Genomic DNA, 57,405 nt, shown 5'->3' on the forward strand with positions numbered 1-57,405 from the left:
AACACAACTAAATGAATCAACAACTAATAGAATAGGATAGTATCAATGAAATGAAGCTAGGGATTCGGTTTCACCATTGCTCAACTAAGTCCATGTTTGTCAAGTTAGTTTATACTCATTCATCTACCTATTTCTTGAGTTTGTTTCACTTGGATATGATCAACCATATGATGTGTGGATTTGATCAAATGTCTCTAATCATGAACCTAATTGTGATGTGCAACTTTGGTTCATAATCAAGATTATGTAATGTACAAGAAACTTTCATAAAACCAAAGGGAGTAACTTGGCAGGATGTGTGCTAAACACTCCCTTCATTCATTCACATATCTACCAAGATTATGCATGATGTGTGCTTTAATCTTGGCTACACAACTTAGTGATTAATTCAAATGATGATCAAACATTAAAATCAATACATTAAGTCACCATTAAAACAGAAAATGAAACAAGAAATAGATGGACAAACTGAGCATTCTAACTTGATTACATGGCAAACTTTGCAAGGCTACATCGAATCCCTATAGATAGATTAGTTACAATTCATGTTTACAGAATGTTTAACGTAAAAATACACAACATGAATGAACATAGAATGAAGTAGAAGGAACCCTTGAAGCAAAACTGATGTTGAATTCCTTGAAGAGTGCCTTCGGTGTTGGAGCTCCCAAATGTGTTTGTAAATGAGGGTGGAGGAACTAATGTCGAATGGTTTCTGTGAATGGTGCATAAATGGAGAGAAATGGACAGTTTCTGTGGAAGTGTGAGAGTGTCGAATGCAATGGAATGGAGAGGGAGAATGAGAGTGAATGATGGACAGAAAATTAGAGCAAGAATGGTGTGTGATCCAATGAATCCGAGAGAGGGAATGAGTGAGTCTCCTTTGGTCAATTTCTGAATGAGTCTAATGATGGGGAGACAATCAGATTGGATCTTGGCTTTGTTTAACTCAGATGGCAGAGCTTAAGTGATGGAAATGATTGTGTTTCTGAGATGGAAGACTCACGGCATGGGCAATGTCCAAGGAAATGTTAATGTATTCAAAGAAGCACATGCTCTTGCTGCCACAAGTGAGTGGAACCTGCAAAGGTGAAGTGGACAATCTGAAACTGGTTAGAATAATCTGGAATTGGATATGGGAGTGCACGGGATGGACATGAAGGAAATGGAAATGCAAAGGTGATTTGTTTCGGTGGTGGGAGTGCATAAGGGAGCTGGAAATGGCATGGAATGTATGTGTTTCTGAGGTGGTGGACACACGGCATGGGCAATGTCCAAGCATGTGGCTATTTTAATTGACTCATGCATGTGGATTTCTGCAAGGCTGAAAAGGAGAAAGGTGATGGAATGCACGGGCAGATTCTGAATTATGCATGTGAATGCATGTTTTGGTATTAGAAGTGCATAATTTGACTTGGAATCACATGGGATTTGCATGACATGATTGTGTTTGTTGGTGGAAATATGGCTGAATGTTTTAGGCAAGGAGGTACACGGCACAAGCCATGTGGAATAATAAGAAATCTGCATGTTTTTGCCTTGTTTAGAACCACCCAATGTGGTCGAATTGCACCACATTCCTTCATTTGCCTTCCAATTGATCCAATTTCTCCCTTGCTGCACACTAACACCAAATAAGGTAAAATGCAACTAGTTTAATCCAAAACAATCACAAAGACGCAAAATAATGAAGATATAACGTATACAAAATGTCACTTATCACACCCCGTCCCGAAGGAGGGCATGCTGGCCGTCACGTGAGAGTGACGTAACCATTTACACAGTACGGAAGCTTTAAAATATACAACTTCTAAGATGAAACACCCGAAGGTGAGTCCTCATTTGGTCCATTTTGTCAGAACACCGTTGAAATTCCTCGTAGTTACCACACCTTTGCAATTCTTGAACCTGGAGGGGCGCAAAACAAAGTTGAGTGGGTCAGCAAAACAATTCTTTTCCAAATCCAAACACTTCTCAAAACTTTGTAACCCCTCGCCGTAAAACAAGTATAATTTCCCAGAAAATAAACATATATACGTATGTACAAATATGCCAAACATGCTCCAAAATATGCCATTCATGCTTGAGAATATGCCACATTAGAATCTCATAATAAATGTAAATGCTCAAGCATAATTCACATCAATAACATATAATCTGGCAGCCGGGAGTCACCTAACGTGACATGTACCGCTGCATATAGAGCTCCAATCTCAACTCAACATCTGAATCTGCACACGAGTCGAAACCACCTAACGTGGTCTGTACGACAGGACTGGGTGTAATATATACGCTCTAGTGCTACGATCACGTGAAGACTGTGCGAATAATCGCGGGTCACCTACGAGTTGGAACCACCTAATGTGGTCTGCACGACAAGGCTTGCACCTAACTTGGATCCAAGGCGAGCGTGTAGTGCTGGTGAACATACACTTGAAGGACTCTGCCCCTCTCTGGGCGGGAGCACTAACACCGGGGGTGCAGATTATGAGCTCTCTAAGCATCTCAAACTACTAATGAAATACAACCATGAATACCACTTACCTGGCACTTACCTGTGCGTCCACAGCACCAAATACACATATATATAAATGTATGCCACTACCAATGCATGTGATGATAGTATTTCAAATGTAGCTTACCTGGGCCTCCTCAGCACCATGCAACAGTATGCATAATTATGGTAATGCACATATTAAAATATGAGGCATATATGACCGGATATTTAATTCGTATTTCTTTTAAAATACGTTTTCTGGGAAATACGTCAAGCATACGTATATATATATATACTGAAAAATAACTGCCCACTCACTAATCACATCGACGTCTCATAGGTTCCTGAACCTCCCCTAGCTTGGTTACATTCTTTCTCTGTATAATTTTCACCTATACAAAAAGTAACCAAATTGACGTTATTTAACGCACATACACCAAACATTCGTCCATAACTTTCTCATACGTTGCTCAATTTGGGTGTATGAATATACCACGGTGATCTACATGACGTCACGAACGCGTGACAATTTTCAGAACTCAATTTGGAGCTCTCACGCGCCCCCACGTGCCCTGTTCACGCGCTGCCCACGCGCGCTTCTTCTTCCTCGCGTCGCCGGACTGGTTTCGCCGGCGGTGGGTGTTTTGCCGGAATTTCTGGGTAAACTTCAAAGTGTCATAACTTCTTCATTTCTTAACCATTTTCGACGTACTATATATCAAAATGAAGGTATTGACTAGACGAACACATCCATACCTGCCTTGACCCCTAACTCGCCGTGGATTCGCCGGAAAAAGCCCCGAAAGCTCCGGCCAAACTTTGAACTTGTCATTCTCCTTGTTCTTACGTCCATTTTTCACGTAATCTATACCAAAATGAAGCCCTAATCATAATATACCACGTTGGACTAGTTTTAGGGCCTAAAAACAACGGAATCAAACTTTTCCAAAAATACGAAAATTCGACCAAACTTACAGTTCGTGATCCCGACGTCCAAATCCTTCAAACGAAGCACTCCGAGCTTCCTTAGGACCTCACCAAGCTTCCTACAAGCTTCAAAATCCCAGAAAACATCAAGTTTTACGTGTGCATGAACAGTGCATACGCACAGTGAAATTGAAATCCATGTTTTCCGAAGTGAAACTCACCTGAAATTGGTACCATCGTGTTCGTGTGGTCCTCAGGAGAACGATGGTGGTCTTAGATCCTTCGTTGGTATAGTTTTAGGGTGGTTTGTGGGTGGTCCGTGTGAGTTCGAAGGAGAGAGAGAGAACGGAGAGTGAATGAGAGATTTGTGAGGGAGGAGAGAGAGAGACAAGATGCAGAAATAGGGGAGAGATTTGAGGGAGGTGGGATCCTACCCAATCCCCAAATCATCAAGTTACAACATATTTTACGCCCCTTAGTCCCGTTTAAGGGCATTTTCACAACTTCACGTCCTCGGAATTAAAATTCCGGGACGGGTTGTGACACCTTTTAGGGTTTTTCAACCATCTCCATAATTTGTGAAGAAGAGCTTAGGGATGTGCTTTGCCATGGACTTCGGGTTCTATCTTTCTTTTATTTTTATTTCTATGTGTAACTAAGTTATTTTCTAAGGTTTATGATGATGCCATGACATGAATATTTGCAAAGTACTTTGTTAGTTATTATCCGATTATATGCCATGTTATATTCTTAATCTTTGTGAGTATTTTATTCTAGGTTCGAGTTTCTAATGACTGATCACCTTTAGGAATTTTGCATCTAGATAGTTAGATAAATCTGTGAGGATGACCAATCAATTAGGTTTATTAGAACTAAGATTAAGAAGAGTAGACAAAGTAGTGAGGATGACCAATATCAAGCTAGTCCTACTTGGTTGACATGATTCTTTTATGCTTAATGGGTTTTTATGTGTTTAATTGTATGCCTAACCAATAAGATATAATTGTCATGTAGAGATACAAGAGTTGATGCCTAACCACGGATTAATTCGTACCTTAGAAAGAGCAACCTTTAACATTGGCATGGTAATTGGATAGTAATTGGCTCTAGGAAAAGTAAATAGGATTGTTGTTGGTGGATTCATAACCTTAGGTTGTCTTGTGTCATGTGTTATTTTAATTACTTGTCTTTTATTTGTCTTGTTAATTTTAGTCTTAATCAATTACTCAATTATTCAATTCAATCTATCTTTTGTTTGTTTAATTAAGTCTAGCTTGATTAATCGGTTAAATTGGTGTTAAAGCAATCCATGTGGGATTGACCTCGTATTTGCATATATTACTACAATTGAACCAATTTTAATTCCTTTCATGCCCTCAGGAATGGTGGTCTGCAACGATTCAAGTTTGGGGGAGTACATTACAAGGCATGACGTCTCAAGTTCCACATTGCTCATGCCTGCTCCAATGAAAAATCCTGGGAAGTTTTCATACCCTACACATTGAGGACAATGTTTGTTTCAAGTTTGGGGGAGGATTTCGATCTCTGTTTCTGTGTTCTGTTTTTGTTTAGTGTTCATGCTGTCTATGTTTGCGTAAAACTGTATTAATTGGTAAGGAATTTGAGCATTTTGTCTGCGTGGTGTTCTTCAATTTTTTGTCCTCTTTCCAGCCATATAAAGACCATGAAAATCAAATTTTTCTTTCAAAAGTTATGATCAAATCTTTGTCTAAAGGTCGAATATCATATTTGCACCGTGCTGTTTGCAACCTCTGTTGGCATATGTTCTTTTCCTTTATTTATTTGTTCTATGTTTTGTTTTTCTATTTAAGTTTTAATGTCATAAAAAAATCCATAAAAAATAAAAAAAAGTGTCAAAAAAAAAAATTCAAAAAGATTTTCTTTTTCTTGAGTCATTTTCTTTTAGTTAGACCTTCCATAAGTCAATGATAATAAGTTGCTTTCTTCTAGGTCACAAACTTATTTGAATTTATTCTTTTTATGTGAAATTTCAATTGTTTTATATGGTTAATCATATTCTTACATGATCATTCTCAAGTTTATTTCATACCAATAACCAATGTCAGTATGATTATCTCTTACTTAGAGAATTATATGTGGATTTTAAGTGAAAACTTATTGAACCCTTGTGAGATTTTGAGCTTCTTGCATATTCTTTCTTGTGAGTTTCATGATTGCATTATCATTCTCTAGAACTTGCTTCAATATCTCTTGAGGTGAAATCCTAAGTCATGCAAAACTAGGGAGATGATTAAGGCCATGTTTGGATCGTTTGAGACCTTCTAACCAACCTTTTATGTTATATTATCCCTAGTTACCCTTTTGAAGCCAAACACTTAAGCCTTTTCTTTCATCACCCACATTCATCCCTACCTATTTAACCTATTTTAACCATACCCTATAGCTTAAGGGATACCAAGGGGATGTCAATGAAGATAAAGGTTGGGTTCTACATCAAAGATGTGGCGTGTACCGAGGTACCATGTGTAGTATTATCTTTATTTCCAAAAAAAAAAAAAAAAAGCACTATCAAAGAAATGAGGAAATAAAAGTTTGAAATTGTTCCATCTCTACATTATGAATCCTGGACACCAATAATTGAAGATCAAATTTCAAAAGAGGACCGACCAAAAGTACATTATGAAGATACTTTGGTATTTCTTAAGCTTTAGTTTTTCCATATCATTTCTTTAATAGCCCATACCCTAGCCTAAAGTTACAACCTTTGTAAAGACCTTTGATCTTTGGTGTTGCATTGATTACATTAGTGGAGAGATGATATGAAGAACAAGCTTATGGGGTTTTATATTGCTTATCATGATTTGAATGAAACACTTTGCCTTTTAATGTGTGATTTCTTTGTGAGTGATATTCATGGTAGAAGATTTGAAGTGGAAGCTTGGGTTTGCATATATCTGCCCGGGTTGAGTAAGTTGTATTGATATTGGTTATTTCACTCACTACACTTGAGAATGTCGTGTAAGGTTTGGTTAATTTTATTTTGAAAAATGTTTAATTCCTTTAAGTTTGGTGACCGTCTCTTGATTGCTTTCAGGCTAATTTATGGAAGGTCTATTGTTTTTCTTGATGTCTTTTTATTTTGTTTTGCTCGAGGACTAGCAAAAGCTTAGGTTGGGGATATTTGATAGGTGCATTATTTATCATATTTGCATGTTAATTATCCCTAAGTTTTGTTAAGGAATTGATTATAAAAAAGTCTTATTACTTTCCTTTTCTCAGTTTCAGCCAATCTGCGCACGCAGGATATTTTTGGTGATAATTCGACTTTCCGGAGGAGTTTTGATGCAGAGCCAATAGGAGAAGGAAGCTAAGAGTCTGAAGATTGTTGTGTCCGAATTTCATAACTTTCCATGGAGCCATTCATTGCAGTTTCACAAATCAATCCCACATAAGTTGTTTTCTCGTCAGAATCACGTAGCTGTGGAAGAATGAAGATTTGGAGGTTTTCCTGATTTTTCCTATTAGCATGTGATATATGCCTGGAAAGATAAGAGATAAAACTACGTTTCCCATATTTTTACATAATTTTCCAGAAGATAAATCGACCCCAAAATTGACGTGCAAGACAGATGATGTGTTTCCCAAGCCAAGAAGGATTCTTTCCTAGTTTGTGTTAGGAGTTTGTTTTATTTTAGGAGAGTTTCTCCCAGACCTTTAGGGTTTTCCTAGTATAAATAAGGTCCCTAAGCTCTCTCTAAGATATCCATCCACCCCCTCATAACCCATACCACCGCACCATATTCCATTCACCATCTCCATAATTTGTGAAGAAGAGCTTAGGGACGTGCTTTGCCATGGACTCCGGGTTCTATCTTTCTTTTATTTTTATTTCTATGTGTAACTAAGTTATTTTCTAAGGTTTATGATAAAGCCATGACATGAATATTTATGAAGTATTTTGTTAGTTATTATCCGATTATATACCATGTTATATTCTTAATCTTTGTGAGTATTTTATTCTAGGTTCGAGTTTCTAATTATTGATCACCTTTAGGAATTTTGCATCTAGATAGTTAGATAAATTTGTGAGGATGACCAATCAATTAGGTTTATTGGAAATAAGATTAAGAAGAGTAGACAAACTAGTGAGGATGACCAATATGAAGCTAGTCCTACTTGGTTGACATGATTCTTCTACGCTTAATGAGTTTTTATGTGTTTAATTGTATGCCTAACCAATAGGATATAATTATCATGTATACAAGAGTTGATGCCTAACCACGGATTAATTCATACCTTAGAAAGAACAACCTTTACCATTGGCATGGTAATTGGATAGTAATTGGCTCTAGGAAAAGTAAATAGGATTGTTGTTGGTGGATTCATAACCTTAGGTTTTCTTGTGTCGTGTGTTATTTTAATTACTTGTCTTTTATTTGTCTTGTTAATTTTAGTCTTAATCAAGTACTCAATTATTCAATTCAATCTATCTTTTGTTTGTTTAATTAAGTCTAGCGTGATTAATCGGTTAAATTAGTGTTAAAGCAATCCCTGTGAGATCGACCTCGTATTTGCATATATTACTACAATCGATTCATGCACTTGTAAGTTTAATTTGGTTTAAATTAATCTATTATTTACGTTAGTTTAAACATACATCACTCCACTTCCTTGCTCGCTCACTCCAGTTCCTTGCTTGCAGAATATGTTAAGGGATATATCATTGTTCTATTATTGCATGTATGCTAGACAAGCTTTAAAGTGACCTTTGTTAATAGGTTATTTGGACTTTGAATAATTGGATCCTTTCTATTTCTATTGAGCTCAAGCAGTAAGAAAAGCTTAATTGTTGAGTAGATGAAATAATTGGATCCTTTCTATTCCCATTGAGCTCAAGCAGTATGAAAAGCTTAATTGTTGAGTAGATGAGATGACATCTGCTTTTGTCTCTTTGCCTTTAACATTTTCTCACATGTCATCTCATCTGCTGTTGTCTCTTTGCCTTTAATATTTTCTCACATGTTTATTAGCTACTTTTGTTTTTACATTTCACCATGCAAACAACGTATGAGACGATGGTGATGCATTGTAAGAAGGTTTAAAAACCATTGTACGTTTCTCTTGGTTGTGTTAAAAGTTTATTAATTTTGTTTATTTATAGAAACTCTACAAGAAATGCAACAAAAAATGAAGATGGCACCACCTAAAGAGGAGCCACCTAGCATACGTGTTTCAATTTTTTCGCCTGGTTGGGGCATCTCCGTTGGGGTGAAAACTATTGATCTCAGCAAACTAATTCTCAAAGAGTTTAAAAAGAAGAAGCACGAGTAGTATGTATTCCTTAGCTTTGTTCTTAATTTTCTATAACTTGAAATTTTAGGAGGAAACATTGAACCTTATATATATCTTTTCATGTAAGTGGCGCATGAAAAATGCTTTAGCAGAAATGAAAACTACAACTACTCCTCACTTCATACAAACTTACAAAAAAGTTCAATGAATTAGGTATAATCCTACTTACCATGCCTATCTATCTTTGACAATTTTCTTTCTTCATAATATGTTTGCCAATTAATTATTCATAATTATACAAAACACATGAATATTCTAACTGGACAATTATGTTGGTGCAGGAAGAAGATTAATTGTAACCATACAATTTTTCTAGATAAGGTATAATATATATATATATATATATATATATATATATATGTATATTTTAGTTAAGAATGCAATACATTCTATTGCATTAGTTTGAAATCAATCACATAAGCCTTATCAAACTTAATTTTGTAACAGTTCTACAAGCATCATACCTCTCTCAAACTGAAAAAGTTGAAGCATAGGATTAAGGTACAATATCACAATTACTTATTTCATAAATGTGATCACAATTTGTTAAGTCGAACTTGACCAAATACTTACTTTACAGTCTTCTTCAAGCAATTGGAGAAAAAGTGTTGCTATGGACAAATTGTCTAATTTAAAGGTAATTATGTTATACTACTCACTACTTATAATAATATATATATATATATATATATATATATATTTTATAGTCAGACTTCTAATTTTCTCATATTATTTGTAGATGCACAATAAAAACGTGAAGCATCAAGTAAAAACAAATGGATGGCAACAATGGTATTGATGTTGCTTGAAAACTTTAGTTTGCAGATATAGGTCATCTTTTACTCAAGATGAATGTTTTATTTTATTTTTAATGCTGCTAACTACAAACGTGTTTTCGAAACATATTCTAACGTTTTTTTTTTTTTTTTTTTTAAGTTTCATGGATATGGATACGGTTATGTCGACACACCGTGGCAAGTATTAAGATTAGTTGGCTGCACATGCTTATGTGCGTTAGTTGTTTTATGATTAATGTTGTATCGGCATAAAAGTGACAAAGTAGTTTATAGGTGGAATGGGAATTGTAAGAAATTGTCAAGAAAAATAGTATATTATACTATGAGAAACCCTTTAGAGCACTTCCAGCGTTGGCTGGAGCTCGGGGGACAGGCCACTAAACAGGGCCGAGAGCCCGGCCTATTGACTCCAGCATGTGGGAGCCCGAGGGATAAGGCAGGCCCGAGCACCAGGCCTGTCACGAATTACCAGCCCACGAGCCTGAAGGCTATCTGACGCAAGGTTGACGTCAGCCAGGCGTCAGCCCCTTTTTTTATTTTTTTCTGTCAGGCGTGTGCAATGCACCCACACGTGGGGGCGCGTCACCCGACATGTTTTTAGCGAATGGGGCCTGCGGCGCAGTTTCAAATTGTTACCATTGGGAAGCCACGTGGCTACCCATGGTCTGTTGGATCTCAACGGCAAGAAAATGTGGACCGTCAAATTTGCAACGGTAAAAAAATAAAAAAAATCTTATTTAATATTAACCATTGGATGAGATCAAAGGTTGATATTATTCTCCTTTATAAATTAAAAAAAATAGTTTTAAAATTCAGAAATGTTATCGTTGTGCCACGTGGCACAATATGGAGTGTTGGAATTCAATTTTTTTTTTAAATCCAACGGTAGAGATTAATTAGTTGCAAAAAAAAAAATTAAAAAAATTGTAAAAAATGAATAAAAATCCGAAAAAAAATAGCTTTTACTTTTCTTTAAATACCTTCTCATTATCATCTACCTTACACCACAATTTCATATTTTCTCAACTACTTTCAACCACATTCCTATCTTTCTCTCAAAGTTTCAATCCAATTTTATTTCAACAAAATGACTGCTGATGCAAGTACGAATTGGACGCTTTTTGAAGATATTGCATTGTGTACTAGCTGGGTTAAAGTTACTCATAGTTCGCTTACGGGTAATGAGATGCAGTTGCGAGAAATGTGGAGTCTTATGCATACCAATTATCTTGAGAAAATGGGTGGGAAAAGAACCAAATAATCGATGTCCAGTTGTTGAAAATTACTTAGCCAATTGTTTAGTACATGAAGAGACGCCTTGGCACAAGCCAGTACTAATATTCAAAGTGGGGAAAATTACGCGGATCAGGTAACAATATATTATTTATTTGTTTGTACTATACCCACATTTACATTATAATTATTTGTTTGTATTATTTATTTGTTACCTACTTTCATTATAATTATTTGTTTGTATTATTTATTAATTACCTACTTTCATTATAATTATTTGTTTGTATTATTTATTTGTTACCTACTCTTATCATAATTATTTCTTATCCCGCATTGTGTAACAACTTCAAGCACAAGCTTGGTATGGTGCCAAAACCAAAACCAAAAATAAATCATTCAACCAGTGGGAATGTTGGAATATTGTCAAAGATTGTCCTAAATTCAAAGTTGTGCATGTCGGTCCAGAAGTTTTCATGAACAACACCCTTCTACACTCTATATCATGGCTCACATGTTCATGAAGATGAAGCAGAAGAAATACCCGAAACGCCCCCCTGAACAAGCATCGGGATCGACCCGTTATCCAATTAGGCCTCAAGGTAAGAAGGCTTCAAAGAGAAAAGGGAGTGCTTCAAAGAATGATTATGCAAAGTATATGGAACAACTTGCTCGCCAAGGTGAATTGACTTTGGTGCGGGAAATGGCGAAATTTGAGGCTGATAAGGCTAGAGAGGAGGCAAATGCTAGGAGCATATTTATGCGATTTTGTTTGCTTGTTTCTTTGCATTTGGTAAGTTAGTTTCTATTTATTAGAGCGTTTTAAGCCATTTTCTTGTGTTTGTAGGTCCAAATGGCAAAAGTGGCAAGAAAAGGCAATATGGAGCATTTTAGAGCAGTTTTGGGCTTGGAATGGATAGCACATGCGTGGAGCGAGGTGGATGGACGTTTTAAAGATCAAAAGAAGATCAGGAATCAGCTAAAGAGAAGGAACATTATCCAAAACCTTATCCAGTCCTGTTTTATCTCAACCTTATCCAATCTTATCTTATCTAACATTATCCAAACTAATCTTATCATATCCTAATCCTATACTACCTTATTTCTAGCTGCATGGGGGAATTATTTTCACATTAGAACTCCTAATATCATAATTCTAGAAGCCTAAAAAGGTGTCGCACCACCCTCTCCTTATTCTCCCTGGTTTCTACCATGTAATTAGCCTTTTCCTTGTGGGATTGGAGTGTGTAATCCTTTTCCAACACAACCTTGCCGTGCCCCCTAGCCTTATAAATACCCACATCTGCCGCATAATTGAGAGAGGGACCTTAGAGAGAAATTCAGAGAAATTAAACACTTTGTGCCGCAACTTTGTAAGGAAAGAGAGCTTGGAGCCGTTCCTGCCATCCAAAGCCTTTGGGATTGCTGGAGCATTTCTAGGTGTATTCTATCTTTAGTTTTAGTCCAATATTTGTTTTAATTTGGTTTTCAGTTATGATGAACATGTGGAACTAATTTCGTTTAAGCTAGAGGTGAATTCAAAGTCATGAACATATGTGTGATATGAATTGATTACATCCAGTTATTGTTTCATAAATCGTGAATGCAATTTACTTATCTATTTGATTGATAACTTATTATTGTATGTTGATTAAGGAGGCCTACTTAGTTTGCATGCATGAATTTGATGCTAAAATATAAGGGAATTTCACCTAATAGTTATGAACTTATATTTATAAGTAGTGGAAATCACTAGTCATGATTGTGTTAAGTAAATTCCTGGCAGGAGTATTATGCTTTTCATAGTTACGAATGTCATGTCAATGCTTATGATTTTCATAGAACTTCATGATCTTTGATATGTATCTCTATCATACAGTTCATATAGGGAACTTGATAAGAATAATTTGATTGTGTCGCTGAGTCCAATTCAATGAATTTAGGAAAATCTGATGGTTAATTTGTGCAGTTCACGGTTAACTTGGGGCATTGTCATTCGTGGTTTATAGGAATACTAACTAGAAATCGATTTGTATGCATATGTGTCATGTGTGGAGAAAGACCCTCTAGCTAGCCTTTCACCACTTAAGTCACCTTAATTTCGTGCAACCTCTACTTAGTTCTGCAACTTATTAGTTTTAAGTAAATTTTCGTCCAAACAAACCCCCCTTTAATGTTTTGAGTCAATTTAGTTAGATTTTCGTCCAAATCACCCCTTACTGCTTGTTTTGAGTTATTTGAGTTAGTTTAGTTTGTTTTGAGTCAGTTTAGCTTAGTTTTATGTTTTTGAGTCTAATTAGTGTAGATTAGCATCCCTCATAATCCCCGGTCTAGAACGATCCCTACTTACGCATACTACAATTGTCTAAAAGAGGGTTTAAGTTTGTGTGCTATTTTATATCACATTAGCAAATGTTGCAGCTATTGCAGCTATTGCGAGAGCATTTCAAGCTAATGAGAGAGAAAGATAGCTACTTAGGCAAGAAAGGGAACAGGTTAGAGAAGAAAGAATGGCTCAACGAGATCGTGACATTATGAACACACATTTAGAAGGGAAGTCACCAAATTCTAAATATTTTTGGAAGTCGGAGAAAGCGGATGTGGTGCGAATGAGGCGTGCAAGAGAAGCGAGAGCAAGAGGAGATGGTCCTAACATGACAAGAGAAGATCATCCTAGCATCACAAATTGGTTAAGTGATGATGAATACAGTACTTTTTGTAATCGGAGCCCATAATTTTCCAATCACTTTGGGTTGTAATTTCTTATGTATTGAATAAAGTACTTTATGTTGTTTCCAATTTATTGATTTTAGTACTTTATTTAATTTGGTAATTTATTTATACTAAGAGAATCTTTATTCAAAAGACATTTAAACACACCAAATAAAATTACAAAAACATACCAAATAACAGAACACTCACTAAATGAACTAAAAGAAACTCACTGAAATTAAATAAACATACCAAATGAACTAAAAGAGACACACTAAATGAACTTAAGTATCTTGAGCTTGTTTCAATTCCCACTGGTGCTTTATCAAATCAATTTGTCGGGCATTATGCATATATGGCCTTTGAAGTGTAATATATCATTGAATTATCAATTCATTGTAACGTTCATCCCTTTCTAATGGCTCATGTTGCACAAGTTCTTCGGTGGCGTCATGAGCACAATATATACATGTTCTTGAATTGTTCATTGTGTCTGGCTTATATTCATCAACAGCATCATAATCGTACTCATCTTCCATAATCATGTTGTGAAGAATGATGCACATCATCATGATGGATTGAAATGACTCTACATCAAACAATCTAGCAACACCATTGACGATCGCACAACGAGCTTGGAGGATACCAAAACAACACTCCACATCCTTCATGCACCCCTCTTGACAGCTTACAAAGTGTTTTTCCTTTGCAGTTCGCGGACGTGACACTGTTTTGACAAATGTTGACCACCTTGGGTAAATACTGTCTGCTAGGTAGTATGGCCCGTCGTACATACGTCCGTTGATGTAGTACGTGACTTTTGGTGCCTTTCCTTGCAGGACATCGTTGAACATTGGGGATTGGGCAAAGACATTGAGGTCATTTTAAGCTTTCGGAACCCTGAAAAAGGCGTGCCAAATCCATGTATCAAAAGATGCCACCGCCTCCAAAATGATACTTTTTGCTCATTTTCTATCCCATAAGCGCCTTGCCATGCACTTGGACAGCTTTTCCATATCCAGTGCATACAATCAATGCTCCCAATCATCCCAGGAAAACCTCACATCTCGCATTTCTTCAGAAGCCTTTGCAAGTCCATGTCAGTAGGTTTCTGGAAGTACTCTGCGGTGTAGATAAATTCGATTGCTCCGCAAAACCTCATCAGGGACTGAAGAATGGTTGATTTCCCCATCCTCATTATCTCATCCACTTGATCTGCAGATGCTCCATATGCAAGCATCCGCAAGGCACCTGTAATTTTTTGCTGGGGAAGGAGACCCATAGCACCAAAAGCATCATTATTTTGCACAAAGTAAGAATCATGGTTGCAAACAGCAATCATGATTTTTTTGAATAAATGTCGTTCCATTCTAAATTGACGTCTAAAGTGTGTATCAAGGAATGCACTATTACGGACAAAATAATCGTCCAAGAGTTCCGCACCTTGTCGTTGCCTGCTTCTATCAAGGTTTCAGGAATGGCTGGGCCTACATATCTGACCCACAGCTTGGATGACTCGACGAGAATGTGAGGCCCTTGCCATTTTTGCTTCGTCATCTCTCTTTATACGCTCCTCATCCTCTTCCCTCTCATTTTGGGTCACCTGGAGATTGAACATTCCTTTTGATTAGTTAAACAATTCTTCCTCATGCTGATCGATTTCCCACATCATCCTTGAAGAAGAAGAAGACATTGTAAAAAAGAAGCAGAAACTATGAATAATGATAGAGATTTTGGTGAAAAAGGAAGTAGAAACTATGAATAATGATAGAGAACTTGAGAAAATTGGTGTGAGATTTGTGAGGATGGATGGTGGATTATATGGAGGATTCAGAAAGGATTAGGTTGTAGATAATGTCACGTGGCATGCCGTCATTCGTTAAAAATCTGATAGAAATCTATCCTCAAAGATTGTAAACAGATTAAGACACATGGCGCGACGTGATTGGTTAATAATCTTATCCGAAATCCATCACCAATAATGTATTTTCGGATAATGACACGTGGCACAACGAGTACGATTAAAAATTTTATCGGAAATCCATCACCAATAATTATCTTTTCGGATTTTATGACATTTGGCGCAATGAGAGCGATTAAAAATCTTATCCGAAATTACAAATAAAATTATTTTGTATTATTTTATAACTTTTCGGATAATGACACGTGATGCAACGAGAACGATTAAAAAATCTTATTCAAAATTACAAATAAAATTATTTTGTATTATTTTATAAATAAATAAAATGCTAATATTTTATTACCTATTGCCAGGACTATTGAAGTGCAACAGTGGAGATGCAAAAGGCGATCACTGTTCATTAAGGGCAGTTACTATTCACTGGGTGGATAGCATAGTGTATTGCCTAGGGGAAGGGTTCCCACGCTGTAACTGCTCTTAAGGGAAGAGGTTCTCATTTTTTTTTTATAAACATGGAGATTAATTGTGGAGTCCACACCACAGCGAACTTTAACAATCAGAACCATCTTAAAGTTGTACCTCATAAATCATCCTTGCAAAATATTAGCCAAATCAGAAATATTTAAGACATCTAATTGGGTTCAAAGAAATGAACGAATACCTAGTTATGCAAGAAACAATGAAATTTGATATTGATAATTAAATAGGCAAATGGTTTCGGATTGAATTGAATTTTTGCAAGAATGATCTATGAATCAAGACTTACAAAATAGACAGTTTGGATCGTTAAAATTCAATGTAGAGTGAACCCCACACCTAATCTCCATTTAAAAAAAAAAAAAAAGTAGAGATCATTTGCATAAAGGGCCTGTATACCATGAAGCACAAACCTTGCTTACTCATCTTTATCAATTTTTAATAACATATATTATTAATATATTAAGTCGAGTTGTATTTTGTGGTGTTGGAAGGAAAAGATGATATATGAATTCTTACTCTTAAACTCAATGTCATAGATTAATTGTTTATTTTGTTTTCTTACAATATTATTTGGTTCCTTGCTATATTTCTTTATTTATTTTTTACAAACCTCTTTCAATTTATCACGAATTTTACACTCAACTTAATTATGTTTTATTTCTTTCATCACTTGAAAACGTCTTGCGTTAGTTGTTTTAATTTCATTTTAATTGTCCAATTACCTCACTAAACAAATTAAAAATAGCTAATGTAAGACATCTTTAGGGGCGCTACGTGTTAGGGTTTCAATATTAGCCAATGACATTTCGTCTACCTTTTCTCTAATTTACATCTACATGCGATTGTTCATCAACTTCAATTATAAACTTGCACCCAAAATCTCATATTGTTTGACAATTGCATGAATAACAATCTCATATTGTTTGACGATTGCGTCAATAAAAGTATGTAGATATTATTGTTATGATGTGCGCACACGCATAATTTATGAAATAATTACTTTAAAAAAAATGTTTCTAACGCGTGTGCAGAGAGGCTAGTTATTATTGAGGCCGCCGCCACCACCAACTGCATCAAGTTTTATTCTAAGAATCATCCTCAGCTTATGAAGAAGATGTGAAACTTTTTACAACCGCAAAAAGATCCTTGTCAACAAACCCATGATAACCTCCTTCAACAAAATGCTCCACCACTTCGACCCCATTTTCTTTCAACATCTTCGCCACTTCCATCTGACGATCAATCAGTAAATCTCCATCGGATCCAGCCACCAAAACCCTGAATCCAGCCGCCTTCAATTGATCCAACCTCTCACTCAAACCATCCCCCACCATTGGATTGCTATACTCATGGTCACGGTCAACGCCCACGGGCAACGACAGTTCCCACATCAGATCGCTGCTACTCAGCGGCAACGTGGGGTTGTTCTCCAACCTTGACTCAGATCTGCTTCTCTGGGCCCCATTGAAGAACGGTTGATGCAATATCAACCCTCGGATCTTCAACCGGTGAAAATCGTCAGCTTCCGCAGCCGCACGAAGTCCCGCATGGTAGGCTATGTTGCCACCGGCGCTGCTGCCCATGAGGTAACAATTCCACAAGTCAGCATAGTCCCTTAGCCAGTGGTCTGGGGCTGTTTCGATAAAGTGCAGCGCTTCCACCGCATCCTCGTACGCAGCGGGCAGCCGGTGCTCCGGAGCCAGCCTGTACTCCACCGATGCGATGATCACGGGGACTTGGGTAGCCAAGTTTACGTAGAAGTTGTCCATTATGGTTGAGGCTGCGCTGAGCTGTATGAACCCGCCGCCGTGGAAGTACACCACGAGCGGTAGCTTGGCGGGCGGGGTTGCAGAGGAGTGGTCGAGCAGGTGGCGGGGCAGGAATATTCGGACCCAGGTGTTGTTTGATTGGTTGATGGGGACGTCTTTGGTGAAAATTGGGGTGGGAAGATTGGGATCGCAAGTGGCTGGGCTGCTGGGAAATTTGGTCAAGCGTGTGATTGTGCCGTCCGGATTGGATGCAAGTTTAAGGAACTTGTAGGGATCGGAATTATCGACGGTGGGATTGGACATAGTGGAAGCTGCCGTTTGTTCTGGCATTTCCTAACTTTGGGAAAATATTGGAGATGTGTGAGTGAGTGTATGTGTGAATGATTGAAGCCAAATCCTCAAGATGGAGCCTATTAAAAGAAAGTTGGTGGTCGAATTAAATATCATTCAGCTTCGCTTTCAAGCCTAGATTCCAACGTTGTTGAGACAAGGGCATTACGTGTGCGTTAATTTCACAACATTTAATAGTTAATACGAACAAAAATTAGGTAAGGTAGAGCCATTCTTTTACCCGCGTTTCTTTGAATTTTTTTACTGAAATTTTGACATTACCCATTGAAACTATATTTTCCTTAACTAAAATCCATCTCCTTTTCATTTTCATGACTAAAGTCCAATGATTGGGCTCCAACTAAGCAAATTTCTTAATTAAGTTTGACTTTTCAAATTGTGTACTTTCTAGATGCCTAAACTACCCCTAATAATACTTAGATGGAGGTTTTGGATTTGTCACTTGTTATATCCATTTAATTAATTAAATATATTTTACAAAATATTTCATGCAATTCATTGTATTCAATGTATTAACTTTCAAATTGTTGTAGGGTGCTGATTGAAAAATAATAATAATAGCAATTTCATGATTTGGTGCATTAAATATACAAGTTAATTTACCTACCATCATAGCAATAAACCTAAAACAGCTTCAGCTATTGCATACTAGTATTTGCCTACACACTTTGTGTGTATGAACATATTTTTTTAGAAAATGAAAAGGAGAGAAAGAGAGGGAGGGAGGGAGAACGTGGGGGGAGTGGGGGGGTTTTTTGTGGTTTTTTTTTTAATTTTAATTTTAAATATTAGAGATATTTTAACATCACCTATAGGTGAGGTTTAAATAAAAAAGCAGTAAAATTTGAATATGTGAAATTACATTATTGCACATCATTTTTTTTTGTGTGATAGAAGATTAAGTTGTTTTTTCACCCTCTTTTAGTTGACAAAAAGAGTTTTATTAATTAATAGAGATATATACTCCAATCCTAATGCACAAAACAAAGCTAACTATATGTTCTGCACAATTTTTACCTACAAAATAATCTAATTCACCTACATGATTTATGTGCATTAGATTACAAGTTTATTTAATTACCTACAAGCACAAACCCACAACATTCAATAATTATTTAATATCACTATTTTTTTTATTTGGAATACGTAAATTAATTTATATGTATGTATTTACATGATTCAAAAAAAAAAAAAAAAAACTTTTTTGATTAAAAAATAATTGACTGCATAAAGGAATTTTTTTTTTTTCATACGAAATATGCCTATTATTTTTTTGGATATGGGTAAATTAATTTATATATGTGACTAATATTTATGATACACGAAAGGGTAAAGTTTCATATGGGTTTAATTAGGGCGAGTAATAATATTTACTGACATACTTAGGATTTTGTGGCAAAATTGTAAATATGTTATAATAGTTGGTTATATATATTTGTCTACATGACAGTCTATTTTAAATTTGGATTTTATTTGTATGTTTAATATTAGGTGAGTTTTTGTTTAGATAATACAAATTTCAAGGGCCTTTTCCTTAAAAAACCCCTTTTTTTTATTATAAAAAATTATTAAAAGCTGAACAAGGCAGCCCCGAATACAACAATCTAAATACAAAAGCCAAAAGATAATTAAAAACAGAAAACCCAAAGCACATGCCCAACACACAACACCACAGAATGGAAAACCTTAAATATGGCGAGGAAGCTGATTTAGAACAATTTTGGGATGAATTTTATGAAGTACAGAAAATTAAAGCTTTTACTTTACAATTGACAAAATTGGGATTAATTATAGGAAGAAGAATTTTGTTGAAATTTTTGGGTTGCTTGAGAAGATTTCAAGAAAATATTATATTTGCCAAGTTTGTATTCAATTTCACATTTTATTTTAATTTTTGAATAAATAATCTTGGGATCTTATTTTCCTTATATGATTATTCAATTTAGTTTCTCTAAGACCGCTGAACTTCCCTACAACTGAGTTTAGGCTTATTTAAGCTTATTTTCTCTCTAAATTTGTGGATTTTAGCTTTTCGATCCTTGGGTTTACGTTTGTATTCCATTTATTACGCTCGTGCTGCATAAGGAACACAACAGCCATATCACCATTGTGGTAGCAAATTTCCGCCGCCCTTAGTGTTGACAAAAATGTACCTACAAAACAATTAACATCTTTGATCAAAGGCCAAAACCTCACGCACCCACGAGGAGTTGGGAGGGGAGTTGGGCAATGGATCTCCGATGCCTAAGTTACTTTTCCATGGCACAAGAAGGAGAGGTATGAACAATCATAGTCAGCTGCTTGGACATTTAGGGATGCTAAGCTACACATGAGATTATTTAGGAGCTCTGCCCATTTAATGAGGGCAATGTTATATTTCTTGAGTAAAAGTCTACGTGTCGCCTCCAGGATTTTTTGGATTATTTTTTGCTCTACAAATGCCCCCACACTTGCTGGGCTGCTCATAGGAAATGGTAGTAGATGTAGAAATTCCAAGATGCTTAGGCAGGCAGAGAGTTGTTTTCCAATTTGATGTACATCTTCTAATTTGACTTCGATATAAAGTTTTATAGGAAAGGGAAACCAATTGCCACCAAAACCTATTTAAGTCTGCCTTAAGCAGGGAGTTAAAAAAATTTGGAGATCAATTTTTATCCTTACAAGAAAGAGAGAAAGTCATAGGAAATTTATTCTCCCTTAGCCTTCTTTTTTGCTTGCCTTTGCAAAGAGTTGCTCATCATCTTCTTTCTTCTTCTCCGCGATAGGTTTGAAAATTCTCTTTGCGGGGGCCAAGGTAGTGGATTGGCATGGCTGGGAAGTCACGATGCTACAAAGAGAAGCTCAGGGTTGCTACAAGTGCAACGACAAGCTTGGGCACGGCTTGTCTCCCTCAAGCCTCAAAGGTGATAAGTATCATCTACCATTGTATCACCAGAGATGATCTTTCATTAAGGTGGGTTACTTCAAGGCTTCTCACGGCAAGATCAATTCCGACGAGCTGTTCAAGGACTTCCTTAAGGTGTACAAGTACGCAATTCCATCTAGAGTCCACTTGAGACAAGCAAAGCAAGGAGTAGCCATAAACCATGCAGTGGGACTACTAAGAGAGTCATCAGGTTCCATCCTTAGTACTTCGTGTTGCGGTTCAGTTTTCCCATCCCGCGCTTCTTCCAAAAGGTAATATTCTCCATAAAGTGCGCTCATTCCCATTATTTTCCAAATGCGGTAGGCATGATGATGGGTTCTTCAAGTTGAGTAGGTTTTTTAACTTAGACCTGATTATCGATGACACCTTGGGGATCACCAGAGAGTGGGAATCCGACTCCTTGCCTAAGCTACATATTTCGACTACTTTCATTTATGGTAAGTGAACTGTTTCGTCTTTGGGCTGTTTTATGCTTTTCTTGAGTTGCTGATGACTTTGATTTATTGAATGTCATCCCCTTCTTGTGTAGATTCAGAGTTTGGCTAAGACTTCGTCGGATTGAAGAAGGTGCATATTGCCCTGGGTCAGCCTGCTGAATATTGTGAATAACGCTAGTTGCTTAGTCCTCTTCATCGGGAGAAAAGTGGGATGCCTCTGAGAAAATAGATTAAGTGAATCAAGAAAGAGGCACTTGCTCGTTCGATCGTCGTTGTGGAGCCTGCTGCCAGTGGAGCTGCAAAGAAGAGATCTTCATCACCTACACGAGAGTCGTTTGTTGAGAAGAAGCAGAAAACTTCCTTTGCTGCCCATGAAAGCTCGCCTACTACGAAGAGGCTTGTCATTAGCTTGACTTCCCCCAAGGAGAATAATGAAACTTCTAAGTCTAAGCTGTGAAGCTTGCTGCTTTGAAGGTGGCTAGAACCATTACTGATAGAATTGTGCAGCGTGAGGGTTTTGTTGTGCCCCAATATCTGGGTCTGCTTCGAGACTTCCGTCTGGAGCTAAGTCTGGTTCGACTTTCAAAAGGCTTTCTGCGACGAAGAGCAGAAATATGCATTATGCTGCTAAAGTGGTGCCATGGCCTATTTTTTTCTACTACTATAACTATTTTGCCTGTTGAGAAGAAGAAGACTGCTCTCGTTGGCAGTTATGAGAAATTCCCCGAGTTTACTTCTGGAGAATTTTTCGAGATTTGTGTGCTACTAAAAGTTGACCTGCTTAAAGACCTTGATGCTTGAGCTAAGTTTGTTGATAACATCAGGAAAAGTGGTTTGCTCGAGTTTCTTTGCAAAACATCATGCCAACTTTAGAAGGAATTCTCTGCTTGCTACATTGCAGAAGACTTTAATCTTGGATGCCGAATCTATGCATGTCAACCAAGATGCTATTGAGGTTGCTAAGGAGGTTGAGGTGGTAATGACACCTCAAGCTTATTTGGCTGCTAAAAAAATGGAAAAGTTAGAATTTGAACTTATCATTTTGAAAGGGTCCGATGTCTTAGCCCCAAATTTTGTGCAATTGGAAGTCGTTTGCTAGGAAGTTGATAGCTTAAAGGCTAAAGAAGTTAGATTCATGAGACTATTCTATTTGGTATACATATCCTAAACGTTCTTAATTATAGGATTGCCAATTAGGCATTGACAGTCCGTTAAGATCAGTACGTGTTATGTCTTCTCCTAAGGAGATTGACTGGTCTTGAGTCATTGGTGTGACTGACATCAAGACAAGCATGTCGGTGCTCAATAGAGAATGAGTCAACTGGACACGATCAACAAGGAGTTCTCATACTCATGCCATATAAGAACTCATGGTTGGGATAATGCAAAGTAGTCATTTGACCTGAAGCATCATAGTTGTCTTTTGTTTAGGTCCTTGATCTTTGACTATATCAAAGTCATTCCGTCAGAGGGTGTCCACGGCATAGTTAGGGTTAAGCCATTTAACCATGGAGGCAAGTGAATGCACAACAAAGGAACTCTAACCCTCAAACTGTTTGAGGGAGAATGCTCTGGCCAGAGTACGAATGAGATTTAGGAAGTCGTTCCAAATCACATTCAAGGTAATCATATAAGTAAGAGAATCACATTGGATAGTAGACATGAATAAACTATCAAACCAAACAATGTGGTCAAGAGTATTGTATTAGAGAAAGATCATATTGCATTGTAATCCTAAACTGAATAGGTTCTCCAACTTTTCTGATTAGCTTGGGTAGCCATGACATATTGCTAGGTGTCACTCATGGTTTGTGGAAGCCCTAAAGGTGTAAGGGGGAATTGAAAGTAAGTTTCAATTCACAATCAATTTGAAGAGTTCTAATCGCCCACTGCCTCGCTAAAAGGAACCTAATAGATCATACACCATGTATGGTAGAGATTGAAGAAATAATGGAGATGAGTAAGGATAATTAAATGGTTTAATTACTTATGGTAAGGATTAATTAATATGATGATTAATCAAATGAATAAATTCGTTTTAGACCTCGGGTTAGTTTTGGGCCGCAAGGCCCAATGGGACTTGAATGTCAAGACCAATAACTCAAGTTGTATGACAACTTGAAAACACAAAGGGCTTGAAAACCCAGTAAACCCTTAAGGCCAGCCATATAGAGAAGGGTACTGAACTTGCCATAATTGCAAGTTTGCCACTCCATTGTGAGGTGATATAAAGGCAACTTTGTAGCCATTTCATCCTTAGGGTTTCTTTTAGAGAAAAGATGAGAACAAAAGCTCTCTTGACTCTCTAAGAAGCCGGCCACCGTAAAGGAACTTAGCTAGCAATCTTCCTTCCTCTAGGCCACTCATCTTCATCAATGCTCTCCTTGGTGTGGAAACTTAGAGATTCTCTATTTTGGGAACTTGGAGAATCCATTCATCCATCCTCCTCTAAGAAATCCATGGAGCTAAGAAGTAAGGAATGAAGGTCCTCTCTCTTGGGTGATTAGCCTTTGCTTATGCAAAGAGGAATTAACAAAGGTATAAGATTTCTCAACTCACTTTGTTTTGAGTTGAGTCTTGGTTCACCATAACTACTAGGCTTTGAATTTCATAGGTAAAGTTTTTTTTTTGAGTGCATACAAGCATGATTCCACCTTTTAATTGTTAATAGCATGCATAGATGTTGCTCATATGTACTAGTTTTCACAAATATTTCCTTCAAGTGGTATCAGAGCCTAGGTCTAGTAGTTGCTAAATCCTTTTGGGTTTTGTAGTTCATAGTCTTTGATTTGAATGTTGTAATGGTTACAAGCTTTATTCTGGCTTCTTTGAATCTAAATTTTTTTAGAAAATTTGCCATCTCAAATGTTGTAGATGTAGTTCATATGAGCATGAATTTTGGAGCTAAAATTTGGTGCCATGTTTATGGGGAAATTTGGCCAAATCAAATGGGTGGATTTTTGGGTTCAAGTTTGTGTTGTTAAAAGTGTTTTAAAGTGACTTTTTGAACCCCCTAAGTACCCTAGGATGTTAACCCCCTTTTGAGTAGTGAAAATTTGAGTTTTATTGAGTGAAAACATTCATGGAGCTCTTATGGGTTTTCGTGGATGTTCTTCAATGTTCTTGCGTTGTTCATAACCAAGAACATAAAGTTTTAGGTGTTTTGATTCAAAGTTTTTGGTTGTTTACATAAAGTCTTGTTTTTGTAATGGTTGGTGTGACTTGTCTATCAACAAGACATTTTTTTTGAAAAGGTGATCGAAAAGTTGAAAGTGTATTTGAAATTTTGTACATGATTGATACTTTTCTTACACACCTATACCTATATTTTAAAACATAATTGACTTTGTATTTTCATCAAAAACCAACCTATCACTCTTTACTACTCTCACCAAAACCGGCCACCCTACAAACAGGGTACTATTGGTCAAATGTTGTAAAAGAGCATAAGCTCTTCTTTACCTTGATGTACTCCTTTTCTTGTTTTATTTGATATGCATGAAATTGAAATAGTAGGGTCCAATGCCCAATAAGAAAACACGCCTTAAATGATTAAATGCGTAACTAAAATCAATCACCATCCCTAGACCGAGATCCAACACTAGGCTCGTGTTGGATCGAATCAAAGGTTCATAGTCATCCTAAGGCCCTAAGGCAACTATATAGTCCATCAATGAATGCAAAGCTTATGTTAGTAGTACCATATACTCTTGCTTTAAAAATCATTTTACAAGCATAGTGGGAATATCATATACTACTAAATCAATCATAAGGACCAATAGTTGTAATAGGACCAAATTGTTTTAATAAGATTAAAATGCATGCTGATATGTGATAAGACCTAAAACCCTCAACCAAACCATTATTAAGTTGACAAGCGTGAGAGTGCTTTGAACACTCTTTTGTGGCCTTCCGCCGTGGTAGACTCCAATTGTTTGTGACTCATACACCGACTCCACCCTATAATAGGGGAGTACAAAGTATATGTTTACACTCAGGAGGAATTCTATATACATACATGATGAAGTGAGGTTGGCAACGAGTTAAGTCAACATGACATAATTCTAAGGTTATGCTTGAACCCCTACACAAACTGGCACGGTGGGAATGACTTCACTAAGTGCAATGACACCAACATGATATAATTCTAAGGCATCATTCTCTAGAGGCCAAACTAGATGGGTACTTACATGAGATGTAAATGAGTAAGCGTACTCTCTCATTATTATTAATGTTAGCCAACATCATATAATTGTGAGGTGGGCTTGGTAATAGTGAGCCTCTCCTACCCTAATAAGAGTTTCCTCCAAAACTCTCGAATTCCGATGAGGGATATTAAATTTGCCAAAAATAGTGAGTGGTGCTATTTGATTTAAAAACTCAGATCAAATGGCTTAAAATCAATCAATTTATATTCGTTATATATTTGTTTACCGATATATTTGCAAACGCTATCCAAAACTTGACAAAGAAAAGCCGAAGGCTTTAGTTTCCGGACTTGGTACCATAATCCCATAGATTGTATTGATTTGATTGTAATGTACCTAAGTAGTCTCTTCCTCACAATCTTCTTATTGAAAATGTATCATTGGAAGAACATGTTAATGATCGTTACTCATTCTGAAGTGGAATGTTGTCTTTTCTGGATCATCGGTTTAATAGCGGGGTCAACGTGTAACTTGTGGCAGGCTATCTCGGGGTTGATTTCAAGCATGTTAAAAGGTGACTGTGTGAAAATCTACTTGGTATGACTTCCTCTTTTTTCCTTTTAGCTCAGACGTGAGCTTATTCTAGTTATCTTTTTCGTGAGTTTTTTTTCCTTCAAGGCCCAAACGTGAGCTGATTCTAGCTATCTTTTCCGTGAGTTCCACTTTTTCCTTCGGGGCTCAAACGTGAGCTGATTCTAGCTATCCTTATTTACTTCGGTTACTTCGACTAGGGTAAATGAACATTTTTTATAAAAACGATTTCAATCATTTAAAATAACTTTTCAAACGATTGTAACCCCCAATACATACACATACAAACAACGGGACTTAACTGAAACAAACAGAAAACCACGAGGACTTAATGGTAACAATGAAAAGCCCCAAATCCTAATTTCTCTCTATATTACAATGGGGGTTTGAGTCTTCACTAAAACCCTCCCTGCGCGTATCCTCTAGCTCCAGCTCTCATGGCGTTTGGCAATCTGCCTGCTATGAAATGAGCTTCTGGATTCGGCTTTTAGCTTCCCACTTGATTTACAGTTATCTCTTTAAATTACTTTTACCGTAGACCAATATTTTTACCAAACTGAAGAGAGAAGAAAAGCAAACCTAAATTTTCACCGGCGAACCAGTTAAAGGTAAATTCCATTTTTCTTTGCTGCTTGTTCGTAATTTCTGTTCATTTAATTTTTTTAATTTTTCGTTATTTTGCTTTATTAATTTTTTAGGAATTACTGTCGTGGATAAAATTGAGTGAACATAAATCAATTGGATTTTGGAACATCTATTTGTAAAAGTAGAAAGTTAGAGAGAAGAGGATTGTTTGCTCAATTTCTGAAAGTATGGAATTATCTAATTTCAAGATAAACACTTTTTCATAGAAGGATCAATACATAATACAAAGAAAGAAAAACGCAAAAATGTCGTGGTTAAGGTGTAATGAGGAGAATGGTAGGAAACTAGAGGGGTACAGATGCCGATTTCTGTATCGTAAAAATCTTTCCAAGTGTGCATCTTGTATTGCTACTGAGTTTAGTCCAACACCCTTTTGAGTCTTAAAGTCAGCATCATCATCCGTTACATTCTGTATATGTCGAAAATCGAAATGGAGGGGAGCTTTCAGTTGGGTTCTGTTGTATGTATGCTGTTTATATTTCATGTTCATTAAGTTTCCCCCGGCTAGGTGTTCTTGCTTTATTTTAATAAGCCTCCCTCGTATCATTGAGGTTACAGGAAAAAGGAATGTTATTGGATTCAGAATTAACTTGTTAGCTTGTGGTTGTTATGAATTTGATGTGCCTTATATAAACTTAACAGTGTAGGACATATGCATGAGTTTGGGCTCAGGTCAGTTATTGTTCTTAGTGCCTATTTGACGGCCATAAAATCTCATACTAGTTATTTACCATTAAACTTGTTTTCTCGCTAGTTTATTTTCTTTTATTGAAGAGTCTGATGGAAATTCCAAATTGTAAATTTTAGTCACTCAAGTTATCTAGCTTCATACAAAATCTCTATGTTTATGTCTTTTTTTTTTCTTTTTTTTTCTTTTTTTTTTTTAAATAGTTGGAGGATATTAATTTTTTCAGGGACAACAATGGGTTACCAATTAATCGAGTGGGAGCAAGGCTGGGACTATATACAGCAGGGGATCGCAAAGATGAACAGGATTGTACAAGGATCATCAGAACCTCAGTTCACCTCAGAAGAATATATGAAGCTTTACACAACTATCTATAACATGTCTATTCAACAACCTCCTCATAATTATTCTCGGCAGCTTTATGAAAAGTATCGGGAGACAATTGAGGAATACATTTCTTCAACAGTGCTTCCCTCTTTACAGGAGAAGCATCATGAGTTTATGTTGCAGGAGTTTGTCAGAAGTTGGGGAAATTATAAAGTTATGTTTAGGTGGCTGTCACACTTCTTTCGTTTTTCTGATGACCACTGCATCACTCGGAATCAGACATCACTTCCTGGGCCGAATGAAGTTGCACTTAATTGCTTCCGTAATTTGGTTTATCAGAAGGTAAATGCTGATGTGAGATATTATGTACTTGGCCTTATTGATAAAGAACGCGAAGGAGAGAAAATTGACAGAGCACTACTGAAGAATGTGATAAATATATATGTTGAAATTGGAATGGGAGAATTGGATGTGTATGAAAAGGACTTCGAAGAATACATGCTCATTCAGACTCGCGAGTACTATTGCCACAAAACATCAAGTTGGATTTTGGAGTACTCTTATACGGATTACATGTTGAAGGCAGAAGAATGCTTGAGAAGGGAGAGGGATAGAGTTTCTTATTACCTGCTTCCAAGCAGTGAGAAGAAGCTAATGGAGACAGTGAAACATTGGTTGGTAGTGATTCATGCAAATCAATTGATTGAGAAGAAACATTCTGAATCTGGATGTGCTTTGCTTACAATTGAAAATTTGGAGGAGCTTTCTGGGAGATTTATTGCTAGTGTGGCACTGGAACAGCAAGTTCCTGCTGAAGGTTCGACTATTGTTCAACAGGCTGAAGATGCTGCAATGATTGAGGAGTGAGATGAGTCGCACTACAACAATTGAACGATAAAAAATGGTAACAATGTGTAGTAATCATGAGTTTTACTTTTGGATATGCTGCGAATTATGTGCAGCTATTTTGAAATCCTTGAGATCGTTTGACCCACATTCTGATATGTCATATAATTAACTACCTTGGTGCCAATTGTGTCTTAGAACTGTTGCCCTTGTGGCATTAAAATGGATATATTTCTAACAATAGAACACATAGCTGATAAATTCGATGCCGTTAACTTATGTCTTAGCTTTGCAAACCTGTATTCAAGCATCAAGTTGTAGTTAAAACTAATTAAATTTCATCCAAGCGTCAACGTTTAGGTTAAACTTATGCTTAGTTTGTGTACTTGTTCAAGGATTTTGTATTTTACAGAGAACTGATTTATAATTAACTGGTTTGATGTGTACAATACAGGTCTCCTGCTGAATCTGCAGGGTTCTTTTTAAGCATCATCTGGCTATCAGAATTTATGTTACTGAGGCCTCGTTTGGTCTCTAGGATTGGGTTGAAATGTATAACCGCACTGGACTGAAGGTATGTTGAAGGACGAAATGAAAAAATTGTATTCAACTTGGAGGCAGAAGGTGGATTACTCATTGCCTCTACCTTTGTTGTATCTTGAATTTTATGAGTTATTCAATCCATTCCATTTCTAGGCACCAAACGAGCCCTAACTTTCTCACTGACCACTACTTCGACAACTACAAACCCTAATTTGTGAAATATTACAAATTCTGCAACAATATCTAGGGTATGCTTCCACAAGTCACAATCATTCTTCCCATAAAATTAATTTATTGACTACAAATTATACTCGATAATTATAACTTCGAAGGATGAAAGTCAACATGGTTTACAAGAGGAAGATAATGACTTGTGAGAATGATAATCAAGCGGTATTTTAAACTAATTTAATTAACGTGAAGGTAGCTTCAAATTTGCGTGCAAAATGAACCCTAAACCCTAAACCCGATTGCTCAAACTTACAAGACATCCAATTCTTTATATCCAATTCACATATGTTTCAAAGAATTCCCCAGATTAAGTGGATTTAGCTTCCTCTGCGTCCGAGTTCTATCGCGACTTCTTTGATGGTATAGTTAAAGGTAAAGTTCCATGTTGATCATTTACGTTGCGTTCGTTGCCTAACAATGTTTCCGTTACAGTTGGATGTAATATATTGAATATTTCCATTCACAACAATGGCAACCAAAATAATGGAGTGGGCTGAAGGATGGATCTATATGCAGCAGGGAGTTACAAAGCTAAAGAGGATTTTGGAAGGATTACCGGAGACTCAGTTCACACCTGAAGAGTATATGATGCTTTACACAACTCTCCATACATTGTGCATTCAAAAACCTCCTTACGATTATTCGCAGCAGCTTTATGAAGAGTATCGGGAGACATTTGATGAATACATTACTTCAACTGTTTTGCCCTCTCGAAGAGAGAAGCAGGATGACATTTTATTGCAGGAATGTGTCAAACGTTGGGAAAACAATAAAATTATGGTTAGGTGGCTTGCGCGCTTCTTTCATTATCTTGATTGCTACTTCATCGCTCGGAAGTCACTTCCTCCGCTACATCAAGTTGGGGTGAACTACTTACGTGATTTGCTTTACCAGGAGGTAAATGCGGATGTGAGAGTTGCTGTAATTGGTCTTGTTGGAAAAGAACGCGAGGCGGAGGAAATCAACAGAGAACTATTGAAGAATGTGATATATGTGTGTGTAGAAATTGGAATGGGAAAAATGGATCCTTATAGAGAGGACTTTGAAGAACACATGCTACGAGAAACTGGTGAATACTATTCTCGTAAAGCATCAAGTTGGATCACGGAGGACAGTTACCCGGATTACATGTCGAAAGTAGAGGAAAGCGTGAAAAGGGAGAAGTATCGAGTTTCTGATTACCTGCAATCGAGCAGTGAGAAGAAGCTGGTGGAAAAAGTGCAACATGAGTTGGTGGTGGTTTATGCAACTCTACTGTTCGAAAAGGAGCATTCTGCAGGTTCTTGATCTACTTCTTCGCCTCGAGATGATGATGTGGATGATTTAGACCTGGTTTGGTACTGAGGTGATTCTGAAAAAACCTTGTATAAAAAAAAGCTAGGAGCTGTTTTTTTTGTTTGGTAAACATTCAGCTTCAGCTTTTTTTCACAGTTTTGGATGAAAAAAAGCCAAAAACAAGAAGCTGCAAAACCCAACTTTGAAAAATTGGCTTTTTTTCACATCTGTTTTATTCTTGTGCTTTTTTGTGGCTTACTATGTGCAGTATTATGTATTGTCATTTTACTTGTTTGATCATGGTAAAGATTTGTGCTTATAACCAGTTTAACTCTTGGATTGCTGTAAATTATGTGGAACTCTTTCAATCAAAGGCATGAAAGTGAATAAAAGGGAAGATATTATGAAATTACACTTTGCACCCATCTTTCATCCGTTAACATCAAGTCAATGCTATTTCTTACACGGCACTTGATGAGTCTACGTTTTGCTTACTTGAACGTTAGAATGATACCGCATCAGTCATTATTTATTTTTATCTCTATCTCCAAGCTTGCGGTTTTCATCTAGCAAAAAAAAGAAAGTTCTTATTTGTTTTCCATGTGGCATTTGTTAATCAATTTGTCATCCACGTGACTCCATACAAGCAAAATATTGGCCAACTGGATGTCACATCTGAATACAATGTTAACTTGATGGTTACTAAGGTCATCTTCAACTCAAAGAACTAAATATAGTCATGTCTAGCATTGTAGCCCTACAAAAAATTATTTTTAAATAAACAGTGTTAAGCCATATTCATATATCGTGTCCAACCGAAGGGGCTAAACATAGCCTCCTCGATAATTTATTAGTTTTAACTTTATATTTTAAATTTATTGGTTAATTTAATTAAACTACCGTTGGATGCTTTCAAATCTAGCCGTTAAGTTTGAATCAATTATTGCAACTGAAGAGTTGAGTCACAGAAAAGTTGCGAAGAGGAGGGCTACATTTGGTTAGCTTAATGCTCATTTGGCCAAATAATAGTCTGGTGGGCTTCATAGAATTATAGCCCAGTCATCGATTGAAGATGAGTTTTTTGACAAATCAGACTACTTTTTTTGCTTTAGACCTTTAGTCCTCTTCATTGAAGATGACCTAAACTAATAGGTGACAATCTATCATAAATGAGAAGGAAAGTGGTAGGAAAACTGAAAAATCAACCCCAACAAACACTCATTGACCTAAAGTTTGTTTAAACTTACAAGTCACCCAATAATGCAATTAATCTGAGTTCTATAAGAAGCCTCATTGTCTGTGGGTGTTTCCAACTTGACCTAGTCTCCACGGTATCTTTTTATTTATTTATAATTATTATTTGGGTCAAGGTCTTCCACGGCGTCCACCTTAGCAGCTTGACTTTTTCATAGGCTTGGTCTTCCCAGTTTTTATGTTACCCTTGTTTCTATATATACATAATGCTCTGAGTGCAGAATTTCTCATTGCTAAGCTATGCATGCCTTCATCTTCTTCATCCTTTTCTCCACTGCCATCTTAATTGAAACACAAGCATCCACTGAAAACTGCACAACTACTAAGTGCTCTCATGGCGAACCCGATATTCGGTTTCCTTTCCAAGTAAGAGGCCGGCGTCCCCATCACTGTGGTCTACCCGGTTTTGACATCGACTGCAGCAACAACGCTTCCAAAATTCACTTCCCATCTTATGGTGAACTGGGCATCAAATCCATCTCGTACGATGCCAGAAGACTCGATCTTCTCGATCCCAAGGGTTGCGTCCATGAAGTCTTTCTTAATCTCAATCTTTCCCTTACCCCGTTTCGATATTACTATGTTCTGAAAGAGTACTCGTATCTCAATTGTTCGGTTACGCTTTCACCTTCTTTCTCTCAAGTTCCCTGCCTAAGTGGCTCCGGCTTTCATGTTTACACTGTGGAGCCTTCCATGGCTGTGCCAAACTTTTGCAGGGTTGTGAAAACTGTTCCCATTCCTTTCGAGTACAGTCCTTATCTTTCTGACAGTAGCTTCGGTCTTGGGTTAACTTGGGGCTCAGTTGGGAATCAAGAAACAGGATGTTTCACCATGGCACATGTTAAAGGTAAATTCCATTTTCCTTTAATTTCTTCTCCTTTCTTTTCTTTTTCTTCTACTTTTTTTCAGTCAATTTCTCTTCCTTTAAAATGCTTTATTTATATTATGGACGAAATTTAAAGTGCAAATAAGAAGAATATTGTTTTAACTTGTAAAACCAGATATACCAACCATAAGGTACTTTTCTCATAGGGAATATGTAACTATTTGTAGAGAAAAAAGTTATTAAATCTAACCAGGTTGATGCTATATAATATTACGGTCTAGTAATATTCCTCTTGACAATAAATAAGAGGTCTTAAGTTTGAATTTTGAGAATGATAAGTTCGCAACCAATTTATAGTGAATCAACTAAGATGACCCGTAATAGGTAAAGTAGCTTATAACTTGTGTGGATTATGTGTATACAAACTCTACGGTGAATAATAATAGGGGTGTACTATTTACACACCCTTATTTACTTCTCACACACCCTTTAGTAATTTATATCTTTTGATCGTCATCAATTGATTCGATCCGACAGTCAAAAATTAAGAGTGTGTGAAAAAGTAAAAAGCTGTGTGTGTATCACACCCCTAAATAGTAAATGGAATTATCTGAACAATAGATGACTTAAGACTTAAGTTTTAGGAAAACAAAACTCGAATTGAGATGTTTAAAGGGCAAAACAAAGAAAGCAAAGTGTGGGGCGGTAGGGACTCTGGGGAATAATCTAATAGAAGATTCCAAACTGTGGAGCTTTGTCCCTCACTTGGAAAGTTATTTCATATATTGTCAAGAAAATACTCCATCTCCAGCTTGTTACGTATTCCTTGGCTTTATGTGTTCAAATATAATTATCTTAAAGTGATTAGTCAATAAGTTAATTTTAATTTAATAAATAAACTAAGACTTAGAGCCGGCTAGTCAAACCAAAAAATTTTTCCATCCAATTGTTTAGCCCCCTCCAACTACCTTATCACGATATGTGTCATGTATTTAAAGAAATTGAGTTTCTTCTATAAAATCAATTGACAATATAAAAACTAACTTAATTACTCATAAACACATACGAGATCTCTCTTTTTTCCGATGTAAGATTAATACTGTCAACAATATTACTCTTTATTCCAATCTAAATTGCATGTGTAGGCGTGACTTCTACTTAGCCCTGAAGCTTAGGACTTCCAAGTACTTTAGACAATCAAAAGCGATGATTAAATAAACTTTTTAATACACTATATTGCATTTTTTTGGGTCATAAAAGCACTCCTTAGTGCTTTTTGGAGAAGCACTTAACATGTCCAGTATTTTTAGGAAAGGCACCAAACATATGTGTTTTTTCATGAAGCATTTGGATTCTTAGTAAAGATTTCAAAATGTATATAATAAAAGCGTACATAAGTAGAAGTGCCTCCTATAAAAGTTATTCTAGTGGGAGATATAGCCTCTCACACTTGTGGTTTTTTATGCGTGCAGTGGCGTGTATTGCCATTTTAATTTTGGTGCTGGCAGTGCTGGCAAGAATAAGCATGCATCGGTCCAACAAAACACAACGTCGGAGAGAAGGGGACGATCGAATTCAGGTTGAGAAACTACTCGGAGATTACAAAAGCCTTAAGCTTGAAAGGTGTGAAATAAGGCAACTCTACTCAGTCTGAAACAGTTTTGGTCGACATTAGAATCATGATGAAGCACCATAAAATGCAACTTATGAATGAAAAACTGTAACTTTTCAGATTTTTGATGCATCTTTTTTCACCTGTTTTAGTAGCAGTTTTTAATAATAATCCATGTTTGAAGCAGCGACCACATATTTGTACAGTTTGGGTAGTGGAATTATTTTTTTTTGGATGAAAATGATGATTTATATTTAATAAAATAAAGGATTACAACCGAGACAGAGAAAACTTAGCTCTTGAAAATTGGTCGAGCTAGACTACACACCATGACTTAGAGCAAATGGAAGGAGCCAAGCCCCCGATAGAACGGCCCCTATCCCCTTAAAAACGCGAACCAAAAAAAACACAATTTTTTCTTCAACCAACAAGAAAAAGAAAACCCAATTTGTAGTGTATAAATACGATTCATCTGACAATTACTTAGCGACCAATACAAGAAAAACAGGCTGTACATTTTCTATTAATGAACTTTTCCTTCATCGATTCAAAGCCAAACACAAAAGGTTTGACCCTCCTTAAGTCGACCAGTTTCTCTATATACTATGATGGAATTTAGAACGGCAGGAAATTGTCTTTTTATGTCAAGATCAACACTTTAATAATAATTTAATTATCAATATCCATATCATTTGGTTAATAAAATTTGGTTTTGAAATTTAGTTTCCCGAGCATTACCCATATTGAAAACATAAGCATTTAATCGCTATTCCGTTAATACTTAGGCACCTAATTAACCACTAATTTGAGTACTCAAGGTTCCAATGTTTTAAGCAAGAAACCAAGGACAATCATGATTCTACCTTAAAAATAAAAAACACTAGTGAAATTCCTAAATATGATATCAAGAAAGAATTATCCAGATTGGTTAACTTTTTTGCTCTTTCTTTCTGCATATAGCGCTCTAACTAAAGGAGAAGAAAATAGTGCCACATAATGGTTGTAAAACCACACTAATTAATTACTTAGCATTCCAATATTCCATATTCGAGCAGGGAAGAAATAAACGCGCGGAGTATGTAACAGTACTGACAGACACTACATCTGGTAGAGATTAAAAAGGTCAAGGTTGCTTTTCTGTCTTGTTTTGTGATGTCACCAAAGTAAAGTTAAACTCTGCCGGCCGGCTACTCATATCTCAACACGTCGACACAACCTTATCGGTGAGTAAATTACTACATGCACAATCAATCAGATGTGGAGTTTTATCATAAAAGACATCGGTGTTAGTTAAAGTGAAATGAAGATATTTACTTAGCTACTCAAAGATGAGTAGGAACTCCTACTCAAAATTTCTCAAAATTGTTCATTGTCAATTTATAAAACTTTATGTTTATAATTAAAACCGTTCATATTATAAATCACCATATAAAAATGGTCACTATAAAAAATTAATTAAAACTAAGGCCGTTTAGTCATCAAACTATTTAAAAATAAATGAGCGTTATTGGTAAAAGCATTATGAATCGTTTATATATTTGCTATAATAGATTGACTAAACGATTTTAGTTTTAATTTATTTTTTGCAGATATAATCTTTATAAAGTGATTCATAGTATGAACAGTTTTGATCATAAGCACAAAACTCCGCGATTAAAACACTAAGAATTTTGAGTATGGGTTCTTACTCATCTTTGAGTAGCCAAATTTTTTTTTTTTTTTTTTTTTTTTTGGCCTTTTTACTTTTTCCTTTTAACTTTCTTTTGGGGTTTTGAAAATAAAATTTACGTTTATGATGCAAAGATTAGTTTGCCACTTTTCCCTTCGATTTAAAAGAAAAAATAAATGGAATCTAACAGCAGGGTGTCAATTGATTGTTTTTAAAAAGTTTACGTAGTTAATTAAATTTATTAGTTTAGGGGTCAATCTCCAATTAGCTAATCCTTCCGGGGTCAAATGGCATTTTACCCTAATATGTTAATTCCGCAAAGGAGACACGGAAGACTTTCCCATTACTTCATTTCTCCTCCTCCGATTTTATGCTTCTTCTTCTTCGAGAGTACGGCGGATGGGCAGTGGATGAGCTAGCTCAGCTGTTGACTAAACTGAAGAGGATCGGCGGAGCTGCTCGGCCTATCTCCGATCATCTATTCGATTTTCCATTTCTTGGGTTTTCTTCTCCGCCGTCGTCAGCTCCTCCCTCACAATTCTCCGGCAGCTATGAGTGTGGTCTCAGGTACGCTTCCTTCCATGATTTCCATGAAGTTAACTATTTACCACACAATTATTTTACTGGTATTGTTCTCTTATCAAATTTATCCACTCCATAAAAGATGAATTGTTGTACTAGCAAGCAAATCTGATATTATATTTCTGGTTCCACAAATAGTTCTGTCAATAATTCTGTTTCGCGTGTCGTTTGATTATATAGGTAGTCAATTTCGGCCACTTATCGAGTTGGATCAAGGATGGGAATATATATCGAGTATGTTTGCAAAATTAAAGAGGATTTTAGAAGGATTACCGGAGCCTCCGTTCAATCCCGTTGAATATATGACCCTTTACACAACTGTGTACAATATGTGTACCCAAAAGCCGCCTCACAATTACTCTCAACAGCTTTACGATAGGTATAGGGCGGCGTTGGAGGACTACGTAACCACGACTGTGCTGCCATCTGTAAATGAGAAACACGGCGAGCTTATGCTGCAAGAGCTTGTGAAAAGATGGACGAACTATAAAATTATGATTCGGTGGCTATCAAACTGTTTTAATTTTCTTGATCGGTTTTTCATCCCTAGGAGATCCCTTCCTAGCCTGAATGATGTTGGAATTACCTGCTTCCGCGATTCGGTTTATCGAAAAGTACAAGTCAATGCTAGAGTTACTGTAATTGGTCTTATTGATAGTGAACGTGTGGGAGAGCAGATTGACAGAGCACTAGTGAAGAATGTGATAGATTTATTTGTTGGAATTGGAATGGGACGAATGGATGCATATGAAGAGGACTTTGAGGCGCACATGCTAAGACATGCTGGCGAATACTATTCTCGTAAAGCAGCAAGTTGGCTTTTGGAGGATTTCTGTCCTGATTTCTTAGTGAAGGCCGAAGAGTGCTTGAGAAGGGAGAGGGATAGAGTTTCTCATTATTTGCATTCAAGCAGTGAATCGAAGTTGGTGGAGAAAGTGCAACATGAGTTGTTTGAACCGCTTGCTGAAATATTAAAACAGAAAGTTAGTGTTGAAGTAAAATCGTTGGTCCAACAGGCTGAATATACTGCAAGTAACGAGGCTTCAGATAGATCTTCTGCCATGCTGGAACAGGTCCTTGTCACAAACATAATCGAGCTTCATGATAAGCATATGGCGTACTTTAATGATGGCTCAATCAAAAACCATGTCTTCCACAAAGCTCTGAGAGAGGCCTTTGATGTATTTTGCAATAAAGCTGTTTCCGGGTATTCAAGTGCTCAATTACTCGCATCATTCTGTGAAAATATCCTCAAAAAGGGTGGGAGCCAGAAGTTGAGTGATGAGGCCATTGAAGTTATGCTTGACAAGGTTGTTAAGTTTCTTACTTATATCAGTGACAAAGACCTTTTTGCAGAATTCTACAGGAAAAAGCTTGCCCGTCGGCTACTTTTTGATCCGAGTGCCGACAAGGAACATGAAAAAAGTGTTCTTACAAAGATGAAACAACAATGTGGTGGCCAGTTCACCTCAAAAATGGAGGGAATGGTCACAGATCTGACATTGGCTCGGGAAAATCAGACTAGCTTTGAGGAGTACCTTTGCAATAGCCCAAATGTAGATCCTGGTATTGATTTTACAGTCGTCGTTCTTACAACTGGTTTCTGGCCCAGTTATAAAACATGTGATCTTAGCCTTCCTGCAGAGATGGTGAAATGTGTTGAAGTTTTCAAGGGATTCTATGAAAGAAAGACGAAATGCAGAAAAATTACATGGATTTACTCTTTGGGAACTTGCCACATTATTGGAAAGTTTGAGCTAAAAGAAATCGAATTGGTTGTGTCGACTTATCAGGGTGCTCTCCTACTGCTTTTCAATAGCATGTATAGGTTGAGCTATTCAGAAATTCTAAGTAAGTTAAACCTTACCCATGAGGCGGCTGTCAGGGTTCTTCATTCGCTTTCCTGTGCCAAGTACAAGATCCTTATTAAGGAGCCTGATACAAAAACTATATCACCAAATGACAGCTTTGAGTTCAACTCTAAGTTCACCGACAGAATGAGAAGAATTAAGATTCCTCTCCCACAAGTGGAGGAAAGGAAGGAGGTGATCCAAGATGTAGAGAAAGAAAGACGATATGCTATTGATGCAGCAATTGTGCGGATTATGAAGAGCCGGAAAGTTTTGGAACATCGACAATTAGTTACGGAGTGTGTTGAGCAGTTGAGACATAAGTTCAAGCCTGACATCAGAGCGATTAAGAAGCAGATTGAAGGTCTCATCATCCGTGACTACCTGGAGAGGGACAAGGAAGATCGTAACTTGTTTAAGTATCTTGCGTGATTTGAGTCTTTGACTCTTGATATAACTTGTTGGGGTATGCTGGAAGCACAGGAAGATGAAGTGTGTAATGTGTGTGGAGAATTATGTTAATATTGTCATCTAGGCCTAAAGCTGTAGGCTGAGCCTCAGCTTGGTTTTCTATACTAATAACAATGAATATGTATTTTACAGAGAGATTGTCTCTAATAATCGTCGAAGAGTAGGGATTTTCAACTCATCAGACATTTTGCAGACAACATATATAGCATTGTAGCTCACTCTTTTGTTCTTTGGGTTTCTTGGATGTCACTTTTCGTTCTTAGCTCTTTTACAGTCTGCATATCCAACTTGATGCATATTTCTGTCACATCTCAAGTAGAACCTGTTGTGTTTTTGTTCATGTATTTTTCCGATAGACTCTTGCACAATCCTGTAGAGCTTAAATCTGATAATTTCGTGATATAAACAGTCCAACTTATGCCTAAGGAATAAGCTTGTGCACAAAATAGTGTAGTTTGCAATGTAATATTAGCCCTTACGTTTTTAAATCAAATAGAATGTGGGGTGGCCTACCAGCATGTCATGTTTTAATGTGTTCGTATAAATTGAGAGTATCGTCAACCCAAATATATAAACTCAACCTCATGAGCAAATTTGTGTTATGCTGTTTAACCCTAATATATAAACATGATTTGAGTCATTGACACCTAAAAGCATCTCCAAGAGGAGTTAAATCCACGGTAAAATGCTACGTCTCGGAATTTAAAAGTAGAATTAAACATCACCTGAGACGTACATAGACTGGCATTGAAACTACCTACTGCCGAATTTGACAGCAAACAAAGCTGTTGTCATTTTAATTTTTGTAATTATTTATTATGTGGGTCCCAGTAAGGGACCAGTCATAAATTATGAAATTCTAATTTTTTTATTTCTTTTTTAAAAGGTTCTACATTTATCACTTAATATTAAGGTTAGTAGTATTCATCTTTATTTATAAGTGAGATGTTTTAAGTTCGAGTCTCACTAAAGACTAATTTGAATCAAATTTATTATGGCTCTAAACCTCCCACACTGCCTAGGGTAGATATCACATGTAATAAAAAAAAAACCAAGTCTTTGTTGTGACATATGTTCTTATCAATATGTGATTGTGTAAATCCTAAGTAGAGATAGAATATGAATCCTTTGGGATCTAGAAGATCTTTCCTAAGATATTTTGTATTACTTGGAGAGCAAGTTTCTCTCCACCTTATAACTATAAATAAAGGATTAACACACAATTCCTCTAGTCTATTCTCCAATCTCTTTCTCTTCCCTTTGTTGCACCTCTCTATTAAATATAGGCCACAATACATTATCAGCACGTTCTTTACGTTGTGCTAAAGAGAATTTATTCGTCTTTAATCAGGGGAGTATTACATTTCAATTATTTTTAATTGATTAAATTTTGATTTTTATTGAATTCATATACTTTTATTGATTCAATTTATTTTTCTTATGTTGAACGTGACACAAGCTTTGGAGATGGAAAGCTGAAATTGAAGAGATAATTTTCTGCATCAAACTAGTTCATTAATATCATCACGCAATCAGGTTCTTCCAAAACAAGGGTTTTTATCTTGATATTTTTACAGCCTTGATAGCATGAACATTCACCATAATGTATGACCCAACTTTACGTTTTTTGAATTTTAGATTCTACATAAATTGTGTATGCATTGTATTCATAATTATAGAATTATGTGAATTGATATTGTATGAAATTAAACTATATATGCATATAATTGAATTGAACAAAACTTTGAAAAAAAAAAAATTAGGGTTTCGAGATCCCTAACCAGCGAGCTGCAAGCTTTGAGCTGCGCTGCTTTGCAAGACATGGAGCTGCGATGCATTGGAGCACAACTCTATTGTGTTGAGAACCCTAGAAACGACGCCGTTTGCGTCATCCCCAACCCATAAAACATACCCTCGCCGAAAGCCAAGACTGCCATTTTTTTTCTGGACACCACTACTTGCAATCGTAATTAGTTTGGGTTTTCATCGTCGTCTACAATGACGTTCTTTGAATTTCCGTTGAAATTCATTGAAATCGAAGATTCCCGAATCGAATCCTCTTGATTAGACCCTTCCCTGACTTCAAGGATCATCCTCCGTCGTTGAGACTGGTTCCTCTATGAACCATCATGCATCGGAACTCACTCCTAAGATTTCCCGACCAAGACATCGTCGCCAGAAGCAGCGGTGCCAGCCTTCTCCTCCGGCAGGCTAAACCCAGCAGCGGTTGGGATACTTTCTTGGTCCACTGAGCCCTATTTGGGCCCTGGTAACTTGGTCCGCAACAATTGGGAAAAAAAAACCAGTTTTTTTTCCTCCTGGGCTCACTTGCAATGGCCCAATGCAGCTGTTTTTCTTGGCCTACGTGGCTGTGGTGCTCCCGTGTGATGCGCCACACTGGATCTGTGCCCTGGGTTTGAGCCTTCTTTCCCACCCACGCTTTGGACCTGCCTGTAGCAGCCCAGCAATGCATGGAAACCTACTGTTTTCCCCATGGCTCGGCCCACCTCTTGTCCAGCCTAATTTTTTGGGTTTGGGTTCCCAGGTTCCATTTTTTTTTTAAAATAGCCCCCGTGGGCTTTGGTCCAATGCCTTGGGCCACCAATTATATTGCCTATTTTCTTTAGCGCTTATGGGTTTTAAATTTTTTCGCCCAACTTTTAATTTTGGCCCGAAGTTCAAATAATTAAATTATAAATTCTATACATATTTGCATATTTTTGTATATATTGTGTTTGTTTGCAGGTACTATGAACCTCAAGTTCATACTTCCGAACCCGAAGTTTCAGAAAAGTGTTGTAGAAACCTAAAGTTTCTTAACGCGCAACATTAATGTTGAGACCCCAAGTTCTTCATGATTAAATCTGTTTAAATCAAACCATGTCTTAGAACCTGAATGTTCTAACTTTGATGTTTATGGAAATTTTATTTCCTAAAACACCAATCACATTCTTGTTTCTGCCATTCAGCGTATCGTCAAACCATAACAAGTTCAATTTCACTAATTTGGAAGTTTCGAACAAGAAACTACTTTATGTGGATACAAGATGTGACACCCTGCTTGACTACAACTAGTTGCGAAATCATTGTAGCCACTTATGATGTGGAAAAGCTGAATAAGCCTCTGCCATTAGACCTGACAATTTCTGACATGACACGAAAATAATGGGTTTCGGGTCAACACGATAACTAATCTGGTCATTATGGGGGTGATCCGTTAAGAACCCGTATACACTTGGGTAACACGTGGGTAATCCATTTCAACCCGTTAAGAAAAAAAATTATTTTGATAATTTTAAAGTTTAATTACTAAAAGATTTATTATAAAATACAATAGCCATATCAATATATACAATATATTCTATATTAAATATATAGTTTTGTATTATTATTCTATATAAGTTAAAAAAAAAAAAAGTTTTAGTCATTATTTATTTTTATTATGAGAGTTCCTAATTATCATTACTAGGATAAATTTTACTTAACATGTTGTTGTCCAAAATTAAAATAAACTAGTATAGTATTTGAATAGGCAAGAACTAAGAAGACATACATACGAGTATGAAAAATGTGAAAGAATAAATAAACACTTGTGACTCATCATTATTCCTCTACGAGTAGATAATGGTTAAACTTACATTATCATTTAGATTTTTAAAATCCTCCAAACCCTCATGAATAATGTTTTTTATTTGAGGGAAAAATTAATAAAATTAAAAATAATTATTGTAGAAGTGTAAAAAATGTAAAAAAAAAGTATACAATCACTCATAGTGACAACCTTTACAACTTTCATAAAGGGGTCAACTTCGAAATCCAACACTACAATCCATAAACCTTAAATTTATATTTAACTGTCGACTGTCATTTACGCTTTATTCTTCTTACTGAATTTCATTTTTTTAATTTTCTTTTTTGAAAACATGATCATTTGGCGGATGTAAGAAGATGAACAGTTCAGATCTTTGATATCACGTTTTGATATTTACGGTTAACTGAAATACGAGTCGGTGTCTTGTAGAAACTTTATAAACATCAAGCAATATTTTCACTAACCATAAAACTCTAAACATAATATCAACAATCCAAACCGTTCATCTTCCTGCATCCTCTAATAGATCATGGTTTCAAAAAACAAAATTAAAAAAAACAAAATTTGATGAGGAAAATGAAGCGTAAATGTGAACAACAATTAATGGTTAAATTTTGATCTATGATTTATATGATTATAGTGGCGAATTTCGAAGTTAAGCTCTTCACGAAAGTTGTAAAGCTTGTCATTACGAGCGTTTATAAATTTTTTACACCTCTACATTAATTAAAAAACTATTAAAGACTTTACTTAAATAATAGCGGTAAGATAAATGAGAGTAAATCTATACCATTGGATTCTATTTCACTTATATTATTAGAACGTTTTTGGACAAAAAAACCCATTCTCTGTTCCATTATTTTCCAAATTTACCATTTGATCAAAATAAAAACCCTAATCCCTTTCTCTCTCCCCACTCCCTTAACCCTCTCTCCTGATCCGGCCGTCTGTTTTTTCCTAGCCCTTCTCTCCTGCCATGTGTTCAGTTCTTCCGGTAGCCTTTCTCAGTCTCTTTTTTCTCCTCCCTCGTGCAATGGACAGAATCATCCTTGTTATCTATGGTCGTCTCTACATCTCTGCATGTCCATTGAATTGTGTAAGTTTATGTTCCTAAATTTTACATCTTTGCAGTTTTGCCTTTGAGTGAGGATGATGACATGTTGCCTTTGAAGGCATAAAGCGGGTGGGTGGTAAAGGATCACCACACCTAACCATTGCATTTTTTTTAGTCTGTCTTTCACCACACACCCACACGTTTGTACGTATTTGCAACTTTTTTTATGATGTAATAAATTGTAATGCCCAATTTCATTTTTAAGTTTTGTTTAGGTTTGATTAGCCTTTCCGCCCCTATTTCTGTATTCTCTCAGAAGCCCACATACTCTTAACCCCTTCCCCTCTTCTCTGCCATTAGTTGTTAAACAATCTCTTCATATAACTGTTGTTTTTTAAAATTTATGATTTTCGTCAATGTTTATTCCCTTTGGTGCCATCCACCCGGCATCCCCTCTTTGTTGTAGTCTATATTCTTCTTTGTGAGTCAATGTAAATGTTTAATATTCATGGGCGGTTCAAAAAAAAAAAAAAAAAAAATTCATCAAGATTTTGATAGATGAAATCACTGTATGTTAAAAAGGGGAGCTTTTTGGGTCCAATTTGTTGAGACCTGTATTAAAATGAATTTGATTTGAGACAGAGAAGAGAAGATGGAGTGTATGAAGATGTGCTCATGCTTATATGGAGGTTGTTTAGAATAGATTCATAGATAGTTATATTTACTGATATATGCTTCCATTAATATCCTGATGGAAAGTTTGTTGTAATATGATATGGAAATTTGCTCTATATCACGTAAAATCTGATACTAATATATCTTTTTGCTTTGTGTAGGTTTATGATCAATTTGGGGGTGTGGTGTGCCATGGTAAGGACAGTGACATAAGGGAAGGACATAAGATTTTTCCAAGTGATCACGCTTCATGTAAGAAATGCTTCATGCTGTTATACGCAGTTTAAGTCTACTAGACCCGTTTACTTTCTCGAATTTCAGCATGTATGTCCATACAACTGATACAGCTTGGCGTTGTTCTACAGGGTCCTTTGCAGGATTCAATATCATATTTTAATCATTTTATTGGTATTAAATGTGGTAATGAAGCTTTATAATCAGTGCAATGTATTATCTAATATGATGTTGATTTTGTCATTTGAGTTTCTTAGAAAGCTCGTAGCTTGGTTACTTTTCTGACTAGGGTTTTTACTTTTATTTGTATTTTTTAGGATATTGCAGAAACCTCACATTGAGATTTGGTTATTTCAGCAGTAGGACCTCAGGATTGAAGACTGAATTATTGTAAGTTTGTTTTCTTTTTCTTTTGTTTTGGCAAGCGAAATCTCAATTATGCTCCACTATTATTTTATAGTGTTTTTGTTGACGTTGGTACACTCATATTACTGTAAAATGAGCTCTTTATCTTTGTTTATTTGGCATATGGATAATTTTAACTACTCTAATTGATATGCCCAAGTTACAAATGAGGATTATTTGGGAAAAAAAACATTAGTTGTATAATTCCAGGAAAGGTGTAATTGAGAACAATCAGGGGAAAAGAACAATAGTTGTATAATTTCAGGGCTATGAAGAAGGTTAGAAAAACAATTTTAATCATCCAATTGTATTCAAAATTTTAGTTCTTTTGCAAATTCTTCTCAATTTTTTCTTTTTCTGTTTGCGTTCTATAAACAATTTTTTGAAGCAAAACTGCCAAAAATTGATAGAATCTTTCATAGTGAGTGCTGGTGATGAATTTCCTAAGAACTGAGGGCTGATTTTATATGGATATGTGGTTAATAATATCATAGCCCTTACATAATTTTCACAAATAAAACTGAATTTGAAAAGTTTTAAATTCAAGAATGAACCTGGGTATTTTTTTGCAGATTGAAATTTTACAGAATAGATTGAAATTTTATGCTTCCCCATATCCTAAAATCATTTACATGCGGCATTGATTAAAATGTGTGTAGAACGTTCCAAAAAGTTGAGTGTATACATCCATTATTGGTGTGTGTTACTGTTTGTTCATGCTTCTATAAATTGGATTAAGTTCGGGTGTTCCTAGAATCCTACCTGTTTAAAAAGCTATTAATTAATTTATAACCATTTTGTTTCAAAAGCAATGAATGCTAGAGATTCGGATTCAGTAAACCTTAGTGATGAGGAGTCCGTGGAGATTATAATGGGAACAAAAAAAGATCTTGGAAGCGAAAGTATAGACAATACAAATACGAGTCTTGCAAAGAAAAAGGCTAGAGCAATCAATTTAGGTAAGCGAAAACTTCGATCTCCTATTTGGAACACTTTCAATAAACTGGATACTATTTTTGAAGATGGTAAAAGTCGTGCTGAATGCAAAGATCGTAAGAAAGTAATGATAGATGATAGCTATCATGGGACAGGTAATATGAAAAGATATTTGAATACATCCCTGCAAAGAATAATGTTGAATTGTTTATGTTGGCATCTGAATTGTGTTCCCAAAAGTTTGATCCTGTGGTATTTCGTGGCTTATTAGTAGAAGCAATCATCAAGCATAATCTTCCTTTTAGTTTTGTTGAACATGAGGGAATTAAGGCTTTGTTTGCATATGCATCTCCTGATATTAAGCTACCATGTTGAAATACTATCAAAGCTTGTGTGTTAAGGATGTTCAAAACGGAAAAACAAGCACTGCATAATTTGTTAGGCTTGGTTGAATGTAGAATTTGTTTAACATTAGACTTATGGTCATCTCAGTGCACTATGGGTATCTTGCACTTACTACCCACTTTGTAGACAATGATTGGAAATTGAATAAAAGAATTATAAGTTTATGTCACATGCCTCCTCAGCATACTGGTGTTGCATTATGTGAGAAAATAAGTGTGTTGGTAACTGAGTGGGGGATTGCGATGAAGTTATTTTCTATTACTTTGGATAATGCTTCTTCAAATATTTGTTTTGTTAACATTTTGAGGAATCAATTAAATATTAGAGTCTTCTCTTGATGAATGGTGACTTCTTTCATATGCGTTGTTGTGCTCATTTTTTGAATTTGATAGTCCAAGATGGACTTAAAGAAATTGATTTTTCGGTGGCAAAAATTCATGAATGCATCAAGTATGTAAAGGGTTCTAAGGCTAGGAAACTGAAATTTCATTAATATGTTAGGCTAGTAGGGATATTGGATAGTAAGAGAGATTTGAGACAAGATGTCCCTACTAGATGGAACTCAACCTATCTTATGCTAGATAGTGCCATTTTCTATCGATATGCTTTTATTAATTTAGGATCGAGTGATTCAAATTTTGAAAGTTGTCCTTCTTCTGAAGAGTGGGATAAAGTGGTGAAGATTTTGAAGTTTTTGGGGTACTTTTATGATGTTACATGCTTATTCTTCCCTAAAGTAATTGTAATTCAACTTCAAATTAAGGTAGCCATTGATGACTATGATGGTTTCATGAATAAGATGGGGGGATTATATGGACATGAAGTTTCAGAAGTATTGGTCAGATTATAGTTTGATTATGTCAATTGCAATCATCTTGGATCCTCGTTATAAGCTACATTTTGTGGATTGGGCTTACACAAAGCTTCATGGCGTGAATTCTATGGAATATAATAATGTTTATGGCACATTGACTGCTCCTTTTAATGTGTACTCAGAAATATTTGCTCATCTTAATTATTCAAATATTCCAATGAACTCGACGCTTAATCATCAAACAAAAGGTGGAGATGCTCTATTTGAGGTAACATAAAGTTTGTATTTTCCTTTTTATACATAGTACTTTAAAACTATTAATATTATATTTGAAATTGGGTTATGCATAGTTTTTATGAAGTTTTTATTTTTTATATTTTTTTATGATGTAGGATTTTGATAATAATTACAATGGTCCAAATTCAGTTGAAAAAAGTGAATTACATAAGTATTTGGATGATAAAAGACTAGATAGAAGACAAGATATAGATGTTTTTTCTTGACGGCAAATGGAGCGTTTTCATTATCCAATACTTTCTCAATTAGCACGAGATGTGTTAACAATTCCTATTTCAACTATTGCATCATAATCTGCTTTTAGTATTGGGGGTAAAGCGCTAGATCAATATCGTACTTTATTGTTGCCAGACACGATTCAAGCTTTGTTATGTACACGAGATTGGCTTTTTGGAAAAGGAGGTGGTATATCATTTATATAATATAGAACTATTTTTTATTTATTTTCATAATTATTTTTAGTACCCATAATTTGAATGGTTTACAATGTTTGATTTTTATATGTTTAGTTTATGCGGAAGCAAGTGCTAATGGGGAAAGCCTCACTGAAAACATCGTCAATATAACTCTTGAAGACAATATATCAAGCCAAAGTTCCAATACTATTTCCCATGGTGGTTGAGGAAAATTGAAGGGTTTGATTGGAAGAAATGTGCAAGGTTCCAATGTTCTAATGTTCCAATGTCCTTAATTTTGCAAATCTTTTGAACATTTGATATTTTGTAATGTTCTAATGTTTTTTATTTTATTTTTTATTATGCTCTTATTTTGGGAATGTAAATATATACTTAAAAGAAAAGTGCGTTTTTATGTTTTGGATGTGACAATATGGTATGTATATACTTATTTAGTATTATGGTTTTCATTTGATTATTTATTGGTTTAAAATATATTTTCCTTAATGGGTAACTGGTTGGATCATATTACTTGTTAATATTATCGGGTCGATTTCGGGTCAGATCATTTTACCTGTTTATTTTAACGGGTGTTACACGACACGACCCATTAAGATATTGGGTATGACACGAAAATGACACAAGCACGGAAAACACAACACGAATGTCAGGTCCATCTGCCATGATCTTCCTTCGGAGACTTATGCCTGAAGCATGTCAAATGGACGTACCTCATTGTCGAGGACTCCATGACTCTTTGACTCGCTATAGACTGTTTCAAATCATGCAAGGATGAATTCTTGCCCAAACCAAAACATGATTGAACGCCTTTTACGTCAATGAATAGGTACAATTTTGAAGTTTATATCCGATCGAATTTTGACTAGAAGAAAATCTTCCTCGTCCTTCTATATCTAAACTGCTCCTAAAGTAGCAGTATAGAGAGTGGAAGTTTATCAAATTCTCAGATTTGATTACTACCACACCTTTTTTCCTTGAAGCAGCTTGGCTATGATTATCGGAGGTTATCTGTCATTTTCGTTACCCACCGTTTCTTTTGGCTGCCATTTGGTAGCCGAGGTAGCCTAGGCTGCTTGTCAGCGAGCTATACAGTCTATTCTTTGGCACCGACGTTTCTACGATTTGGACAACGTAGTATATACACAGGTAAGGGAGTTGTAGCTATACCAACGCTGGTTGTGTGCCTCATGTGGCTTGAAGGTTTGCTAGTTCGTAGGTGAACTTGAGCTGCCAGAGTTGCGCGCATAATCTTCATTGTAAAATGGCACGTTAAAATCAAGTCGTCGTCTGGCTGAAGATGGTTTACTATCCTGTATTTGAAGGCTGAGCCTATCAAAGACTTTCAGGAGTTGGCATGCACCGAGCATTTTTTGGGATTTGCTGTAGTTGCAGATGCCAGTTGTGGTACTCCAGCCCAAAGTTTCTTTTCATTCGGCTCAGTTATGATGACATTTGATTTACACCGACTACATAAAACCATCGGCCCGTCAATTTCCTCCGTATTGGAGTTTGACATTAACTCAACATAAGCTGGGTTTGCAATGTATTTGGGTGGCTCGTTGGAAGATAGATCAATTTTCAATCATGGTTGAAAGTTCCGCTTAAAAACGAACTGTTTTGGGATGAACTCGGCTTTTCCTTTTTCCTTGTCCTTGGGTAGATGAGCATCTACCATGCTTATTGTCACCAAAGGGAAAAGATTGACGTAAACAATCATTTGTTTCTCAGGAAACTTGAGTTTACCATTGTCGATCTATCTCTGGATGGTGTTGCGAAATATGACATAATTATTTGTTGTATGCTTGTTCGAGTTGTGGTACTTGTAATACGTTTTTCCTTTCAAATCTTCAGCCTTGGGGATATTATGTCCTGGCCGAAGTTTGACAATTTTTGCAAGCAACAATTGGTCAAAGATGGCATCGGCCTTAGTGATGTCGAAAGTGTAGACTTTCGACGTTTTGGTGGCGGTTTCCACAAGGGCCAAGTGGGTTTTGACATCATTAGAATCAACGTGAGCCAATGCTTTTGTATACATACAGTTTGTCAATTACTATCTCGACCACATCTATACTGGCATATTGGGATTCCTTGCTTTCTATTGATGCATAACTTACCATCGGGTTCTTGTAGATCGTCCCTCGGGTTAGGGATTTCAAGATTTTCTCTTCTTGAAGCAAGTAATCATATTGCTTAACATGTTGAGCCAATTTGTACATATCTCGGAAGTTTGCCCCCAAGAATTTCTTTTTGTACTCCACATCCAGGCCATTCAAGGCAATCCTAACTAACTCGACTTCGGGGAGTGGTACTCGTTACCTGTTTCTGGCCAATTTAAACCTTGTAAGATATTCCATTGGTGACTCGTCAGATGCTTGAGCCATCCTAGCCAAAGAAGAAACTGACATTTCCATCCTTAGTCGATAAAATTGCTCATGAAATTTCTCGACTAATTCCTCCCAGCTTTGGATGAAGTTGGGTGGGAGGTTGATGTACCATGAGAGTGCTGAGCAGGTTAACGAGAAATTGAACAGTCGTAGTTTATGAAAATCATTGTTAACATCTCCATATTGAGCAGTGAATCGAGTCACGTGTTCTAACGAAGACAATGCCAATTCTCCAGCGAAAAGGCTAAAGTTTGGAATCTTGAATCCCTTAGGATATTCGAACCTTTCTACAAAGGCTGGATATAGGTGAATGAATTTTGGGAACTTCGGCCCCTTTTTTAAGGATGAATCAATCCTTCACAGGACTTCGACCATGTCAACAGACGCCGTTTTTGCTCTTTGGTCAGTTATGTTCGATCCATTGCTTGATCTACTACTTTTCTCTAAGTCAATCATTTCAGCCGAGCAGATCCTGTCTCGGCCTGTACTGCTGGCAGGGGGTTATTCTTTAGAATAGGCTGACTGGCTTGATCGACGAGTCCAATGTCATGGACTTTATTGACAAGAACTTTGAGCAATCTATTGTGTACAATGTTATTATCATGCATCTCTTTAAGTATGTTTTTTACCTCTCAGCTGAACATTTGCTCAAACTGTTGAGATTGCTCTTCAAATCGTTGCTGGAGAAAAGATCTAGATGGTGGATCGTAGGCCTCATCATCGTCCTCGTCACAATCCTCCACTAGTCCTTCAACAAAAATGCCTTTTGTCATTTTAGTGAGGATTTTTGTATCACGAGTCATCATGTCCTAGGCTTTGGACTGTAGGTGGAAGATTAGTCGTTGACTTACTCATGGCTATTTTTTTTTACCGTGTTTCAATGGTCATGAACTTTGTAGTTTTAGCACTGTGTCCCACTAGGCATGCCAAAATATTGGTCCTAAAAACTACCAAGCTTACATGGCGCGCATGCTGAGCTACTAATAAGCTAACTACGTCCTTCGGTTATGTGCGGGGTATGCCAACCCGTCGGCCGAGCTTGGCCGGGGAGTAAAATATGTTGATATGGTGTTGGGCATGCTACAGACTTCTTGATCTTGCGACTGTAGCCGAGGAAGGAACACGTCTCGGCTTTTAAGTTCTAGAGCTTGAAGACAAGGTCGCTAGTTTCTTCGAAGTTCGCAAATCATCGGCGTCGGGTTCGGTCTCGGTAATTATATTCGTGAGAGTATAAGTACACGAATTGGCACCAAACTGTATGGACACAAATACTTGAAATAAATAAATGTCTTGATTGTAAAAGTGGTTTAGCCGTCGGATTGCCGAACTATAAAATGTACTTGCAAATATCCAATCATAAAACTCAGCTTTCAACGTGCCGAGCCTAGTAACCTGGTAACAACTCACTTCGCCGAGAAGGATGATGAGATGACCTCTACCAACAAGGACTCGAAAATCCTTGTCGACCGAGACTTAGATAATAACCAGTTGGCCTTGAAGCAGTGCTGTCTATCCAAACTAAATGTGTTTTTTGATCAGCTGATTCTACGATCCCAGTGTTGTCTATCCAAACTGAAGATGTCGCCGGTTGCCTTCACAGTGCTGTTAATCTAAACTGAAGATGTGTTAGCGAGAAGAAATAAGGAAAGGATAAAATCCCAAGGTTATTGAGAAGCTTTGCGCATGGCAATTTGTGTGTTGATTTGGAGGGGCTTGAATGATGCACTCCCTTCTCTATTTATAGCAGTGCACCCCCTTCATGGCCGAACTAGAACTGCACTCAGATTAGAACTCCTCAACCCATTCTGATTAGGTTTCGGTTAATCCTAACCCCAATAGGACTTTGAGCCAAGCTCCTTAACGATCCAAGTTCATCTCCTAATTTTAAGCATCTTCAGCCTCAAGACTCCTTGTTGCACTAGGGTTCGACTACCTTATCCTTGTCTAATCCTCCTTGCAACATGATTCAGTCGACCTTGACCGAACAACCCATGATAAAATTCTAGATGAATACTACTAGGCCGAGAATAATTCCAAGCTCAGCCGAAAATATTATTTTGGGCCCAAACAACATGATATAGAGAAGGAATTATCCAGATTGGTTAACTTTTTTGCTCTTTCTTTCTACATATTGCACTCTAACTAAAGAAGAACAAAAAGGTGCCACATAATGGTTGTAAAACCACACTAATTAATTACTTAGCCTTCCAATATTCCATATTTGAGCAGGGAAGAAATAAACGCGTAGAGTATGTAACAATACTGACATACTGCAGAGCTTAAAAAGGTAAAGGCTACTTCTTCTGTTTTGCAATGTCACCAAAGTAAAGGTAAAGTTTGCCGGCCGACTACTCATATCTCAACAGAGGCTAGGGTTCTTGACTACTTTGTTTGTCTCAAATTTATCCTTTGACCGAGATCCGATCCCTTGCATTTGAGCTTTTTTTCTTCATCTCTCACGTAATTGTTGACTTAAAAAACTACTAAGCTTGTGTGGCACGTAAGCCGAATAGCTGATAAGCTAACTACGTCATTTGGTTAAATGCAGGGCATGCCATCTCGTTAACCAAGCTCGATCGATGAGTAAATGAATGTATGGTGGTGGTGTCGAATGCGCTGCTAACTTCTTATCCGAGCGATTGCAGTTGAAGAAGAAATTCATCTCGGCCTCTGGGTTCTAAAGCTTGAAGACAAGGCTACTAGTCGCTGCAGAATTCAAGGATCATCTGCACCATGCTCAGCTGCTTCAATTATATTTGTGCAAATATAAGTGCGCCGAATTGGTACCTGACTGTATGAACATAACTACTCAAAATAGATAAGTGTCTTAACTGTAAATATGGTTCGGACGTTGGAATGCTGAACTCTGAAATGTACTTGTGAATATCCAATCATAAAAGGGTTCCACTTTCAATGTGCCAAACAATGTAACATGGTAGTCAGTGTTCTAAAAATCGGCCTAGGCGGTGAAGACTCGTCGTGATTTAGGGCAAATCGTTTCGAAAAATCATTCTGGAGCTAGGCGACCGCCTAGGCAGGCTAGGCGGCACCTAGGCGATCGGTCCTAGGCAGCTCCTAGGTGGATTTGGTTTTCTTTTATTTTTTATTTTTATTAATTGTGTGCTTTTTTATTTTTTTAGTTTCAAGGTGGTATACTTAGGGAAATGGTGTACCTAATTTGCAAAGGATGGATTGACTACAAGTTCATCCAATTGTGAAATGAATTGGAGAACTTTTGAGGGGATACATACAAAAAAATAAAAAATAAAATAAACTAGATACAACAAGTTAAATAGTTTAGTCTATGTCCAATCCAATGCAAATATCATGAATAAGAAGAATTTAGTCTATCATCCAAAAATACTCCTCATTATGATTATACGCTTATGGTTTTTAAAATATTGAACTTGTTGGATGGATGTGCTTTGTGTATTCTTCAAAGCCCTATTCCAAGAAGATTGATGCTTTGAAGATGCCAAGGGGTTATCAGCCCCCAAAATTCATGCAGTTCGATGGAAAAGGCAACCCGAAGCAACATGTCGCCCATTTCATTGAAACTTGCAACAATGCTGGGACAGAGGGAGACTACCTCGTCAAACAGTTCGTGCGTTCTCTGAAAGGAAACGCCTTTGACTGGTACACCGACCTCGAACCCGAGTCTATAAACAATTGGGATCAGCTAGAAAGGGAATTTCTCAACCGCTTCTACAGCACTCGTCGCACTGTGAGCATGCTGGAGCTGACCAGTATGAAACAGTGGAATGATGAACCTGTCATCTACTACATCAATAGATGGCGTTCATTAAGCCTGGATTGCAAAGATCGGCTTTCTGAAACCTCCGCCATTGAGATGTGCATTCAAGGCATGTAGTGGGGACTACACTACATCCTTCAAGGCATCAAACCACGAACATTTGAGGAGTTAGCCACCCGCGCCCATGATATGGAGTTAAGCATCACCCATCATGGGAAGAAAGAACAGATCGCTGACTACAAGAATGACAAAGTTTTGGGGCCAAAGGTGGATAAGGCTGCGTGGAAACCCATCAAGGAAGTAATGACGGTCAACACAACTCTAGTCAAAATTCATACACGAGGCAAGGCGATTCAAACCGAAGCTTTTCGTGATCAAGAGATACGTAGACGCACTTTGAAGGAGCTTGAGGAGAAGACTTATCCATTCCCCGACTCTAACATGGTTGCCATGTTGAAAGACTTACTTGACAAAAAGGTGATCGACCTACCTGAGTGCAAATGGTCGGAAGATATGAACCGTACTGACAGTCCAAGGTACTGTAAATTCCACCGCTTCATTGGTCATCCGACGGAAAAGTGCTTTGTGCTAAAAGATCTCATCATGAAGTTGGCTCAGAAAGGGATCATCGAGCTAGATCTTAATGATGTGGTGAAGTCAAACTATACCACCGTCACTTCTAGCTCTTTGAACTCAAAATCTTCACCTCAACCGCTGGGGGCATGCTCCAAAACCATGTCAGTCAAGTCAAGTGAAGTTGAAGGATGGACTTATGTCACTCCAAAGAAAATGCACAAGAAACATAGGTCTCCTCCACAAGTTCACCAATCGGAAAGGGGGCAAAGCAGCTACCGTCAACCTTCAAAGCTACATGAAAATGTTGAGGATGATGAAATTATGACACAAAGATCGTCCGTTGCCATCACGATGCGCGATTTCTTCCCCAAAGACTTCTTCAATCACCCAGTCAAGGCTCCTTCCTATGAAGATTGCGAGGAACGCCTCTCCCAGATCGCTTGACAAATCCACAACAACAACCAAACGCTCCTTGCCTGCACGAGCTGAAACTACAAACGGCACCAAACGCTCCTTGCCTGCATAAGCTGAAACTACAAATGGCACCGAAAGTTCCTCGTTCGCACGAGCCTAAAAGGTGACAACAAACGTTCCTTGCCTGCATGAGCTGAAACTGCAAACGGCACCAAAAGCTCCTTGTCTGCACGAGTTGAAACTGCAAACGACACCACAAGCTCCTCGTTTGCACGAGCCTAAAAGGCGATAACCAAAAGCTCCTTGCTTGCACGAGCTGAAACTGCAAACGGCACCAAAAGCTCCTTGCTCGCATGAGCCTAAAAGGCGACAACAAACGCTCCTTGCCTGCATGAGCTGAAACTGCAAACGGCACCACAAGCTCCTCGTTCGCACGAACCTAAAAGGCGACAACCAAATGCTCCTTGCCTGCATGAGCTGAAACTGCAAACGGCACCACAAGCTCCTCGTTCGCACGAGCCTAAAAAGCGACTAACCAAACGCTCATTGCCTGCATGAGCTGAAACTGCAAACGGCACCAAACGCTCCTTGCCTGCATGAGCAGAAACTGCAAACGGCACCAAAAGCTCCTTGTCTGCACGAGTTGAAACTGCAAACGACAACCAAAGCTCCTCGTTCGCACGAGCCTAAAAGGTGACAACCAACGCTCCTTGCCTGCATGAGCTGAAACTGCAAACGGCACCACAAGCTCCTTGCCTGCACGAGTTGAAACTGCAAACGGCACCAAAAGCTCCTCGTTCGCACGAGCCTAAAAGGTGACAACCAACGCTCCTTGCCTGCACGAGCTGAAACTGCAAACGGCACCAAAAGCTCCTCGTTCGCACGAGCCTAAAAGGTGACAACAAATGCTCCTTGCCTGCATGAGCTGAAATTGCAAACGGCACCAAAAGCTCCTTGTCTGCACGAGTTGAAACTGCAAACGACACCACAAGCTCCTCGTCTGCACGAGCCTAAAAGGCGATAACCAAAAGCTCCTTGCTTGCACGAGCTGAAACTACAAACAACACCAAAAGCTCCTCGTTCGCACGAGCCTAAAAGGTGACAACAAACGCTTCTGGCCAGCAAGAGCATAAACTGTGTACGGCAAAATCATCATCAAAAAAAAAAAAAAAAAAAAAAGAGGGCAACAAAATTATTGCAAAGAAGAAAATAAGGGAAGGAGAGGCGACACAACCACCGATTCAAAAAATTGAAGAGACACCACTCTTCAAATCTTAAAAGCCGGATTTTCCTGCGTAAAGTTCAGCAACGCTCTTCAGACACAATCTCGGCTTTTCAGATAACACGTGCAACTTTGTCAAAGATCTCTAACAAAGTTGAAAACGCGTGGAGGTCATTACCCCAATTACCACACTTTTACCGACAAGCGTGGGTGACAAAGCCGCATACGCACTACTACTTGCCATTAAAATTTCTATATATGGCAAGGCATACATCCAAAAACGCATGACTCTTCTTTACACTAAAGCTGCCAAGCATAGATGAATTGCTAAGAAGTGATGCCTTGAAAGACCATTTAAAGGCAAAGGGTTGCGCACCACCTCGGCTATGTAAAAGAAACAAGCAGAGAAGAATGCGGTACAAGGAGCTGGAACAAACTGCTGGAGCACGACGCATTCCCCTGCAGCACCATCCAGACATAAGAGTTTAAGTCAAATTCAAGCTCGACATCATTGTTCTAATCAAAGAGCTCGAGAAGCCTCAACAACCCTCCGCTGGCGCCGTCACCAAAGAGCAAAGCCTCGCCGCGCGACGCCGTTAAATCGTCAACACTTCTTCAAAAAGCAAAAGTATCTCATATCATGCTTTCTCCATGTCCTTCCCTTTGTCCTTGTTCTTACTCGCAGGGCAAAGAGAAAGAGAGCAATCAGCCGGCACTTGGAGTTAGTCTTCCGATCTGGAACCGACTACCTGGAATCTATTCCCTGGTTGCTTACCTAGCGTTGCTCTCGAGTAGTCATCTTCAACGGTTGATACACTTCCAGAGAAGGGACCACATCTGCTTGGAGAACAGCTAAGACGAGTGACAATGAAACATCAATCTTGTGGATCGTCAGCAAACGCAACAACTGCATATGCTGAGTCATCCTCTAACCCTCTTCAAATAAGAATTGGAAAGATTGAACAAAGAAACAGGTCATCACCTCCACCTCGTGCTTGCCTGCCATGTGTCTGAATCCTGAAACCGCTCATGGTCTTATTTTCAATTCAAGATCAAGCCTCGACGGCCCTTGGGTTGACATCTACATTAAGGGACTTCAAAACGCATCTTCTACACGTGACAAGCACATGTCTACGACGCGCCTTGAAGTGGGGGCATTTGTAGACATCGAAATTTCAGTAAAATAAATGTTAACCAATGTATTAAAATTACAACATTTATTTACTTCACCTACAACCTCACACACTTACTTCACCCACAACATCCACCCACTTCACCTACAACCTCC

The 57,405-nt window shown here is 37.2% G+C and overlaps 4 protein-coding genes across 5 annotated transcripts; 3 read left to right on the forward strand and 1 right to left on the reverse strand.

Moving 5' to 3' along the window:
* Window positions 1-16,675: 16,675 nt before the first annotated feature.
* On the reverse strand, window positions 16,676-18,078 carry LOC103958517 (carboxylesterase 1-like). The gene is made up of 2 exons (XM_009370786.2): window positions 16,948-18,078; window positions 16,676-16,831 (listed from the first exon to the last, which is right to left on the reverse strand). Exon 1 carries the CDS (start codon window positions 17,995-17,997, stop codon window positions 17,002-17,004), a length of 996 nt encoding a protein of 331 aa, XP_009369061.2. The 5' UTR covers window positions 17,998-18,078; the 3' UTR covers window positions 16,676-16,831; window positions 16,948-17,001.
* An 8,354-nt stretch (window positions 18,079-26,432) lies between these two features.
* Window positions 26,433-29,325, forward strand: LOC103959352 (cullin-1). Of its 2 annotated transcripts, none has more exons than XM_048591461.1 (3): window positions 26,433-26,728; window positions 27,657-28,684; window positions 29,081-29,325. In XM_048591461.1, the coding sequence occupies exon 2, from the start codon at window positions 27,688-27,690 to the stop codon at window positions 28,645-28,647; it is 960 nt and encodes a 319-aa protein (XP_048447418.1). In that variant the 5' UTR covers window positions 26,433-26,728; window positions 27,657-27,687; the 3' UTR covers window positions 28,648-28,684; window positions 29,081-29,325. The 2 variants fall into 2 exon arrangements, with proteins under 2 accessions (XP_048447418.1, XP_048447417.1); XM_048591460.1 differs by having other exon boundaries at window positions 26,434-26,728; window positions 27,680-28,684.
* A 2,819-nt stretch (window positions 29,326-32,144) lies between these two features.
* Window positions 32,145-34,553, forward strand: LOC103958499 (putative RING-H2 finger protein ATL21A). The gene is made up of 2 exons (XM_009370769.3): window positions 32,145-32,776; window positions 34,228-34,553. Exons 1-2 carry the CDS (start codon window positions 32,170-32,172, stop codon window positions 34,407-34,409), a joined length of 789 nt encoding a protein of 262 aa, XP_009369044.2. The 5' UTR covers window positions 32,145-32,169; the 3' UTR covers window positions 34,410-34,553.
* A 1,794-nt stretch (window positions 34,554-36,347) lies between these two features.
* LOC103958491 (cullin-1) lies at window positions 36,348-39,168 on the forward strand. The gene is made up of 2 exons (XM_009370757.3): window positions 36,348-36,603; window positions 36,799-39,168. Exons 1-2 carry the CDS (start codon window positions 36,588-36,590, stop codon window positions 38,898-38,900), a joined length of 2,118 nt encoding a protein of 705 aa, XP_009369032.2. The 5' UTR covers window positions 36,348-36,587; the 3' UTR covers window positions 38,901-39,168.
* The last annotated feature ends 18,237 nt before the right edge of the window (window positions 39,169-57,405 follow it).

This window comes from the organism of the source record quoted next, unplaced genomic scaffold (assembly GCF_019419815.1).
Source record: "Pyrus x bretschneideri cultivar Hongxiangsu unplaced genomic scaffold, Pyrus_bretschneideri_v1 Contig34, whole genome shotgun sequence".
NCBI lineage: Eukaryota > Viridiplantae > Streptophyta > Magnoliopsida > Rosales > Rosaceae > Pyrus > Pyrus x bretschneideri.

What these genes read in the sequence shown, in the direction of transcription:
- LOC103958499 (XM_009370769.3), top strand. Translation starts at nt 32,170, where the DNA reads ATGCATGCCTTCATCTTCTTCATCCTTTTCTCCACTGCCATCTTAATT. An exon ending in CACCATGGCACATGTTAAAG is followed by an intron (nt 32,777 to 34,227) that starts GTAAATTCCATT and finishes TTATGCGTGCAG; the next exon opens with TGGCGTGTATTGCCATTTTA.
- LOC103958517 (XM_009370786.2), bottom strand. Translation starts at nt 17,997, where the DNA reads ATGCCAGAACAAACGGCAGCTTCCACTATGTCCAATCCCACCGTCGAT.
- LOC103959352 (XM_048591461.1), top strand. Translation starts at nt 27,688, where the DNA reads ATGGGTTACCAATTAATCGAGTGGGAGCAAGGCTGGGACTATATACAG.